The following is a 62,288-nucleotide window of genomic DNA, read 5'->3' as shown; positions in this document are numbered from 1 at the left end:
TGCGCATCCCGCTTTGAGAGACAGAGTTGCTCCTTTTCTCCTGGAATAGGCTTCACATTGATCATTTAGTCAACATCAAGTTGCAGAAGTTGCGTGCACGCAAGAACAAGCAACTTCTGCCAAAAAGCGCAAACTGCGCTGCGTGTCCGCATCCTGCAGCCGCGCAGTCATGATTATAAAAACTATTTGCACAGATGCAAACAAATCAAGCACATTGTCTCAAATCAGGTCTGATTTTTGTTTTGATTTAAACCAATAAACGGACTCCCTTAAAGAGATTACGCTTCTTGTTTTTCAAAATAAAATGTCTTCTTGTCTCAGAAAATGGAGATGATTTTTTGGAGATGTTATTTTTTTTAACATAAAGAATATCCACTTTAAAATAATAATAATAATAATAAATAATTGTACTTTAAGAAATGTAAAATTGAAGTTGTGTTTTTACAGAAAATGAGACAGTTATCCACAAAAGTAGAGAATAAAATTGGTTTAATGAATAATTTGGTATGAAAAGCTTTGGAAATAGAACAAAAACTGTAATAACCTCTGGTAAAAATAGAAAATAAAATGTTTATTTTAATACAAAACACGTTTTTCGGAGGTTCAAAACCCACAAAAACAGAAAAGTATCCCAAAAGAGGAATTGGAAACAAAAAATATATATATATCCCTTCTTTTTCTACTTGTATTTATTTATTTGTTTAAATGTGGATTCATGCTTTTTTTCCTCACATTAAACTGTAAAATCCAAAACACAAACGTTCAGTCTAAATATGACACAGACAGAAACTCAAGTCCTGGAGGTCGCAGCTTCTTTGTGATGCTTTGTTATTGAAATGCGCTGCATGAAAAAGAAGTGCAGAGCAAAGCAGGAAACGACCGAAGACTTTGTGACATCTCGAGGCAGAATCTTTTTGACTCAAAAAATTTTGAATGCACCATCCGGTTCCTGTCTGGTTAAAACAGAATTTATATTTCAAGTATAACGGGAAAAGAGAAAGTGAAGCTTTGTAGTAAAAATTAAAAAAAAAAGTCTTTGGGTTTGTTGCTTCCAGTCATGAAGGAGAAAGCGCAAAATCTTTCTGCTTTTTGTGAAGGAGCTCGTGACTCCTTTAAGGCTCGGATGAAGGCAGCGCAGAGGAAAATAATAATAATAATAATATAATAATAAAAAAGTCTTCTTGTTTTGACAACTGCAAAGATCTTCAGCTTAAAGGGTGGAAGCAGATCTATTGAAAGCCCTTCTTTGCGGGTTTTTGTCCTTTCCCCCGGATTTTTCGCAGGTTTGCGCAATTGCGGAGTTCGCTCCTCGCAGCAGACAGCGCGGGAAGGGCCTGAGTAGGGAGGTGGTAAACAGTTTATCACCCCCTCATGTGCGGAATGTGACAAAAAAAATAAAAGTTTGAAGCGCTCCGCTGGGCGCATGCGCCGCTTCACGTGCGCTCACCTGCAGGTCTGAACCGCCCGGGTTCGGGTTCCAACCCTCTCACTTAACCTCCTCTCTCGCTTGTGTCCAATTCGAGGCCCACTGAGGTCACGTGACCAATGAGCGCGTGCTCTCTGAGCCCTCCACTGTCCGCGCTCACGCGCACGGCGTCAGCCGGAGCGCATTTGATTTGAACGCAGGACCTCCACTCCCCCCCAACACACCAACATGCGGTAGTTTGGGAACTTAGATTATTGCATCGGGGTTTTCGTCGTGGGTTCGAGTCCTACTCGCTGTCAGACTTGCCGTCCTTGGCCGCGGCGTGGTTGTAGAGTCCCTGCGCCATCAGGTGGAGCGCCAGAGAGTTCTTCCCGCCCGAGGCCTTCTTGATCTTGGCCCGCTTGTTCTGGAACCAGATCTTGATCTGGGACTCCTTGAGGCCAAGGTCCCGGGCCAGACTCTGCCTCCGCTGCTCCGTGAGGTACCGGTTCCGCTGGAACTCCTCCTTCAGGCGCTGCAGCTGCTCTGAGCTGAAGGCGGTGCGGGGCCGCTTGTCCTCCTTGCGCGGAGCAGCTGCGGCGGTCTTTGGTTTGCGGGATCTGGGCCCTGAGTGCGGGAGAGAGGAGGCAAAGCTTCAAAAACAAACAAACAAACAAACAACTCCAATTTGTAGTAAACATTTCAGAATAAGATAACTAAATGCAGCCGCATGGGTTCAGGTTAGTGGTTCAGAAAATGAGCGTCTCAGGCCAACAGCGCGCGACCCTCCCATGGGGAGGGGGGGCTCTGACCTCCCATCATGACTGATCGTGTTTTCTTGTGCGCGTGGAAGGAGACGAGGGAGAACACGGAGCGTGTTCCCTTCAAAACACACAGAAAAACGCTTTTTTTTCTCCAAAAGGGAGGAACTTTAGCCATTTTTTTTAATTTTTGGGTTTGTTTTTCTTGAGTGAAATGTATTTGCGTTCAAATCAGTGAATACATTAACAAAATTTGACTCTTTATTTAATAAATAATTTGAGTCGTGTTATGAAAATGTTAGCTTCAATTACGAAGGCCTTTTATTTTGTAATATATGAATAAAATCACATCTTTTGACCTGTTAAGTCAAAGAGAAAAGTGTGGAAAGAGGTTTTTATTTCATTTTTATTTTAGAACGGGCTCTAATTTCACACAACAGAAACAAAACATTGAATAGTATTTTTATTAGTATTTTTGAGAATTAAAATAAAATTAGTGATTCAATAAAATATTTTTAAGAATTTAATTTTTACATCTTTACATAATTTAAAATATAGATTTTGAGGCCTACATGGGCCTGACTGACGGGGGCCTCTGCGGTACCCCCCTTATCTAGTGCGGCTCTTTACTGGGAGACACTGGGAACCGCAGCGGCGCTCCCCTCCGGGACCCATGGGCCCTCACTTTTCACCCCCACCCTTTGTACAAAATTATGCAAATAGAACAAAGAAGACGGAGGAACAAAGGCGAAAAACTGGGAATTTTTTCCTTTACTTTTCTCACTTTTTCGAAGCCTGTGCCTCGATTCTAAGGCCTTTTTAAAAAATATTTTCCATTCTGTTGCGAAGTTCACTTTATACTCTTTTTTTAAGCTTCAAACAAACTGAAATCTAAATAGAAAAGCATGTTGTCGTTGAACTATTGTCTTTATAGTGAATTAAAGTGAACGATTTCAAACATTTTGAGGCTTTTACGTTCATTTTTTAAACTATTTGTGAATTGTTTTTGTTACATTTACTGAGAAAACCCAACTTCAGACATGTCCTCTGACCATCAGCAACCCCCAAAACACCCCAAGCATTTCCATCCTCTCACAAAAGAATCATTTAAACATTTTTTTCATTAGATGAAACATCCAGAAAGTCATAAAAATGAGCCGTGGAAGTTTCATCAAACACTTCTTTGCTTTTGTTTAAACTTTGCTGAAGCCTCATAATAAAAGACATAGTTAAAAAAGAAATGATTCGTAAAAACGTGATAAATAAATACTTCTTTAAATTGGAAAATGGGTGATTATTTGCAGTATTGAGCTACTTTTTTGTTAACCAATAAAGTTTTTAGTTTTGTTTTTGAGTTAAATAAAAATGCATTTTATTCGTTAATCAATAACGTTTTTTTTAACTAAGTTAAATAAAAAAGAGTTGTATTTTTTTTGTTAATCAATAAAGTTCTTTAACTAAATTGATAAAAATGGTTGGCATTTTTTCGTTGATCAGTAAAGTTTTTTTTAACTAATTCAAATAGAAATGTTTTACCAACCTGCTGACGGACGGTCCGAATACCGGGTACAATAAACCCACGCGGGCCACAGCATCGGCTTGGCCGCGTTGGAGTCGCTGCCTTGCTCGTGGGCCCGGACCTTCCCCTCGCTGTCCCCGGGCTCCAGGTGCGAGCCTCGGTCCGGGCCCCCGCTCTGTTTTCCTCTGGCCGCCGCGGCCTTCGGGGCCCCCGGTTTGTGCGCCCTCCTCCCGGCGCGGTGCTCCGCGGCCTCTGGGGCCTCCTTTCCGCGCGTCCTCGGTAGACCGAAGTCCGGCCTGAGGATGTTGTCGATGTAGAAGTTGGTGGGCTGGTTCTGGTGGCCCGGCGGCTGCAGTAGGGGCCACACGCCGCGGCTGGACTCCTGGCGGAAGTTCTGCGGGCCCTCGGGGTTGTTTTCCTCCATCACTCCGCTCCTCCACCTGCTCCTTTAATGAGCTGCTGCGCGCTTTTTATCGCTCCCCTCGGACTCTGGATCCGTCCAGAACCCGAGCGACTAAAGAGAGGCAGCTTTCTATTGTGGGTGTGAGTCTGTGGGACACCTGAGGTGATTCTGACATCCTGCGGGTCTCGATCCCCGGACCGTCCCGCAGCAGAACCGCGTCCCCCCGCTCAGAGCAGCTGGAACTTCCTCTGCTCTGCAACCCAAGGCGGACAATAATCACCGAGCAGCCGGGACGCGGCTTCTAGCGGGAGAAAGATTTTACTCCAGTCGTCGTTCCTCCTCTCGGATTGGCTGGAACGCTCTGCCGTGACGTAAGCGCACAGACACCGACACGTGCCTCCCACCAACGACGGTGCAGAGTTGGTGTCACGTGAGGCTTCCGGAATCCCCCGAAGACCAGGTTCGTCCAATCGAGTCCGGATGCGTTCAGGTGACAGGGAAGGGCTGTTTTTGAAAACACCGGTTCTGGAGTTGACCCCAGGCCCAGTCACGTGCTCCCATCGGTTCGTGGGCTGTCAAACGCTTTCATTTATGTCTTTGTTTTCACTAGGATGAAAACAGTGTATCTTTTGTGTTTTTAACAGCATGTTCTTGAGGCATTTTTCCCATGATGGAGGGCATTTATTAAGAAAATGAATCTCAAACGTGCATTTCTGAGCATTTATTTATTCAAATTGTTGTAAATCCATAGCAGATGAAAAAATACCGCAAAAATGTGTAGAGGTGAGATAGGACCAACAAAAAGCAGCTACTGAGTTGTCTGACTTGGCATCTTAAAACTGTATGGTTTTCTTCTCTGTTTAGAAGAGGAAAAATGCTTAGTTACACCCAAAGAACACAAGCATGGGGGTGGAAACATCATGCTTTGGGGCTATTTTTCACCAAAGGGACCAGGACGACATCCGTGTAAGTAAAGAATGAATGGAGCCATGTATGGTCAGATCTTGAGTACAAACCTCCTTCCATCAGCACTGAAAATGATACGTGGCTGGATCTTTCAGCATGACAACCATCCCAAACACAGAAAGGAGTGCTCCATAAGAAGCATTTCAAGGTCCTGGAGTGGTCTAGCCAGTCTCCAGATATCAACCCCATAAAAATTTTTGGAAGGTTTCAAAATATGTTGCAACAGCCCCAAAACATCACTGCTCTAGAGGAGATCTGCATGGAGGAATGGACCCAAATACCAGCAAAGTTTGTGAAAACCTTGAGAGGACTTACAGAAAACCTTTAACTGCTGTCGTTGCCAATAAAGGGTGTATAACAAAGTATTGAGATGAGCTTTTGTTATTGACCAGATATTCATTTTCCACCACCACTTACAAATACATTCTTTAAAAATCAGACAATGTGATTTTCAGGATTTTTTTTCTCATTTTGTCTTAGTTGAAGCATACCTATGATGAAAATTACAGGCATCTTTAATCTATTTCAGTGGGAGAACTTGCACAATTGATGGCTGACTAAATACTCTTTTGCCCTACTGTGCCTGGAAACTTTTTTTTTCTCTTAAAGTAGCATTTTTTTCAACTTCAAGTCTAGAAGGTCCTTTCAAAATAACTTTTTCTGACATTTTGAATAAATTAGAGTTTTCACAAACATGTTCCTCATTCCCTTTTTCCACAGAGCCTATAGCTCCTTGTCCTGCTCTAGTCTAAAAGGTAACAATTTTTTATTTTTTTTTAAATTCTTTCTAAAGGTCTGAGGCCTCAATCTTCATTTGGTTGTTTCTGAAGATTGTGTATTTTAGTGATAAAGCCTGAGTTTACTTTATGTTGGTGATAAAAACAGTAAGTCATATTGTTGTGGGATTTTTTGATATTCATTGGAATGAAAGACATTCTAATGAGAACAGCTCAGGTAAAGGGAGAGGGGACAGTTGGAGGTTGGTGTAGTGAACAACCTCCTCCATGACTATGGCCTTTACCAGAACCCTAGGCTCCTCACTACATAGAGTAGGACTCTGCCAAGTCTAATGAAGTCTGCTTCCTTGCAAATAAAACTCTTTTAGTTTTGATTTGTTTGACAAAGACTGAGCAGTAAAAATGAATGTTTAAAAACAGGAAGCACGCTTATACTTTAGAAGAAGGCGGAGCCGGCAAAACATCTTCCCTGTTAGGATTATTCGACCCTCTGATGGATGTCCAAAAGTCATGATAATATTCTCAGCTATAAACCAAAGGTTCTAAGCTTTGTGGCCGTGGTGCAGCAGTAGGGCGGTTGACCTCTGATTGGAAGATTGGAGGTTCAATTCCCGCCTTGCCCGTCCATGTCTTGAAGTGTCCTTGGGCAAGACACTGTACTCCACATTGTCTCTGGTGGAAGGTTGGTACCAGTGTTCGGCAGCAGAGCTGCCATCAGTGTGTGAATGTGTCTGTAACTTTAAAGTGCCTTGGGCCTTTGAGGAAGCTAGAAAAGCGCTATGCAAGTATATGTCATTTACCATTCATCCTCTACTACTGTTGTCTATACAACAGGTGGCTTCAACCTTACGAGCTACTGAGCCACATGTCTTTTACCCCTCAACTGGGGCTGTCTGTTTTTTAAAAAAAATACATGAAGTTATAGTATTTTTCAAAGTAATTTTTTTTTTTAGCAAATTTTTGTTAGTCAGGTATAATACTTTATGACTGGTGTCTCAATAACAGTAAAATTAGTTCAAAGTTTTATACACCCCAGTTAGAATTACACTACATTAAAAAAGGTTTGTGAAAACAACCAGCAAACGCACACATTTCAAATTCTGACTAAAACTTTTGTAAAATGTTAGATTTTTTTGCAAGCTTTTTTTCTGAGTGAAAACGTTGAAAGCACATATTCAGGCTAACCAGCAGTAGAAAGTAAGAGGATGAAGACACACCAAGATAAACTTAAGGCATAACAAGAGGTTTAGTGTTGATGGTTGCTGATTCCTGGTTTAAGGAATGCTGAAAGGGATTTTATTGAACTTCCAAATAGCAATCAGGCCAAGTTCTGCACTTGTGAACTGAATAGGTAATGTGATATCAACAATGTTCAGTTACATGTGAAGCAGGATTGTTACACCTATTAACAAAATGCATCAGAGGTGCAGATATGAGCCAATAGTCCCAAGTTATTCCAGGATTTTACATCCTGCAGCATCCAACCAAACTGGAACTAATCAGTGATCCAACAATCAACTTATAATATGTGTGATATTTTTGCTTTTTGTGGGTCTTTGTCTCACTGACGATCCAGCACCAAATTGAAATAATTTCCAAACATAATTTTATCAAGTTAATACAAATGCTCACTGTCTGATGTTTACTTTTAGATATACATGTTTTCCTTAATTTTTTGCTGAAATTTAGCAGCATTTATATTTATAAAAGAAATATTGGCACAGGCATTTACAGTAGTGGTGAAATTTTAAAAAACAAACAGAAAAAACAGAGTATTGTCACAGATAATTTTGATTTAGAGAGAACAGAAAACTTTTTATTCAGTGAAATATATTTTTTAAAACTACAACGTTATGATTTGTACTTCAGCTTCATTGTGTAGAAAACCACGGCTCTTAAAGTTCCACTCTGATCTTTTTTTGATCCATTCCAAAAGTCCCCAGTAGTCTTTAGTTATTGGCTAGGATTCTGTATCATTTTCTAGGACATAGTTTCTGCTGAGTGGCAGGAGTTAATTAGAAATTCACCTCTGAGTTGTGGGCGGGACTGTTGGAATAGAGCAAGCACGCCCCATTTCCCCTCTCCTTTGCTAAAAGCTCAAAGTGAGTTTGTGGCCCGCCCAGTGTATTTTTTTATATCACAAATAAGCTTTTTTTCCAACAGCATTTTTTTGTCTGTTCCTGATTCATGACAATTTGAAAAAAGAAATACTCAGAAATTCAATGTAAAATTTTATTTTCTCAATGTATGTCCTTCATCATCAGAGAAATGAAAAGAACATATACAAATTCTACAATTTTCATCAGAGTGGGTCTTTAAGCTAAGATCTTGCTAAAGCAGATTGATTAAATGCACATGATGAATTTCTTCAAAAGCCTTATAACAAGCACAAAGTTGGTTTCTCATCACGGTGAAGCTCAAAGGAGGACAGCAGCAGCTCAGCTGCCACTCTCTGTCTCCAGACATTTAGTGCTTGGGAAGGTTTGGCCTTTTGGATTACACCCTCTGCCACATCTCGTTTCACCTGGTTATGGTTTGTTATGCAAAGCGTGTGCACATAAAAACGGTTTTCACGACCAGCATAGATACATTTAAATTTCTCTTTCAGGGCGCTGTAAAATGAGACCCCCCCTCATTAGTGGAGAGCTGTCATACCAGCGAAATGGAACATCAGTTGAGACTTCATCAGTGTTTTACATGCTGTTAAATGTCGACAGACAGGCATCTAATTCTAATAAGTGCATGGTCACCAGGTGATGAGGCCGTCTGTTGGCCCATCCAATCAGTAGTGACAGAGCCACCCCTTTGGCTGGCTGGTGGATTGCTGGGGGCAGGGAGGCAAAGGCTGATGGAGGGATGCGGCAGGACCAATTGTCTCATGACAGGCATGTCGAAAGTGATGTCTACGTTTTATCCCTGCAGGGGTCAGCAGGCAAGCAGCTCCATCATCATTAAGGCTGTCAGATAGCTCTTCAATTTAGTCAAGCTCTCGGTATTCACATCTACGTGATTTTTTATCAGCCACTGGATGCTAAAATATCACAGAAAAGACACTCAATGTCAAGTACGTTAAGGGTTTAATTCAAGCTTAGTGGTAGTTTGATAACACCAAGAATGTTGAGTTCTGTCTAAAAGGGCTGGCTGATTAAATAAGAATGGTGTCAGTGTACTACATCTCTTGTGGACACTAGCAGCTCGTAAATATAATAGAGTCATGGTCTCTAAGTGTTTTAAAATGAATGCATAAAGCTTATCACAAGTGTCTGCCACAAAATATATAAATAAGATTTAAGATAGACAAACTGCTTACAATTTAAAAGGATATGAAATTCTTTATTTTTGCCAAAATTTAGAACAAAAACAAAGGACAGATGTGTTTTAATTGAAGGAGTCAATTTATGGAACAATCTAAAACAATTAATTGAAGTCCAACTCCAATATTCAATAATCTTTTGATCTATTGTAATAGTGTTCCCAGCGGTTCATTTCATTGTAATTATGTTTTTTAGGCCAATAGTTAGAAAAAAAAAAAAAAAAAAAACAGTAGTTTTACAAGGACATAGTTTCTGCAGAGCGGCAGGAGTTCATTAGAAATTTGACTCTGAGTTGGCACGGAAATAAAGCCCCTCATCATCCCTTTGTTTACACACTCTCTCACTAACTTACAGCCCTTAACAACCCCAACCTAACGTTAGCGATGGAACAAAGATGGTGAGCAATTGCAGAGCTGTTCAGCCTCACAGTTTTGAACCAGATACTAGCTTAGACGAGGAAAACAAAGACGTTCATGGATCTATTTGTCTGCAAGTGGATGCATCAGTATGGAGCTGAGAAGAGAGACGTCGGCCCTCCCATTTCAGTTTCTACGTCACAACTGAGAGCTTTTTCAAACAACACATCAACATTACCTACTTTGGATTAATCACAATTTGAATAAAGGAATACTCAAAAACACAGATTTAATCCTTAATTCTTTTATATATAACCTTCGACATGAGAAAAATGCTACAAGAATATGTTAGAATGGCTAAAACACAATTTTTCTTGGAGTGGGTCTTTAAAGTTACCAAATCACCTCAATAAAACTTGCAAGAAAACAATTGCTACAAAAATACAACCAACAAACTTTGTTGCATAATTCTAGTTTAATTTTTAGAAACAAGATTCAAACTTGCCAGTGTTGGTGTTTTTCTAAACTGAATGTTTTAACTACAAGCATTGCCTGTATATGCTTTATAGCAGATATTTGGGGTGTAACTATCCATTTTAGCAACTATTTGATTCATATCATAATTTGTGGTTGCCCATCCGATTCGTAGTCAATATTGGTTCTCTTTGAACAATCTGATTCACTGACCTAAAATGGATTATGGACATCTTTAGCCATGAATGTAACCAGTGTTGCTCAGAGATAAATAACTTGTACTGAACAGTGCAGGTGAAGTTTTCCAGATTCCTTATATTTCTTGCAAGATAATCAAGTGTAAAAAAATATGTGTACAAACAAGTCAACAACAATTAATGGCAAACCCATTCACATTTTAGTTTCATAAAGTTTAGGGATTCAAATGACATCATAGTCTCTTCTGCAGGCATAACAGGGAGGAAGTGAGAGCCACAAGTTGCATTAGCAAAGCTAAAGCAAGATTGAAATGTAGTGTCTTCATAGGTTCTGTGGCTCTTGGACGTGCAGGTCTCGGTAGCCACATAAGGCCTCATTATGAAAGACTTCAGGAACAGGAAAGAAGCCAGATGGTGCAGAGAGATGTATGTGCAGAGATGGAAGAGGAGCATCAGAGCAGGACAGTAACCATGCGCCAACAGGGGGCGTGGACAAACTGGGATGGTTCAGTGGCCCGGAAGATCACTTGGACAGAGCTATGGAATTCTGAAGCAGCTTGACTAAATTTCTTGATCCAATTGGTGTATGATGTCCTCCCAAGCGCATCTACTGTCTCCACCTGGGGTCTGTCAGAAACACCAGCATGCCCTCTGTGTCCAGCACAGGGTTCCCTGGAGGATATCCTCAGATAATGCCCTAAAGCACTTTTATGTGGTGCCACAAACAGGTGATGAAAGGCAGTAACAGATGCTCTCTGCACAGGAAGTAATCACAGCAAACTTTGAAGCTCATCAAGGCGCCACATCACTTTCATTAAGGCAGGGAAGAAACCTCCATTACGTCAAACAGCCCCAACAGGATTGCTAGTCCTGGCCCGTGACTGGGAGTTGCATGTTAATCTCGGAAGGCAGCTGAAGTTCCCAGAGTACACTGTGAAAACATCACTGCAAACAGACATTGTGTTAACATCCAATTCAACAAAGCAGGTTGTGCAGCTGGAGCTGACAGTGCCTTGGGAAGATCGAATAGAGGTGGCTCACAAGTGGAGGAAGGCCAAATATCTCGAACTGGTGGAAAAATACAGAGGAGCTGGAGGGAGGGCCCACTAAGAGCCAATAGAAATAGGCTGCAAATGGTTCTTAGGACGGTCCATGCATTGAGCATTCAGGCTGGTTGACATCAGAAGTTTACTGGAAAAATAAGGGTCACTAGAAACATTAGTGAGGCCGCTGAAAAAGCCTCTAGATAGCTCTGGATTAAGAAAGGGGAGAAGTGGAGTACCTTGCTGCTTGGACATAAACTGAGGCCTGATCAACCCCGGGTGGGTCACCCAGGTGAGGATGTCTGAAAATGAAAGACCCTAAACACCCTATGACCCTGGGTTCTTCAATGACGATGTGTCCAAGCTGCACCAGTTAGGTGTATTCTAACCAAACTGTCCATTGTTGTTTTTCCACATCAAAAAAATACAAAGGGAACATTAATAGAACACTGTAACACACTGTATGGTCACGTTTTTATAAAATTTAGTGTTTCCACGCACTGGACTGTAATGATGGACTGATCATTTTTTGCTGCCATCACATGAGTGTTGTCTGTTGTGATAGCACTTGGTCATGTTAATGGATGTGATTTTTCTGTGATTTCTCAGATGTTCAAAGCACGTATAATGTGTATCCATTATTTATTCACTCCTCATTCATACTTGGCAATGGTAAGCTACTGATGAAGCCACAACTGCCCTGAGGCAGACTGATAGAGGTGTGGTGCCATTACCCCTCTGACCATCACTGGGACATTCATATGCATGCAGAGACCACTGGAGGCGGACTGGAAAGTGTCTATCTTGCCCAAGGACAGAGCAATGATTGACTGGGGGAGTGAGGATCGAACCACAATCTTCGATCATTGGCCAACCTGCTTGACCACCTGAGCTACCGTTGTCCCATATTTCATGCTATAGTAAAATAAATCTACCGAGCCTCAATCCAAATGGTATTTTCTATATCGGTTATCGATTTCTTTCATTTTGAAACAAATTTTTAAGGGTATAGGTCAATTTGGTTTGATTAAAAACTTGCCTCAGATGGTTGGATTGTAGGAATATAAATCTACTCATTGATGAATCATTACACCCCTAGTGAGAAACCTGATGTTTCTATTGGACTCTGAGTTGGATTTTATTTCACGTATTAAATATATAACAAAGCCAATATTTTACATTTCATGTTTGCCCATTTCTTTCTCTTGGACTTAGGACTCAGACTTGAGCAACACATTAGTCTCACAAGCAGAGATTTGATCCTTGAGAAGACTCAAGCTCTGCATCCTCAGAAAATTCTAGTCACCAAAAGCCATTTGAATTGGTTTAAATGAAGACAAAGCATAGCACTTCCAGATTTTACACCAGCAAGCTGATGTTTTTGGGGCATAATATTGTAGTTCTGCAAATCTAAAATAATAAAAAAAATCTCATAATGTTAAAAGTAAGATCCCAGCTGGATGATCTGAACAGGGACCTCAAAAAGAGATCTTACAACTGAAAAATCAGTGGGAAACATCAACAGAGCTGGCTGTCATATTATTCTACTCACACCAGGAGGAATTAGACTCAGAGAGCAAAATAAAAGCATGAAAAGGGAGATAAGAGATTGGTAAATTGTCTGCAACATGCAGAAACACAATTACGTTTGTGCATTTTTATTGAACTTAAATGTATGTTTTTGTATTTCATCAGGTCCCGGCATGACAGGATCTTGCAGTGAGGGAGGTTGTGATCATGGATAAGGAGCCACTGCCTGGTCTGGGGCAGTTTGTTACCAAAAATGTCATGGGTTGCTTGGCTCCTTCTAGCTCCTCAGCTGCATGCTGTTAGTTAAGGCACCTGTTCCCTTCCCTTAAATGAGCATGCAGTCTATGTCCCCAGTGTAGTTAATGTTCGACATCCATTCATCTCTGGTTAATCCCTTTGAATTTTGCCCCTGACATGTTTCTATTCATATACAGTATTTGGATTTGCGGATTGTGGATATTGGATTTGTTTGCCTTCTCTGGATGGATTCTTGTGTATGACCCCTGCCCTGGTTTAAGCATAAATTGAAGGACTCATTGTTATGTAAACATGATTTTTGATCATCTTTTGATCTAGTTTAAAAGAGTTCCCAGTGGTTTTTAAGTTATGATTATGCCATTGATATCCTAAATCAAAAAACGTGTCATTTTCTTAGGGAGTTTCTGAAGAGTGCAGAGAAAGACTTAGCATTAGGCAAAGGTGGGTGAGTGTCTGGGGTCCCCAAAACTTTTGGCCCTCTGAGCTGATTACTTAATATATATGCATAAAATTTTTGGTGAAAATATTTACCGGTTGATCTTTGTTCCAATACTCATGAGTCGTGGTCATGAGCTTTGGGTCATGACTGCAAGAACAAGGTCCCAAATACAAGTGACCAAAATGAGCTACTGCCACAGTGTGGCTGGGCACTCCCTTAGAGACAGGGGCTATGTCCAAATTCCCCCTCCAATCCCTAACTACTAAAAAACTATGTAGTGCGGCACTATATAGTGCCCTGGCTTCCGTGCATGTCCCACAGGGCGAACGCCCTGTCGGAAGCATGTTCCAATGGTGAGATTACGTCTTTCAGCTGACCTTGGGATCCCCCTGGAGGAGCAGGAGGAAGTGGCTGGGGAAAAGGAAGTCTGAGCATCTTTGTTTAGGCTGTCAAATGACCTGGTCCCAGAGGAGCAAAAGATGGATAGAATATCAATGCCCATTATTATTTAAAGTCCCACTGTGATAATATTTTGACTTATTGTAAAATTGTTTGTGGTCTTTAAAGAATAGGCACCATTTTAGCCAAAATTTAAAAACCTGTGTCAATTTCTAGGACATAGTTTTTGCAGATTATTAGCCCTTCTGCATCCTAGACATGTTCACATTAAAAGTGGGGTCATCTGGACCCCACAAAACAGCACGCTGAACTTATGCTTTCAAGGATTTTTTTTCTCTTCACGGGTGTCCGTGGCAGACATAAAATCCTATCCAACTTTGTCATGGGAGGGATCACACATCAATGTAAGAGTGAGGTCATCTGTATCTCATAAGATACAGTAGCACAAGGGGTAAAAATTTGGCTCGAAGTTATGCCCTCATTTCCCATCATCTGTTTGTTTACACTCTCTTTTGCTTTCTTACAGTCCCTCACACTCCCAAACTAACATTAACAGCAGGGGTGAAAGTAGATTTTTTGTTTTTTGTACCTCCATTTATCAAACACATAAATGCTCAGGTGACAGTGAACGAATTGAATGTTCCCGAACAAAAAATCAAACACACCCTATTACACCCGCATCCGCATTGGACTTGTTTACAGAAAGCGCAGTCTCGTTCCCGGGTCATCACATACCAACGCCTGGTTTGGGATCCCTCTGCGTCACCCCCCGAACTCCTGGGTATCCCCGGCTGTCGTCCTCTGGTGGGCCAGCTGTTCTAAAGGTTGCAGCCCTTGACGCCAGATGTGGCACCAGACGCAAGCCGGACCCGGATGCAAGCTGGTACCAGACGCAGTCCTGGATGCGAACCGGAGACGGGTTAGGGTGCCAGTGCACTCCACGTCCTGGTGCCGGGCCAGTTCTAGCTCGCGGCCCTGAGGTTGGGGACCTGTTATTTAATGGGAGCGTGGTGTGGGGTAATGACTTGGGGACACCCAAAACGTCAAAAAGTGATGCAGGCCATCCTGAACATGAGTCGGCCTGGGAACGAGGATGTGTTGTTATGGAAGCAAGAGAGCACAGACCGGGAGAGAGAGAGGGAGAGATGCAGAGGATTTAATCAACTGGTTGGTGCGCCACTAAAAACAATGCAAACATTCAAAATAAAGCGCTGCCTGCTCTCAGCTCCAGTGTCAATGTTCTTTTTTTCTTCCATAAGAGCAACTGTGGCTTCTGTCATGTGTTATACAGTGAAAACCAGCTGCACAGCCGATCTCTCCAGCCGGAGCGGCGTTCTGACTCCAATTATTTTACCAGAACGCCGCTCCGGATCGTCCCCGGCTTACTTTCATCCCTGATTAGCGGTGAACCAAAGATGGCGAGCAATATTCAGCCTTGTTTTGAGTCAGATGTCCGCTTGGACGAGGAGAAATAAAAAGTACACGGGTCAGGTTCTCTGCAAGTGGATGCATCAGAATGGAGTGGAGGAGGGATCTTGTGGCCCCAAAACTATACATTTTATTTTTTCCTAAAATATTTTTTTCATCTGCTCCTGATTCACAACGATTTTAATACAGAAATACTCAGACAGACCATTTTTTAGCTTAATTTTATTTAAATAAATCCCCCACTATAAGAAAATTGGCACAATAACATGTTAAAACCCCCATTCACCTCGGTGTGGATCTTTAATTGTTTTGACCTCGGCGGAAGCGGAACTACAGTGTCATTTGTTGACGGACGTGTTTGAGCGTGCGCACTACGATGCGGTTGAAAGAGCGCGCAAGAGCGAGCTGACGCTGGAGGAGCGTCCGCGGTGACAAGCTGACAGCGTTAGCTAAAGCAGCAGCAAGAAGGATCCCGCGGAGCCTGGATGTTTAAAGCCGGGAGCGGCTTCAGGACAACCTGTCTTCCACTGTTAAAGGACAGTCATGTCTGAAGAGGAGTGGACTGTCCCGGACGAACTTTTCAAAGACGTCAAGTTCTACGTGGTCGGGGACGTTGACCCAAAGGTAAGGTTCTGGACATTAGCCTTCATTAACTGTGTTGCTATCATGCTAACTAGCCACACACTATCATTCTTAACGGGGAGATGCTGAAGAAGCTAACTAGCAGTGTAGCTAGGCAGCATGCTACAGGGTAAAAAGAGACCCCCTGGGGTGTTTAAATCGTTTGGTCCGTGATGGTAAATGTGTGGAATGAAGTCCTGATACCTGTAAATCGGTTTTGTTTTGGATCGGTGCATCTCCTGGTGCTGTTAGCAGTTAGCTAGTGGCTTCAAGCCCATGACGTGACGTCAGAGGGTAGCTGTCCGCGCGCAGAAACTTGCTTTCAGCAGGTGTCTGCCTTCGTCTCTGGTTGTTGTCTCCTTTATAATATTGTTATAGTTATCACCGAGGTGACCGTACGTCGGAGAGGTGGGCCACACGCGGCTGCCAGGTGCGCTAACTTGTCACCGCTAACATTCTCAGTGAGCGCGCGGAGCCGCGATTTGTGCTGAGAGTTCTGGGTAAACTTCAGATTTAGCGCGTTATTTCCCCCCTGGACTCCACAGTAAAACTGCAGCTAAAGCCTTTTAATTTCACTAAACCAGGTATTCACGAAATATCTTATTCCCCTAAAATAAGGCATTTTTAAGAGTTTAAATCTTTCTGAAATGCGGGTAAATTGATATTATTGTTATTTTGCACATGTAAATACCATAATATTTTCAGTAATCAAAGAAAAAAATAGAATCTGTGACGTTTTAATGCAGCTAATCTCCCTGCCCTCATGTTAGGTAATCTGAATAACACCTGTGGGATTAAGCAGCCCTGCTCTCAGGACCAGATAAACACTTTTCTGCACCCTGGAGGAGCATCTTTCAGGGCCCCACTACAAACCCAAGGACATTATTCAAAAGGGCATTTCTACTCCTATGTTTCTTAAAGCTTTGTGTTAAGAAACAAATAGATACAGATCTTTTAACTAAAAGGGTAATAATCATCAAATAGAAGCACAGAATGAGTTAAGTATTTATATAATTTACATTTACTTTACATCTCGAGAATCATGTTTACTTTTCAGTACTAAAACCCTCCTTTGAACATATTGTTTGACTCTGAACAGCTACTTTAGTTGAGTATATTTGATGAATTTCGGAAGGACCAAATATTCTACAAATGATAAAGGACTGTGTTGTTCAGAAGTATTAATGTTAGGTCTGTAATCTGTTTTTTTATTTTTTTTTTAGACCGAAAGAACAGATTCTCCAATGTGCCCAGATTTGTCCGTGGACGATTTGAAATTGATTTAAAGTCCTACTACAATCATATTTTCATTCATTTTTAAATATTCCTAGTGGTCTTTTTTATGATTGGGCCATTTTTAAGGGAAATCTAAAATCATCTGTTGTTTTCTAGGACATTGATTCTGCAGAGCAGCAAGAGTTAGTCAGAAATTTGTGTGATACTTAGCCTCTGCTAATTTCCCCTCATCGCTTTGTTTACATTCTCTCCTGCTAGCTTACAGCCCCTCATAACCTCAAGCTAACATTAGAGCTATCGTTGCTATCCAGCCTTCAGTTTTGAGCCAGATTCCAGCTCAGATGAGGAAAATAAAGATATTAATGGATCTATTTGTCTACAAGTAGATGCATCAAAAAGAAGTGAAGCCAGGAGCTTGTGGCCCATCCATTGTCTTTGTGACATCACGACTACAATCTTGCAATTTTCAGCTTAATTTTCTTTATACGTGTTCTCTGTCATATAAAAAAGCCACAATAACATGTTAAAACACCGAAAACACAATTATCATTGCAGTATGTCTTTAACATGGAAGACAAAACCACAATTTAATTTGCAGCAACTTTTATAGATCAGCAGATTTTAGCAGCAGGAGCAGAAGCTGCCTGACGTCTTCCCACCGAGCTTCCTCATGGGGATGTTTGTGGCTTTACGGTGAGATCTTGTGCTTGTCTTCCAGGTTGTCCATTTGCTAAAATCAGGAAAAGGGAAGGAGGTGTCCTACAATGCTCTGGCCACTCACATTATTGCAGAAGATGGTGACAACCCGGAGGTGGGCGAGTCCAGGGAGGTGTTTGACCTGCCGGTTGTCAAGGTAAGAGAAGACTGAGCTTCCATCATCTCATCTAGTCAAGTGAATCTTGGTCAACATATCCACAGCTGTTTATCCTGTTACATCTCATCTATCAGAAGCTAAGGGGAGCATTAAAGGTGCAGATCTCTGGCTTTGGTCTAGTATATTTCTGCCAGAGTTTAGTCTATCAAGCAATGATCTAGAGATACCTTTAATATTTGACACTAACTTGTTTGTCTGTGTTTTGCAGCCATCCTGGGTGATCCTGTCGGTGCGATGTGGAGACTTATTACCGTATCCTTCCATCACTTCATACACTGGTTTAACAATCTTCTAAACCAGGGGTCTACAGTGTTCTTTTTCCTCTCTATTCTGGCTCACCGGTTTAAAAAAATGTTTTAGTTTTAAAAAGGAGAGGGGTGCATTTTTTTGGATTATGAAGCACAAACTAAGCAAAACTGTCAGTGAAGTCAAATTTAATTCAGTTCATTAGCAAACAATGAAAGCACAGTACAGATCACTACACCAGGAGTTACACTCACTGTAATGCTCTGACAATCCATTCACTAATGCAGTTTCTTAGTTTACCAACGTCCAACTAAAACAATCTGATGGATTTTTGAGCTCCTTGGAGGACAGAAAAATAATTTAGATTTAAGGTGTGCCAGATTATAAAGGGGACTGTCAATATTTGAAAGTAACTAAAAGATTTTAAGTGCACTTTTAAGTTTAAAAATCCCTGTAGGGTAACTTGGTTACCTCAGATTTAATTTTGGTTGATCTGGTTTACGAATCCATGCATCAACGACAATAAAATAAACTAAAGTTTTTGGTTTTGTTAAGTGCTTCTGACACGTTGACTTTTATTTTGAAAGAAAATTATGCAAACTTTAGTCAAAAGTTAAAAATGATTTCATATTTAGACAAAATGCTATTTTTTAAATTAAATTGGTAACAATAACTTAAAACAGTGCTGCGCTTTTCTAAAAAGTGAAGTAAGAATTTTGTGGCTCCTAGTGGGTTGTGGTCAGTGAGAGTTTGACCTAAATGACACTTTACAGTGTTGAAGGTTGCAGATCTCTGTTCTAAACAAGGCACCAAACCAATCCTAGCAACACTGGTGACATGTAAAACTTAAAACAAACATGGGGTTTGTATTCTGTCTTCATGCTGCGATCGTTTGAGTTGAGTTTCTTTGACTGTGAACTGCAGAGTTACTGGATTCTCCCCAGAATCCGGACAGATTTTCTTTGGTGTGACAGTTTGTCTTCCCAGTGTAAGTGTGTTGTGTTTTGTTCTTTCCTTTTTTTTGGCACAAACTGATAAAGCTTGTAATTTAAATGTAATTTTAGATACCATAAATTAAAAAAGTATGTTTGTTCTTTCTAAGCTTCCAGATGATCTGAGCTCTCTCTGGGCTTATGTCACCTTTTATGGAGGAGAATGTCAACTGAACCTCAACAAGAAGGTCACCCACTTGGTGGTAAAGGAACCTAAAGGGGTAAGAACACAGCACAACAGTAGAACCAAATGCTTTTATATGTTAAGTTTTAGGTTTTTTTTTTTTTTGCATCTACTGAGCCAAAGTTTTGCTACCAAATCTGACCTAATTTTGTTTTGAATAAAAGGAAACAATGCATCACAGCTGCAAAAATACTGTCAATTTACTGTATATGAACGGTTGTTTAGCAATAATTATTTAATGAATGGGTGTGGACAAAAGTGAGGGTTTTCACAACTTAAAAAAAAATTTTGGCATTATATTTGGGCCAATCACTGCAGCAAATGATTTCTGTAACTGTTAAGACTTTTGCACCTGCCAACAGGTATGTTAGCCCACCTGTGAGCCAAAACACCTGTTGACTCCCCAAACTTCATTGAGTATCTCAGATTTAAAAACACTTTCACACATTTTTCCAGGTGAAAGTCAGACTTCATTGATTTAATGCAACATAGATGCTTTAAGACGACTGTACATAGTCACTGAGTCTTCCTTTCTATTGGCGTCAACCGTGAGCTGTTTAATGACGGTGGTTCTGTAACCACAGCGAGTCTATAGTGTCACAGTATTGTTCCTTCTGTTTGGTCCTGTGTTCAGGCGAAGTTTGAATGTGCCCTGAAACATCCCGGCATCAAGATTGTGACTCCAGACTGGATCACAGAATCTGTCAAAGGTACCGTCTCACTCGCTCTGTTCACCCCCCCCCCACTCCCCCAGTGTTTTGTTTTGACTATTAACTGATCAACTTTATAGACTTACTTTGAGCAGGACAATTCTTTTCTTGCAGTTTTGAATATTTTACATTTGGAATAATTTGATCAAAGCTTTGCAGTCCAGCCTTGTTCTCTCTCTCGCTGTTCTCAATTTTGTTTTGTTGTAAATTCAGACAGCACTTGAAAGTGGTGAATGCACTTTATAGTGAGTAGTGAAGGAATTCAGACACACCCTAAGTAGTGCAACACTATCTAGTGCCCTGTACTTTAATGCAAATCAGTCATCCACAACGACACCTAGTAGAAATATCTAATAAATATGAGCATTTTATGAAGAGTTTTTCTGAATCCACTGATGAAAACTTGGATGATTTATTAAAGAAAAAAAGATGATGTTTAAAACCAATGCATTGCGGGTGATCAATAGTTGCCAATATAGTGAGCACTGGTTCACACTGGTTTTTCGCAGAGACTTCTGGGAAATTTCCAAGGCAACTGGATTTTGGGATTGTAGATTCTGTCACCCTGGAAGAAAATGTCAAACATTCTATATAGTGCAGTATGTAGTGAGGGGATTGGGACACAAACTTAAAGACTAGACTAAAACTCTATAACAGTATTTAGTTGACTAAAACCAGATTAAGACGAAAAGAATTCAGATGACTTGCGTAAGACTAAACACTAATTGGTGTTGTTTAAAGACTAAACCCTAGTCATGAAATCCAAACTGTTGTCATCGACCGCATAGTCTTGGATATAACCATTAGATCTTCTTTCTTGAGCCGTTTCTCTTTCTGTAAAGGTGAAGGTCAACTGCGCCTCCTTTTATGCAGAGAAAGGACTTTCTTGCTTGATATGAATTTTGTTTGCTCATGTTCTTCACTGTTTAGAGATATTTTTATTAGAAGATGGATCTATTAATTTATGGACAGTTAAAAAGGCCACTTAGAAATGTTCATTTACCTCAATTTTCAGGCCCCTCCGTACATATTATTTTAGCCTTCTTTACGGTTTGTTTTCTACAGTAGTGTGTATATTAAATCATGAACTCTGCAGATCAGTTCTGGATGTGTCAGTGATGGGTTTTCTGTGTTCACCTTCTATAGATAAAAACAGGAAGGATGAGACTCTTTACCATCCCAGACTCACATATGTGGAACAAGAGGAAGAGGAGGAGAGCGAAGCAGAGTCTTCCGATATGCGCTCTCCTTCTGATGGAAGCTACAGCCCCCGCCGATCGCGACCATCCAGTGGAGGTTCCTCCGGAGAGGAGTCCAGTCCTCGCCGTCGACCGGGACCCAAAAGACTGAACTCTGTGTCACCAACATCTCCTCGCAAACCAGAGCGCCGTAGCGAGCGGATGTTCGACGATTCCGACGATGACTCGCCAGCCGAGAAGGAAGGCACCAACTTAAACTGGACTCCGGCGGAAGTCGTCACTCCAACGGCTCCAGTGTCAACTGGCACAGCCAGGCGGCGAGCCGGGCCCCCTGGTACCAGAGATCTGGCTTCGTCCGCGGGGAGCGGCCTCATCAACCTGTGTTCCACTGTGCCTTCTGTAGCGGGGAGCGAAGGAGCAACAACTGCAAAGACCGGCTCTGCCGCCGCTGCCATCAACCAGCCTACGCAGCAAGGTCAGTATGACTGTCTCCATCCTGTTTATGAATGAAGGGTTGGTGCCAGTGTTTGACAAGGAGCCACCACCAGTGTGTGAATGTGTGTGTGAATGGGTATGTCAATGTAAAGTGCTCTGGGCCTTCAAGGAAGGTAGAAAAGCGCTTTACAAATGTACAGTATTTGCTAAAAGCAAAATGTGTAAACGGCGTAAACTCAAAATTGAATTGAATTGAATTGAAAGGATCAAAATAATTGAAAACATTTCAATCGTATTGATCAAGGCTCTGGTGAATCGAATCAAATTGATTCCGGAAATTATTGGTGATATCCAGCCCTAGTTACAACTCTTTACTATAAGGAATGTTGAATGTGTTTCAGTAGTCGTGATTGTGATGCTCCTCTTCTATAGTAATGAATGAACATGTTGTCATAGTTGGATGACACTGCAGAATGTTCAACATGAACGCCTTTGTGTTTGTGAATTTCTTCTCCACCTTTTGATTGGATCTCTCGTGTTTTCTGTAGGTGTGCCGGTTCCAGACGGCATTCCTGGATGGAGTACAGCCATGATAACCCTTCGCAACATCACCAACACCTCCGATGTGCAGACAGCCAACCGACCAACCAACGTCGCTCATGTAAAGCTTCTTCACACTGCTGCCCATCTCCTGCCTAACATTGTCTATGCGGTTAGGAGGAGTCCGAATTTAGTTTTTGGTTTTTAGTTTTTTTTATTGGTTAATTGGTGATTCTTAATTGTCCCAAAGTATGAGTGTGTGCGATTATGTGGACCTGACACAGAACAGGGACCTGACCCCCACTTTTACCCAACAGTAGCAAGGATAGGCTCCAGCAACCCCATGACCCTGAAAAGGATACAGTGGGTTCTGAAGATGGATGAATTGGCTTTTAAAACTAGTAAAAGCTACTCCTAATCTTGCCATATGCATGTTTGAAAAGGCAATTAGTAACAACCAGATGCCAATCCTAAAGAGTTGAAATCAATATATGTATATTTTAGTAATCACAGCAATTTAATGCTAAAAAATGTTAGACATAAAGGATATTGAAATAAACTGCATATTATGATATACATGAATTACAATAACATATTTTGCACATGCATGGTAAAAATGAGTGTAGCGTATACAAGACAATTCCACTGTTAAAAACAATATTTTAACACACAAGCATAACCAGTATTAGGGATGGGCCATATATCGCTGCCAGGTTCGGTATCGGCCAATATTTACATAATGTGAGTTTATCGGTATCGAACCGACGCTAAAAGAATCCATAGAAATGTTCTGTTTTCAGATACACTTTATTTTGACATCATGGATACTTATTCCCAGTAGATCCTTGGTACTGGGAAGCTTATTTTTACAGTCCTAGTCAGTAATTATTCTGCCTGTTTTTTATGTAGATTTTATATTTAATAGGATACATGTTGTTCCTTATAGATCTCTGGCAATGAGAAGCTGATGATTTACAGTTACGTCTAATAGTCAGTGAATGGTCTGAATGTTTTCAGATATATTTTTAAAGTGATATTTGTTCCCATGAGATCTCTTGCTGTATGTTAAAAAGAAAAGAAAAGTTGTGTTGTAAAGAAAACAATTAGGAAATCTAAACTTTGTTATTGTAGAAATATTAGTTAGCTATTGGCCAAAGTTACAGACTGAAAATAGGTTGTTTCAGTGTCAGCCAAAAAAAAAATAAATGATATCGGCCCATTTCTAACCAGTATAGCCTATTAGTTACACTGAGGTCATTTAGATTAAGTTAGATTTTCATGTGAAGATGTTCCATGTATGCATCAAAAAATACAGTTAATTATGTTGTCATTTGTAAAAGATTTTTTTTAGATTGTCCAAACTGTTGAATCTGAATGGAGTATTTTGATAAAGTGTCTTTTTTTTGTAAGCTAGGTGGCGCCAAACTAGAGTAAACTTGATGCATATTTTTGGCTACAGGCTTCTTACAAAAGTCAACATTTAATCTCATTAGAAACCAGGAATTAGAAGGATGGTATTGACTTCCTCTGTAAGGTATTCGTTGTCACACTTTCCTGACTGCAGATTTTTCACTTGCTCTTTCAATGTTCGTTGGTAGATGCTTAAGCACAGGGTGCTTTCTAAAAGTGTTTTCTCTGTTTGTCTTTGGGCAGATCATCCAAAATCTGGCAGGCAATCAAACAAAGCCTCTGGAGCCGCAGACCAATCAGAACCGACTTCAGACGCCGGGTAATTGCAACCCTGTGGCTTTTAACCAGTCCAAGCTGACAGGCCAGCCTGTCACAGCAGAGCAACAGCAGCAGCTGCTTCAGCAGTCACACCAGACTGCCCAGCAACACCACCAGTTACCGCAGCAGCTCCAGCATCCCATAATGCACCTTCAACAGCATCAGATGATGCAGCTGCAACAGTCCCAGGTTGCCCAGCAACAGGGTTTCTCTCAGCAGCAGCAGCAGCAGCAGTTTCTGCACCAACAACAGCAGCAGCAGCAGCAACAACAGCAACAGCAACAAATGCACCAACAGCAAATGTTTTCCCAGCAGCAGCAGCCCCACGCTTTCCCCCAGCAGCAGCTGCGACCTCAGCAGCTCCTGCGACCAGGTCTGCAGCAGCTGCAGCAGCAACAGGCGCTGCAGCAACATCTTCAGCAGTTCCAGCAGCAGCGCATGCAGATGTTGCAGCAGCAACAACAACAACAGAACCCACAGCAGTTGCACCAACAGCATCTACAGCAACAGCATTTGCTGCAGCAGCAGCAACACATGCAGCACCTGCAGAAACAACACCTGCAGAACCAGAACCAGCAGATCCTCCAGCATCCACAGCAGCAGACCACCACACTGCAGCCTCAGCTCCAACAGCTCCCCCATGTTTCCCAGCTGTTTGGACACGAACCGGGACTGGACAGTGAGTAGCTACAGCATCATTTGTTGGGGAAAAAACGTATTTTTTTACCAGAATTTAACCAGAGCTGCTTCTCTCAGTTCCACAGGATGGCTTTCTGCTTGGCTGTGTGTTTGTCATTGCTGATTATCCGGAGCAGATGGCTGACAAACAGCTGCTCGCTACATGGAAAAGGGTAGGAGCTCACTCCCATCACTTAGACAAAGACTGGTGGTTAATGTGCTGAAAGATGTTGGTTAATGTGACTTATCCAAACTCCTCTGTCAGGTCATCCAGGCTTGTGGAGGTACGGTGGATTCCACCCTCACCAGCCGCTGCACTCACCTTCTGTGTGAGAGTCAGGTCAGCAACGTGTATGTTCAGGTAAGAATCCACCATGATGCTCGTTTATTCAAAATCAAATCTTTTGGTTCCTTCGCTATGACACATAAAGACTTGAGCTTTCCTATTTAACTGCATTTCACTGGCTCTTTTTGATGTGGAGGAGTTGACGGTCTACCTCTCCTGGATGGTCAAACTATGCATCTAATCTTTAAGGAAAAGCCCTAAAGTCCAGCAAATTCATTTAAGGAGTAAAAAGAAAGAATGCAGCAGTTGTGTGTTAGCCTTTAGTCATGTGTTTCTTCTCCATCAGGCTCTCCGAGAAGGGAAGCGATGCGTCACGGCCCACTGGCTCAACACAGTCCTGAAGAAGAAGAGAATGGTTCCTCCTCATCGGACTCTGCATTTGCCCTTTGCTTTCCCTCCGGGGGCCAAACCCTGTTCTCAGCATGTAAGTCCACTCTGTGCAAAGTACAGCGGTACAGCTGAGCTCACTTTTTGTTCTTAAACTGCTGATGGGCAGGGAACATTTTTGCAGCATGAAATGCGTTTTATAGATGCATTGAGTTTCATTTCAGTGATCTCACTCTGAATATATTAGAATCGGTTACAAATGCACATTTGGCAGCCATTGTCTTCCCACAGCCCCACCACTGATGGTTTTAGACATAGATGTGGTGGCAGTGCCTTCTCGAACCACATGGAAAGCAGCAGTTCTGGTTTCACTATATTAGCTGGGTGTTCTGGTCCGATCTAAATGGGTTGCACTCTTAATGTGCTGATTTGAGTATAGATTAGCCAAACTCCAAGCTGATGAAATAAAGGCCAAACTTGGAATTTAGTTCCGCACCAACGTGCAGATCTTTTATCACTGTCAGGCACTTTGAAATGAGCTGGAGTTGCGTTAATTGCGTCAGCTGTTGAAGAGTTACCATAACCAAAATAATGTAAACACTGGAGCCAAAGCTCTGATGTTAAAGCTGATTCATTTTTTTCAGAAGTTATGTCTGTGTGCGGAACTTCAGTCTCAGTTTTTGAACGGAAAAAAGCTTTCGCTCGTTTTACTTTGAAAACTGGAAGCTTCACCGTCACAAAGATGTGTTTGTGGTGGCAGTATCGCGGCTCTTTCTGCTTTGTTTTAGTTTATAAACTTAAAATCCTACATTGATCTGCATTTTAGAGCAAACATACATTGTCCCAAGATAATATTTTGGTTATATTTTACTACACTCTACTATATTTATAAAGATGGGGAATCGATGATCTTGGACGTCACGAATATTTGTACTCGAATTTTCAAGAGCAGATCACGAGTATCCGAGCACCCGGATACTCGTTACAGCCCTACTCTTTTCCACCAAAGACAAATGTTTCTTTTTTTTTTTCCAATATTCGGTTGAATGCAATCAGTAGCCAAATATTCAGTGCATCCCTACTGTGAAGTGTTACGCATCAGCACAAAGCTGCTTTTTTCTACTTCAGATTGTAGTGGGATTACGTTAATTTCGTCAACTTGATGAGTTACAGTCTTTGAAAGAATGTAAACAGTGGAGCAAAAGCTCTGGTGTTAAAAAGGTGAGTGAGGAAGAAAAAGTAGTGATGAAGTAGTGCAGTATTGGGTCCCTGATTGCTTTGATACGGTTGGCAGAATCAACTAGTCGTCTCTAAAAGCTGTCATCTACTTTTGTATTGTCCAGACTGACAGATTTCTACCCTCTGGGTATTGATATCAAGAGAGAATCAGCTGAATAGAAACCTAATTCATTCATTTCATTTCTAAGAACTGATCTTTCTAACCTTTGACTGTACTGTGGCGTCGATGTTGATGATGCCCCTTTAAGCCTTTTCATTTGTATTGACGTCTTCTAATGTCTAACCTTTCTTCTGCTTTTCCAGATCATTTCAGTGACGGGCTTCGTGGATGCCGACAGAGACGACCTGAAGCTGATGGCCTACCTGGCTGGTGCCCGGTTCACAGGATACTTGTGTCGCAGCAACACTGTCCTCATCTGCAAAGAGTAAGGAATGAGTGATATCAGTTACGTGCAGTGAGATTCACGGCTGGTGATTCGCTGACAAAATTAGTCAGATTTACAAACATATGAACCTTACAGAGTAGCTTATTCACCATTTGATTAATAACAGTTAAATTGTGTTGTTTAAAATTTAATTTCTACATTTTTATTATGTTTACAAACTGCAGAATAGAAAAAAATGACCAAAATGGTAATTATTGATGAACTTTTACTTATAAATGAAGTCCACTCCTTCAGAGTCACGTGTCTTCAAATTCCTGAGTTTAGACCATTGACAGTATAATCCTCCATTTAGAAAAATGATGCTAAACAATATTAAAGAATAACTGGACTACTGCATTTGACTTGCTACTGCTAATTCTATTATTCATTTGCAGCGGTATCTCGTTCTCCGGGATCACCAGCGCCCTCTGTCTGAAGGCAGGCGTACTGCGGGCTTCACCAAGTTTATTTCTAAAGCGCATTTTTAGTGGATAAAAAAAAAGAATCACAAACTGGCATCAGTGTAATCAGACATTTGGCAAGAAAAAAACAACGTTTTTTATGATGACAGACCGAATTGGTGAAGTACATGCGGTTTCTGTTGGGGTGTGCGGTGAAACGGGCTGCTACCTTACCTCACTTCTCTGATCAGCAGTGCTCATGCTCTTAGGTCTTTCGTCAGACAGCATAAAAAAATCCCAAACATGGTGGGTTTGTTGAATCTGAGCTAAAGCTCATTTCAGATTGGTTGCTGTTTTTGTTACAATACCACTGATTTCTTTGCAGACCGAGTGGGCTCAAGTATGAAAAGGCCAAAGAGTGGAAGATCGCCTGTGTGAACGCCCAGTGGCTGTGTGACATACTTTTGGGCAACTTTGAGGCGTTGCGGCAGATCCAGCACAGCCGATATTCCTTCTACGGCCATCCAGAACCTCTGGCTCCTAATCCACAGTTAGTCCAGAACCTGCTAGGTATGAGCAGCTGAAACATTTGTTTTCACCTCAGATAAGATAGAAACGGAATTGTTGAGATAGCCAAGTGTGTTCAATGTGGTCTGGTTATTTTCTCTTTGCAGCTGCTTGGAGAACGGCGGTCAAAGTTTCACCAGAGGCACTGGCGGTGAGTTTGGATTAGCCCACCTTCCTCATGGAGTAGTGGTCATATTAACAAGGATGTTGGATAGTTGTAAATATGCAGATATTTTCATGCATGTTGTCTAGTCTTTTGGTTTCTATTTGCTTTTATGTATTGATGATTTGACACTAAGTCAATGCAAGTCATAATTTTATTCAGGAAATGACCACAAGCTGAATCTAACTAAATCGTGACCAAATGTTGGCCCTTTTTCTTAGTGTACCTGATCTGTTTCCTGTTGGACTTTAATTCCTGGTTTTTAGATGTTTCTACTACAGTACTTTTGTTTCTTTGTGGTGAATCAAACCAAACAAAACCAGACTACAGTCTGTTTAAATGACTGCCTAAAGAGAGAACTGCAACCTCTGATTTTTTTGAGGCAATTGTGGCTCCTCTCTATCAGTATAAGATTATCAAACTCCAGATGCTTCCCAAAGATGACTGCAGGACTTCATGTTTGACTAAGGCCCCATCAGTTTGGTGTTTAATTCATCATCGAGTCAGTAAAGATGGCTGATGTCTCCATCTATTTTTTTTTTTGCAGAATCTGCATCTACTGTTGAAGCAGAAGGCTTCAGACTCCACCAGCACTCCAGCGAGCAAAAAGGCCAGGTCAGTGGACCTCTTCATTAAGCTATAAGCTACGGTTCATGCACGGTTTCTCTGCATCTCCATCTATCGTTAAGCTAACGGTCACCTCAGTTCATTAAAGTTCTACTCCAACCATATTTTTTAAAATTTTGTAAAATAATTCCCAGTGACCTTGTAATTATGATTGTGCAGTTTTTAGCTCATTTCATTAGTCAGAGCTTTTTCTAGCATCTGCTTTTCTGATCCAATGTGTTTTGAATTGAGAAATACTCAAAGTTAGTTTTAATTGTACATTTTTAAATGAGTCCTTTACTATGAGAAAAATGCTCACACAAAAGAACATTTTTCTTGAAGCATGTCTTTATAAAACAAAGTTGAGGGTAGTAATCCAAGAAGAACATTTTTGTATCCAAGTTTTTTAATGTTTGTCAATCTAATCAATTGATCAATCAGCTGTTTCCACTCAGACTTCCAATAATCCACTTTTATTTCCAACCATAGTTACCTTTCTCACATTTTTACTTTAAAATGCTGTTTTTTTATTTGACTAAAACTTGAAACGTCTTAAAAGTTCACCTGTATAGAAGCGGATGAGGTCAATTATTCAAAGAAGAGGTGGCGTTGGACTCGTCCAGAGGTTTTCCTGCATCAGAATATTTATGGAACCCTAAAGACCTTTCTGAGTTTAGTTTTGAACTATGACCTACCCTAATCCTGTTTTTGTAAAAGTTAGCATTGCAGGTTAGCTTCCATTGACATATAAAAATAGCAGGAGAGGAGGATGAACTGGGTTGTTACAGTAAATATCTGACATATTAAAGACTGAGTCTGATAGATTCTTGAGAACTAGGCAGGCCTAGTTTTTGTCCTATCTTGATAATTGAAGGTAGGTAGTCAAAATCAATAACCACCTCAGACAGAACGGCATCCCCCAGAGTTCTATCCTAGGAACTCTTGTTTAGTCTGTTCTCTCTTGTCCAATTATCAGACAGTAATAATGGACCCGACCAAAATTATGCAGATGACACTCTGATTTACATTTAACCCCCAATAGATGACTGTTGTCCAGTGGACTCTGTTACTTCATCCCACAGATCAGTCAATGGATGAACAACAGCTTTCTTTAGCTAAACACAGATGAGATTTGAATGATCCTTTTTTTCTCATTGGTATACAAAGTGTTTTTCATTAAACATCCAGTTAGATATGTGATATGGACTCTAACTTTAACAGTTACATAAATGTTATAACCTCATCTGTATTTTATGCTCAGCTAGAACTTCTACAGGTCAGACTGCTGTAGACTTGCTAAACATATTGCTTTATTTCCTTTGAAACACTTTGAGTCTGTATCACTTAACCCTTCCTTTCCCTGATTCTGTGCAGATTGGAGGAGATACATTCCCCCAGTAAGAAACTCCCTCCAGAATCTACTCCACGAGTTATTTTCACCGGCTTTGAGCCCCCGCAGGTGCAGCAGCTCACAAAGGTCAGACCTGCTTCCTCCCACTCAGACCTTTTCTGTACAGAGTTTTTATTTCCTTGTGTGTGATGGTGTGTTTGTTCAACACCGCTCAGAGGCTGCACGCTCTCGGCGGGGAACTGGCAGAGAATAACCTGAAAGCCACCCACCTGGTGGCGGTGAAGGTGACGCGCACCGTCAAGTTCCTCACCGCCATGTCGGTGGTCAAACACATAGTGAGCCCCGATTGGCTGGAGGAGAGCTGGAGGAGCCAGAAGTTTGTAGGTACGTGCATCGCATCTCGTTTTTCTAAAAAAATAAACCCCAAACACTCTGGAGCAAACATCTTGGGTTTCAAGCTGTTAGTTTTTTTTTTTTTTCATGTGGTCAAATTTTTATTGTTTTTCAGAAAAGCCAGAATACAAAACAGGTAAAATCGGTTGCAGAGTAAATGGGATTTGCTTGCATTGTTTACCCTTTACAATCAGAAACACATAACAAGGTCCAGAGAAATGAAAAATATGAAGAGAAAATAAAGGAATGAATACGTAACAAAACTGAGATCAAGCCACCTAATTTTTGATATTAATTAAAATATTTCCCACCTCAAGAATGAAAAAAAAAAAAAATCTGTGTGGCATTTTTTAAGCAAAAAGTTGAGCAATACCTGGAGAACTGCTGCCTATGAGGGTAAAGATTTCCTAGTGATATGATTATTTATTTTGGGAACATGCTTTATGAGAAACATATAAAATATATATTTTTTAAAAACGAGAGATTTTTCAAAGGAAGTGAGAAGAAGTGAAATCCTTAAATCATCACTAACTAATTTTAGCTAATTTCCCTATAAATTCTTATTTGATTTAAAGAATACATGAATTTCTGCAGCTCTGCTTCACAAACACATGATCATCATGACCAAACTGGAGCAGATATAATGAAAAAAAATAATTAAAAAGCTAAAGAAACTCCAAAAAATGCAACAAATCATCTCAAATGACGCAAGTAGCAATAAAAAAAATGTAAAAAAATGTGTTTATCCAAATCTTTATGCTTCACCATTGATATGTTTTTCTTTTTAAATAAATTTATTAAAATTATGAATTAGAATCTATAGTCTTTAGCTCTTAAGCACCCCCATAAGTGTTTTATCAGACAAAAATGAGCTTCTATGTTTTATTTTATTTTGTTTGAATAAATTACACATTTCATTCTTGATCTTCTTTTAAAGATTAAATCATTACCTGATGTTTACTAGTTTGTCATACAATTTTTTTAAAAAGGCATTTAGCTAATTAAATTAAATTATGATCATTGTCAATCATTTAACATTTGTTTTGATACTATATTTATAACGTTGCACCTCCAGATGACCTCCGTCGTGCCATAGAAGGAGGAGTTAATCGTGTTCAACAGAAAACTGATTTATGTGTTTCAGGTGAACAGGCTTTTATTCTGAAAGATGCAGAGGCGGAAGTGTTGTTCAACTTCAGTCTGGAGGAGTCTCTGAGGAAAGCTCACAGCGCTCCACTCTTCAAGGTGATGCTTAAATTGACCTTATTTTGAATACTGTTTATTTATTTTAATTATTGAGTCTATTGTTTTATTAGTGGATGACCTTTAAGCCTTTAATACCGGAGCTCTAACGTTCTTTAATTTATTGTAACTTTTCAATCATTTACACAATCAACGTCATTCCAGTAGATTCTGAAGGAGAAAAGCGGCGTGAGCCGCTTTTCTCCTTCAGAATCTACTGGAATGATGTTGATCGTGTTCACGGTACCGTATGTCAAGGATTTTGTGTTTAAGCATCACCGCTGACACCTCAGGTGTTAATTTGACTGTTTAGACTGATCCTCAGAATCCTGAAGCGACTGTGTTTTTGTCTGTGGATGCAGGGGAAGTACTTCTACCTGACTCCGGGAGTCTGCCCCAGCCTCAGCACCATGAAGGCCATCCTGGAGAGCGCTGGAGGGAAGCTGCTCACCAAGCAGCCGTCATACCGGAAGATCATGGAGCACAAACAGAACAAGGTGCCGCACCTGCAGACCGCCGTTCATGTTCATCCTGAGTTAAACCAGAGTCGCTGATTTATGGTCTTCTGCTGCAGAACCTCCCAGAGATCGTCCTGATATCCTGTGACAACGATCTCCACCTGTGCAGAGAATACTTTATGAAAAATATAGGTAAAGTGTTCTGTATTTATTTTAATGAATCAGATGTTTACTATTTCAAAGTCTAAAGTGAGTTTTTCTGCAGCTGTGTAGTGTTGTCTTTTTTGTTTCGTCAGTGCTAAACAACACTCCTGTTTGTAATGTCGTATTTTGTCTGATCTGTGCAGATGTCCACAATGCAGAGTTCATTCTGACCGGAGTTCTCACCCAGAAGCTGGACTATCAATCATATCCTTTCAGCCAATGACGGCTCAGAGCTCGGAGCAGCTGATCATTTCACTCAGCGCTCTCTGAAAATAATCCCATCTATGAACCAGATTAGAGGCGGATGGGAATGCTTATAATACACATAATTACCCACAATTCTGCTTGACTTATTGATTTAGTTCCATGCAGATCCAACAAACATTTTTTTCCACATTATTATCACAAAAGGAGTTCCACAAAGTATTGACTCAGGGGTTGAATATTTCCTCACTTTGTACTTCTCATCTATTTGTAAATAAAAAAAAAAAAACATGCATACATTTCTTTCTACATTACATTTCAGGGTTCCTGTGAAGTTTATAAAAAGTCAAAAAGCATTGAATTTATGAATTCTTAAATATGTTAAAAAGCCTTCGAAAGTCCTGAGTTTTGATATCTGATCCTTAAAAAATTGTGCTCAGTGAAACCTCTGTTACTCGTTTTTTTTTTAATCAAATATTATTTTTTAGCCACGATTATTTTGATGAAATAATGTTAAAAAAAAACCACAAGAGAACCGATCAAACCAGCTCAAAGACTCTAACTAGAAAGTCCAAACGAAAAGAAGAAAATCACAACAGAAACTTTAGAGTTTAACAATGACAGAAAACTGGAAAAGAAAACGTGTGAATTCGGTTTTAATTCTAGAACAAATATGAGTTTGTTCTCTAAATGTGGTCATGCATGAGATTATTGCAACTCTTTCCATCGATGCGCCGTTTCCTGTGATTCCTTAACGTTTCTCACATATAAATTCACCTGACCAAACGAAGACGCTGCAGACTGAAGACTTTGGCCCGCTGCTGCTTCTTTCGTTGCAGAACCCCCCCTCCCTGTTTTGTAGCTTCTTGTTAGCCGTTTGAGAAGAAGAAAGGTTATTTTTGTGCAATGTTTCTTAAAATAATAGAGGATTAAATGTTTTCCTTTTTCAAGATAAAAAAAAGTGTTAAAAAGAAAAAAAAAGTCAGTTTTTGAAATAAATTTTGAGCAGTTTTATTAAATGTCTCTGAGTTTGTGATCATTTATAAAAACATGAATTGTTTTCAGACGATGACGGCAGATTGCTGCAGTTTTGTGTCCTTCAGTCTGCTGATCAAGTGAGCTCCTGATGAAGGTTTGGGTTCATGCAGTCAGGAGGGTGAATGGGGAGGATTACTAGTAATCATGCCCTCAACAACCAGAGCAGGCTGGGTAAAAAGAGATGTAAGCTGACGTCATGCAGGAGAAGGTGCAGCTTTATGAGAACAACTAGAGTAGCTGATGTAAAATCCTTCTTGAGTTTCTCCTCCAACATTTCTGCACCAGATGCTCACTAACTCCACAGACAGGTGCTGGATACACATGCAAATAAATGAGCTAATTACCGTCTGGCGCGACTAATGAGGGATAATCGGACCAATTAGAGTCGAGCTGTCCTCTGACACCACTCACTGTGAAACGATGAGTTTAGCCTCCTTACATTTCAGTTTATTTATACAACATGAGTGAACAACAGACATCATCTCAGGAACGTCTCACAATAAAGGAACTTTTTAGCATAATTCTGGAGAAATCACAGCATCACTCTGAAACAAACACAATGAACACACTGAAGACCTAACAGTACAACAACATTTGACTGCTGTGCAAACAATGCTAGTCAATTTACAGGCTGTTTTTGCTTTAAGAAAAGAGTTATTTCGTATGCAAATGATATTTTGAAAGGTAAGACAGATTTGCACCTTTGATTTTTTTTACACCTACAGTAATCTTTATTTTCTTCTCTCTGTTTAAACAGACATCTTTCTGGTAGCTGTGAGTCAAAAGGATCTACAGGTTTTATTTTTGAACAGCTTCCATGACATTTTGGGACAAAAAGGGATCAAACTTCAAACCATGTTGTCAAATAGAGTTAAGTCTTGCAGCAAAAGTAATGTTACTTATTTCACAGAAGTTGTTTTCTTAAGAAGGAATGTTAATGAGATGAAAAATATGAGTAATGTATTTAATACATTTCAATGTTTTCATTAAAAATGAACAAAAATTGTAGTTTTTCTTGAACACAATATTCAAAAAATTGCTTCAAAGAAAACTAATTAATGGATTTAATCAATAGTGAATCTCATAATTGATGATTTTTTAAAACCCAGTCTCATTGTTTGGATGTGTTAGACTATAATAACCTTAGTTCTTTTTAGAGCTGTGCATTTACATAAACTACTTGAAGTTTTTAATGTTGTATTTTGTATTTTTGTTTAAGAAAAGTAATGAAATCTGTTGAATTAATTATCAATTTCTACATTTAAATCAACTCAGTGGCCTTGTGGTAGAGTGTCTGCCCTGAGACTGGCTGGTTGACACTTCAAATCCAGGCTGGATCATAACAAAGATGGAACCCAGTTTCTCCCTGCTTGACCCTCAGCATCAATTGGTTGGATTGGGAGGGTGTTAAACCATCAAATGGTCACTGAGTGCAGCTGTGTCTGCAGCTCACCTCTCCCCCACGGCTTGGGTACAACACGAAGAACAAATCCGCACACCTAGATGTGTGGCAACAAATGGGAGTTTATTTCTTTATGTCATAAACTGAACTCTGAATCAAATTCATAAATCCTTTTTCCACTTTATGTTCTTTAATATCTGGATATAAATGTCTAAATGTATCCAGTTGGACCATTTGAAACATCTAAGCCATGTTTGAACGTATATCTATACTTCTGTCTTTCTGTCTTGTTGTTGTGATGGTGTAGAAGTGCCATCTGGTTAAGGAAATACAAAAATAACATTTATAAAACCCAACATTTTGTTAGCCTGATTGTTCACACATAAATCTTTGGAATGAGCTGCTGGGTGATACGAACCTTCTGAATCACAATAACAGGATCATGTTTGGCAGTTTTACATATTCCTGTGATAAGTTAACAGTCCACAAAGTCAAAAATAATGACCCTACAAAAGACAAATATTCATTTGGAGAGTGAACAGATCATCTGCTGCGTTCTGCAACAGCTGGATTGACCGAGCAGTCGTCCCACCACCATCCCGGACGGTTCCTGGTGAAGCTCCTCAGCCGCTCGCTGCTCGCTCTTTCTGCATTCATCCATTCCGTTTCAGGTTGTCACACAGCTCGTCCTGCAGGGTTCCTGATGCTGCCTGGAAAAGAATTTCAGAAATAAAAAAAGGGTGATTGGAGAAATTATAGATACAGTAGAAAAAGTCTCTAGAGGCCCAGATTTAGCCAGCACCGCTGGGTGTGCAGAGAGTGTTTGGGGAGTCGTATCCCTCCAAGGCCCTAACATGAAAACCATGCTGCCACCAAATCAGTTCATCTGTCCACATTTCTATGATTGTTAGTTTTATGTTGAATGAATGTGTTTGCTGTTCTTGGGACAGGCACCACCAAGGCACTGATTTATACCCTGTTGAGGAAGTATTTTTTTTTTATTTGTCTGTCTGTTCATGCTAATGGGGTTTTTTTGTCTTTCACTTTTACTTTTTGTTGTTTTTCCGGGGTGCAACATCCTCTAACTGCTGTCCCTGGTGCTCTTTCTTGCTATTTTTTAATTTATTTACTTGTTTTTTTGGAGCAAACAGACACCAGAGAAAACCAGTCGAAAACTGGCTGAAATTTAGGCGTGTGCCTAAATACAAAAGTCTAATCAGTGATTGTGTTGAAATGCAGGAGGTTGGCGTACCTGTGTCACGGCGGACGAGTCGGGCCTCAAACTGGGTGCAAACGCAGTGTTGTGGTCATGACGGATGGGCCAAACCTCTGAGGCCTCTGAGCTCATTCTGCGGGCTGTGATGGGAGAGGCTGACCCCATCAGATTCACAGAGAAGGGCGGGACTTTAGCTGAGCATCGCGGCTGCAGAGTCGGTGAACTGTGGGGGCTGTTGGTCCTCAGGGGTCCCTGCTTCAGGGGGTCCGCTCTGGATCTGGATGACCCTGAAACTAGTCTGTTGTAAGGCAGACGAAAGGAAGTTTCAATCATTTTATAGAAAGTGTTTGGCCCTCGAGTGGATTTTCTTAGGTACCTGCGCAGAGAGCTGAGGGTTTCGGTCAGCGCTCGGACCCGCTTTAACATGGAGTCCATTTTCTGAGGCTCCTCCTTCAGGAACCTCACAGCCTCCACCTCCAGCGTTAGTGCAGACTGCAGCTTCCTCTGCAGCTCTGGAAACTCGTCTGACAACAGATACAATCTAAATATCTCAGCATTCACACTTCATTTAACAGAATGAGATAAAGTTACATTATTAAAAAGAGTTCCATTGACTAAACGTGTGCTCACGTAAACACACAAAAACACTTGAACATTAGTTGGGGTGCACGACAATACCTTGTGTGAAGTTTACGATTTGACCTGTTAAACAGGCAAAATAACACAAAGAATCTACTTTTTTCTTTGAGTTTTAGGGTGTTTTTGGCAGATAATTAAATAACTGAGATGAGTATGCAAATGGATTGCACAAATTGTAATGAATTAAACTGAAGCGTGATTTTATCTATCTTTAGGATGACGTTTAAAAGGGAAGGCTCCATTAAACCAAAGGTGAGAAAGACGGCAGCAAAGATCATTAAGACAAATGGTTTCATGTTTGTGACTTTGGATGAACTGATTAAACACGGTTTGCCTTTCTATTTTCCCTCTTTGGAAATGCCACATTTAAACTGTGGCATGTGGGCGGAGTCTACTTTTCATTTACATTTAATTTGGTTCTGTAATTTAAGTCTATGAAGGCGTTCATTATTCTGTTGGTGCAGCATGACTTCTATATTTAAATTGTATTTACTGCTTAAAAAGAAACACACAAAAAATGTAAAATTTCTAATTCTAAGTTCAATGTTGCTTGTTTGATTTAGATCAAACGTAAGTGCTGTGTGCAGAAATGGTGTGATCACCCACTTTTGAGGCCTGCCAGAGCCTCTCCGAGCTCTCGCAGGCTCACCGCCGCCTTCTCCACATCACTCAGCGTGACTGCCGGCTGGCCCATAGTGGAGCTGGAGCTGTGCAAGCGCTGAACGTACTTCTCTAGGTCACTGTTGGGGAGAGACATCGCTGTTAAGAACCAGCAGAGCTTCATCTTTTAGTATTCAGTTCTGACAGAAGAGGGCAGCAGTGAGCAGATGAAAGCAGCTAGAGAGTTTTTGCACAACTTTGGGCAGAAAGGCTCAGTAGATCTTTCTAAACAGAGCCCATAAGTGTTTTTGCATCATCCATGCATATGTGACATGCAAACTGGAGTTGGTCCATTATAGTTTTCACCAGGTCAAAGGTCATCTCATTTTAGAGGATTGTCCATGTTTATCCTGCAGGACGGCTGTAGTCCGAGCTGCAGCCGTAGGTGTGGCGGCGTGCACCGGTCGGCTGATGATTTATGATGGCAGACACGAGCTTGGAGAACAGCAGCTGCATCCATGTCTCTTTTGGTTCATGCTGGGGGGGTTTAGGAGGAGAACAGCCACCCAGGCACAAGACTGTCCACAGATTAAGAACGGAGGCTCCTGATGGCCCTTACTTTGAATTATATATAATTCTACTTAGAATTACAGAATTTTTGGACAATTGAATTGCAATATATATTTTTAAATGGGATAAGTTAAAAAAATAAACAAAGAAAACAGTTTTTGGAGGATTTTCTGTGTAAAAAAAAGAAAAAAAAAGATGTAATCTGGAGAGTTGGTCCAGCGACAGGAGGACGTCTAATCATGTAAATAAGCACTGCTACACTCAGCACTGAAGTAGTGTGTCAGATGTCATTGCAACAAATACAGCAATGCAGAACCACTGACCCGTTCGCTGACAAAAGTTCTACAGACTTCCTTCTTTCTATGTTCCCTGCAGGAAAGAGCATGCGCTCAGGCGGCTCTTGCTTGATGTATTGACATTTGGCTAATCTGCTGTGGTTGGATTTGGTGCTCAGAGCTGACTATCTCCAACTCATCCGGTAGCACGGATAAATGCCAGCCCTCTGTCGGCTACTAAGTTAGGGAGTTATCTTTGGCAGGGAATAAATGTGCCGTATGCTAACAGGAAAATGCGCTGTGACAACCACGTCATGAGGGATCAGGTCACCTCCCCTCCCCCTCCACCTCTATTTTTAACAATACGCATCTCCACATCTGCACGACCTCCGCTACTGATGTGACGGCGAACAACCATCTCCCCGCGGATGCAGCTGCATCAGTGAGTCTGATGCTGGGATGTGGCTACACGCCGTTGAGGAGAAACCATCTCCTCTCAAATCATGACTACTCATGGGTAGTGGGATTTAAATGGAAAATTACTGAATTAATTCTTTAAGGATAAATTAAAATGTACCAGAGGACAACCAGGATGTACACTTTTCTCCATCATGTTGGTACTTTATGCATCATTTGTCTTTGTATAATAGATTAAATACCCAGCAGAGCTTGTATTTCTTGTAGTAGTTTAGGATGTATTGGGCTCTATGTATGGAACTGTGTGTTAAAATTGAGACAGTTGAATTATTTTTCTTGATAATCTTTTATGTCAATTTCCTGAAAACAAAGAATGAGTCCATGTATTCATTGATTTTACTTGTTTTTTGCTTTGAACGTTTGCTTGTCGTTGTAAGTTTATGCAGTGACATCAAAGATGGCGTAAATTACGAATAATTATAGCACGCTGACGGCGGCTTCGCAAATACTAGTACCAACCATAGACAGTATATATAGAGAGAACTGGACCCCTTGTGTTCCAAATAGAAAGAACCAGCTGGTCCCGGAAAGATTAAAATTACTTAGACTTACACTGAAAAATAAACAGCTGTTACTCAGTCATTCTACCATTCTTGTTCTGGTGTCTCTATCGCACGTTTTTACTAACCCTATTTTTTTTTTTCATTAAATATTTTCTTTCTCGCAAGTTATTCAAGTTGTGAACTGGCCAATCAGATGCCTCAAAAAGAGCGTGTGCTGCTCGCTGACCCCACCTTGACAGATTCTCATAAGCCTGCATTTACTTGAAAGGGTGTAGCTTTCCAACAAGCTCACTCCTGATTAGTGAGAGTTGTTACCATAGAAATAATGATGCGGTCCAATCACTGCTTACTAACGTCATCTAGTTCCAAAACGGCGAAATCCGTATGACACAAAAATGGTGACTGAATTGACTTCATTTCGTTGGAACCTGAGGTAAAACATTTTCTTTTGATGTCACTGCCTTGCTTTGTCCATCTCTATACATGTCATTGTTGTCAACCTATAACCCCCAGGATCAATGTGGGGGTTCAATATCTGGCCCAAGGAAACTTTGACACATGGGAACGCAGAATGGAAATCAAAGCTGTAATTTTCCAGTTGAGGGTTGACCGCTCTAAAATTAATAATTACGGTTTGTACCCGGCCGGAATTATATGTTACCAAGTCTTTCATATTTCAGAAAAGAGCTAAGAAAAAAACACTCGGAACAAAATATATGAGATTTGCACCGCTTTGACATTACACACCAAGCCTCTTCCAACTCTATGCACATGTGCTATTAACAGGAAGTCACAATCCAGTGGTAACACCATATGTATGTTCAAGATCCAGCGTTCAGAACATTGCTGAATACATGTCGTAGCATAACGTGTATATACCGTAGCCCATGGACTGGTAAAACTGAGGCGGGATTATTGAGGCCTCCCTGCTCTCTATCTAAAACTTGTACAGATTTAGTCAACTACAAGACATCTCTACAGATGTCTCCATCTGGACACGATCTCCTCCTGCCATTACCATCTGAAATAATTTCTAGGTACTTTCAATTTGTCAGGAGTCAGAGCTCTGTCTCCCTCTCTGGTCACATCTCCAGAGTACTGACTGCACTACATCTCCCAACAGCCCCAGTGCACAGTTCCTGATGCTACTAGGTTGTCTCTCATTTGCCAATCCCCCACAGGACACTTAAACACTGCACAAACCTCACTCAGTGCGAAGTATTGTTTGTGTCGTCCTGCCAGCATTACTGAGCGTTTCTACCTGGACCTGATCTTCTGTTTCTGATGCTGCTTATTCTCTGCCTGCCCAGACCCTAGTCTGGACTCTGACATCTCTTGTCTCTTCCTTGATGCTTCCATGCTCATGATTGACCTCTGCCTGTCTGACCCTGATTTAGCTTTGTGGACTTTTAGCTGTGCTTAGTTCCTGTCTGAACTAACAAACCTGCTGCACGTGGAACCAGCTGTCTGCCCGTTTGTGACACAATGCATTTTAAGGTGTTATTCTTCTAATATTATTTATATTATCAACTTAAAAAGTAGATCCCAATGTGTTCTCACCACAGCTGTATGAGGAGTTTCTCCTCGTTGGTGAGGTAGTGGAGACGGTCGTCCTCCACCAAGGCTCTCCTATGATGCTTCGCCTTCTCCAACCGAGTCAGTCGATCAAACACCAGCACCACCAGCTCCTGACGGGCCATCATCAGCATCGACTTGATGGTCTCCATGTTAGAAAGCTTGAAGGTGTGTTGAAGAAAAAGACAAGAATGTGTGAAGCTGTTAGCCAGAAGTGCTAGTAGAACGTAGACTACCAGAAAAACCATCAGTGAGACGGTTCAGCAGACCTCTGAGGTGTCTTTCGAAAACAATGGAGAACCATAAGGCTTGAAATTACTCTCTAATTAAAAAATAAATTTTAATAAAAAATGAAAAATTCTTGTCTTTCTGTGTTATCATAATTAGTAATGAATAATAAAACAAAAACATCCACCCTCCCAAATAATCTTAGCTTCCTTCCAGAAATATCAAGGCACTTCCTGGATGAATAATTCCTTTATTACATAAGAGTAGCTCCTCTAGAAAAGACTCATCTCTGCTGTTTGTTATAAGCATCTTTATATTTAAGATTTAGGTAAAAATCCGAACATTGGTTTTGACTGCGGGAGGTTTTGTTTTACTGAAGCAAAATCTGCCATCAGGGAAGACCAGTACTGACCAGATCCACAACCAATACCTTTCGGCAGTGTCTACACAAAGAATAAAACTGAACTTCAACTTTTTGGAACTGAATCTGCCATTAAAAAATGAAAACTTCTTGTATGTGTTGATTTTACCTCAAACCTCCCAGGTTCTGTGGTCAAAACTACTTCATGTCAAAAGCGTTCACATAAACTCCAGCTGACCCAAAAGTCAGCGGCAGCAGCTCCCAAATCGCCTTAAGAACTTATTTTGAAATCATGTTTTCATGGTTTTCAAACATGTCCCCTCATGCTTGTCAAGTCTCTCTCCCATATCCACCTCCTCCTGCTCTTTCAGATCATTTTGTTCCTCTATGTGAAGCTTTTAGTTATGCTGCTCCAAACTCAGGAACTGGAACCCTCAACACTCTCCTTCCTTAAGAACAAACTCAGATTTCATCCTTTCAGAATCACTTTTTTAATCCTCAAGTCATGAGCGTTTCACATGTCTGACACATTTGCTCTAATCGGTTGTTACTGTTGGTAAAGAATAATGCTAGAGCTTACAGATGAGTGCGTACCTGTGTAGACCTGAGTTTTCCAAGCTGCAGTCGCAGTTCAGAGATTTGTTTCTTTGCTGACATCAAGCCTTGTCGCAGCCCGTTCCCATGGAGATGAGCGGGAAGGCCCAGAGGATTCAGGTCGGGGTTTTTAACCAAAGCAGCTGGATGTTGAGTCTCTGATAACAGCACTGAACGTAGACCAGGATCAGTTAAAGTTATCAGCAGATTAATGCATAATATGTGTCAGATGATGTGGATCTCACCGAGTCTGTTGTTGTTGAGGTTTTGCTCAGAAAAGTCACTGAAACCAAAACAACAAAAACCCATAAGCTTACCCATATGTGTTTTACTCTTAAATCTTTCAATGTATCTCTTTCATGAATCACTACCTGTCTACTGCGAAGCCAGCCTCTGATTTCACATTTGTAATAGATTTCTGCCTTTCATCCAACCTGCATCAGAAGACAATAAAACAACTTCATTTTACTCTTATTGTGTATATTTTTCAAAAAGTGCAGCTGTTCAGTGTTACAAACCCTGGAGCCTCAGTGAGTCGTGGATCTTCTGATCCCATAGACAGAGCGTGGTGAACCAGTCCTGCCAGGTTGGCTATTTGCTTCTCCATGGCACTGATTTTTTCACTGATTAAAAAGGAGCACATTTGCAGAAATCTTTTCAACATCAATTGATAGACTTCCACATTTTTAGCCCAAAACATCCCAAAAGGTAAGAGCTGTGTCATCTGGAACAGCCTCCCACTTTCAGCCAGTCATCAGCAGTCAGACAACTGAAACTTTGATGTGACAGAAACCAAATACTGAATCAAGAACCTGTTAAAATGTCAGAAAAGTGCAACAACTTAACAAGACCTTATTAACCAACATCCATGGACGTCACATTTTGGGTTTTATTACTATAGTAGTTAATTCTAATGAACTGGAACCCTGTTGATAATGAGCTTAGTGGGTCAGTTCAAATATTAGTTTGGGTATAAGAGGTCAAAGGACATGTGGGGGAAGAAAATAGATATAATATAATTTGGAAAGCGCGACCTCAACAGTTGTGTTGTGTGAACATATCAAAAGAAGCTGTCTGTGTGCTTTGTTGCTTCTTGAAGGCTCACCTGTATGCACTGGTTGTCCCAAAGCCTCTTGGTAGCGTCTGAGGACTCTCCACAAACACAGACGACGAAGAAGAAGAAGAGCCCCCCCTGCTTCTGCTCATGATATCCGCTGTCACAAAATCACTTTCCCGCCGTAGAAAGCTCGGAAGGGACGACAGTTCTGGAGACATCGGGCCCCAGCTTCCACACACCTGCTCCTCAGTCATCCTCACCTCGTTGGTTCTGTGGGGGGACATCGGAGGAGTTCTGCCTCCCAATGGGGGAAGGGGGGGGCAAAAATAGAATACACAAAATCAACTAGAGATCATAAAAAACAAAGTTGCACATAATTTTTTTTAATTGTTTTTGAAAATGTTATCAAACAAGCTCAAAATGAAAATTTAACAACCTAGTAAAATTACGAGGCTTTGTGTCATGCCTAATTCAATTCTAAAATCTTGATGTAAAGTAGAGCTGAAAGCAACCAGATGACCAAGGCGAAGCAGTTTGTGAGCTGTATGTTAGCTCCAGCTAACAGATTTATATTCTATTTACTGAGTCAAAGACAATTTGTGTGTTTAATTAAGTTCACTTATGAAGGTATGAACAGGCCAGTCTTTAAAAATAAAAAGCTTCTTGGATTGAGAGAAAAAGTCCACACAGGAAGTAACAAGTTCCAACAAGTTCTTTTGGTCACCGTGTCCTAAAATGATTATATTGCATTAAATGTGCCAAAAATGAGTTATACCAAAGATATCTTTTATTATCTAAAAGCCAAATAAAATTAAACACAGATGAATATTTGAAAAAAAAAACTAATTTAGCTGAAAAGGGGTTGGAATGTGTTGGTGCAGAGGACTTGTACCTGTGGAGGTGATCTATCCCCGCCGCCCCATGGTCCATCAGAGGTTTGATGGAGGCACGGTACTGCGGCAGCCCCACCGGGATCCCTCGGACGGACACCCCCACCAGGTCAGCGGGTGGAGCGCCGCACTGGGAGGAGGTCATGCTTCCTCTTCCTGTTGTGTTGTATTGTATGGAGGGGCAGGACTCTGGGTAAGGAAGGCCTCCATCTCCATAAAGCAACATGGCTCTATTTTTATTAGTGAGCTCCTGATCTAATACACAAATACACAAAATGTGTTAAAATGGGCTTGAATTTGTGATTATATACAAAAATCTCCAAGAGAAAATGGGATAAAAGTGTGTTTTTTTTAAAGAAGTGATAAAAGGAACGGGGTCCATTTGGGCCCATAAAAAAAGGAAAATGAAGGTGTAAAGAAGTGCAGGTCTTACCGGGCATCACATCTCTCCTTTCTAAAATGACGCTGCTGCAGGAGGCACTGGCCTGCCCTCCCCTTGAAAAGCCTTCCCGTGGTAACGTGGAACTTCCTGACTGCAACGTTCCTCTTCTGCCGCCTGTACTCCTGCCACCAATCGTCCTTCTGGATGGAGAAGAGGGCATGGAGCGCACCACAGGGGGGGACATCGAGCCCTGCAGGGCCTGGCTGTGGAGCGGACTGTGGTTGCCATATAAAACCTCTTTGGAAATCTGAAAAAAAAGCACAATTTACCTTGAAAACCACTTTTTTTCCCATTTACAATATAAAAAAAGATGGGTTAAAACACAAAAAGTTGAAAATCAAACCCTTATTCTGCCTAAATTTTGATTTTTTGTTTTACAGAAGAATATACAAAATTTTTTAAAACATTTAAAAAAAAAAAAAAAATCAGGAGAACAGCCAATGGAGGCTCCTGGCAAAGTCTCAGTTTCTGCTGTGAACTCTCAGTGACCCGTTAACAGCCAATCAGCACATCGTTGCCATGGAGACGGCGGTCCATTAACACCTGCCGACCAAACCGACGCTGTGGGTCAGTCCGACCTGATTTCATTGTTTGCCTCCAATTTTTGTTATCTATAAATTCATGTTTCCACCATCAAGTCAACTCACCAGCAGTCTTCATCTATTTTTTTTTAAATAATCCATATTGATTGAGAGTGAAAAAAAAAGTTTTCAATCATCACAGAATAATGAACAGCTGTGTGAATAGAATGAAGTAGAAATATAAGAACAAGTGCAGCTGTTGTGTGTTTTGTGTCCACGCTGAACGTGCACACAAAAGTGGGATTTTCACGTCCCTGGTGGGGGTCACCAGAGACAATCCCAGGACGAGCCGCATTATCTCCTTCATTCATGACGGTGGGCAACAGTGAACGAGTTCTGCTTTCAGCTTGAGGTTCACAAAGTCTGGGAGTCGCCCATTGAGAGCCGTGCTCTCAGATCTACGGGTTTAGAGTAGTAGAAGTAGGTGAGTAAAAACAGAAAAGCGTCAGTATCTGTGGTGTAGAAACAGCCTGTCTTTTGCCCACTGGCTTCTTTGTCTGTGTTGACTTTTTCCAGTGAAAACTGTGTGACTGTGAGAGTGCTGCTGTAGTAACACTAATGCACCTTGGGTTACAAAAACAGGAATATCAAAACCTTTTAAAAAAACAAAAAACTGAACTAAAAATGCATTGATCCTTATGGTAACGATCTGTAAATGGAGTCTGGCTGATGTTCGTGTGCTGCATCACATGAGAATGATATGTTCCAACTTAAAAAAAATAAAATAAAATTGTGCTCCTAAAAATATTAGGGCTGTGAATGTTGACGCATTAACTCGCATGATTAATAAAACACAATTAATGAGTTAATATTTATTAATCTTGCTAGTCGTCCTGCTGTGCAGCTGTGAGGTCAACGTAATAAAACTCTGTCTAAAACTTCTACATTCTGTGATTGAAATTTAATTTAAATAAAGGGATAATATGGGATTTATTAGTAATTTTAGGACAGAACTGATCTTCTATCTTAATAAATATGGTGAAGAATAAACATCTCACTGAAGTCTGCAGCGGAGAGCAGCAGAGCACCTCACCTGCTATGGAGGGGGGACGAGGGGCGGCCGGAACGAAAATGAGCTGTCTGCTTTGAGAAATCCGAAGAGGAAACCGACTATTATTTATTTTTTGGATGGGAACCGACATATGTTTTTCACAAAATTCTCTAAAAATTGAAGAAACTCCGCTGTTCTCCATGAAAGTTCCGTGTGAGACAAACAGTTCAGAGAACACAGACACGCCTCCACCTGTGAGCAGCCGAACTGAAATCCAGCTGGATCAAACTTCTCCCAAATAAAGTTATTTTTCACATGCATAATAAAGAAAATGTATTAGGAAAAAAGGACAAAACTTGGAAAAAAAAGAAAAACAGAATATCTGGAAAAAAGTCAACTAAACAGCAGTGCTCTTAGGAGAGAAATCCCATTTTTCCAAAGAAATGTCTTTTTTTGCACAATTAGTGTGTAGTGTGTGAATACAACATGGAAAAATGACTGAATAAGGTAGTGTCACATAGGAGAAGTTCTGCTGATTATAATGATACCAAATAAGCAATCAGGTAGTCTTTCAAATTGAAAATACTGAAGTGAATTCAAAAATAGAAAAAAACTGAGTTTTAGACCCAAGGTTCCAAAGGAATAAAAACAAATGTTCTAAATGTACAAATATGTGTGTGTTTTCATATTATGATAATTTTCAGATAAGTGGCTTGCAAATACGGTAAAAAAAACCAAAACAATAATAATACTAATGTTGTTGATTAATTGCGGTAAATCTTTTTAAGATTTGTGATTAATTAGTTAATTTTTTTAATCGATTCCCAGCCCTAAAATATATACAATGCTAAGTCTATAAAGTGTTCATGTAAAAAAAAAAAAAGATAAATTTTCCATAAATGTGTTTTCTGGTACAAAATACTCAGTTTGATTACTGTTTTGTATATAAAACGTGTCCATCCATCCATGTTTAGAACCAACCTGACTACTGTTGGATGAAGACAGAGTACACTCTGAACACATCTGTTGTAGAGACACACCCTCCCACATACACACGTCCACGCCAAAGGACAATTTAGAGACACCAATCAACCTTTAAAGTATGTCTTAAAGTACGTATACATGAGGAAAACATGTAAACTCCACATCAAAAGGTCTAATTCGGGATTTTAACCAGAGCCTTCTTACTGGGAGGGAATAGTGCTAACCACTCCACCACTGTTCATCATGTTTCCTGTTTACTATACTCAATTATCTAAAAACCAAACAGCAGAACAGGATGTACTGAAAGCTGAATATATGCAAATATGGTGAGTCACTCATCTTTGTTACTTTGACGGTGCTGCAAGGTTCCACCTCTGTTTTTAATGCTACTGTTGATTCTACTTGACAGAACCACAACAACAATTGGTGGCTGTTAAAAATAATATGGTTTTAGTTGTTAGTCACTGGAGTTTCTGCAGTGCTTTGGTGTCAGCAGTGTGCCGCAGAAGAAAGTAAATGTTTTTCTCACACTCACTTTGCCGTCGTCAAACCTGCTGACAGGGTGGTAGATTTGTCTGGGATCCTTATGGTAGGCCTTCAGACAGGAATAGGGTTTGATGTTTCTGAAAGCAGATGACATTTATGTGAGCATGTAACTGAAACGGCAAATTGACCAAATGTTGAGAGAACTCCGCTCAGTTTTTCAGGGTTTGTGGTCGTAATATATCAAACTTTCAATCCTCTGTACCTCATGGAAATGCTAAAACTATCTTATGAAACTCATCAGTGTCATCTTCTTCTGTAGAGGTCAAATTTATCATAGTAAAAATGGATGTTTGCATCATTAATCATGTTTGTTATTGGCTTACAGACTCTTGACACTCTATAAGTGCTGCTAATCCTTTGTCTGGACGGTAAATCAAGTACAACTTTGTTATTTTTTGGTTTGAAAATCTCAAGTAATGCTTTAGTTGACCTGTTAGGGTGTTGCAGGTTTTTGGGTTGTCCTGACCCGTGGAGGGTCTCTTAAAGAGAGCACAGGTGTGCCTTAAAGTTCCCTTAAAGCTCCTGTGTCTACCTTTAGGGACATCATGAAATGGAACGTACCATTGTGGTGGGGGTGGTAATTGTATCCTGAAGTATTTCAAGGGAACATGGAAGTTACACACATTGTGATATAAGGATGATGCTGTTGTACAGTGCTCTTATGGGGCACTTTAGACATTAATTGGCTCCGTACCCAGAGAACATTTCAATGTGGACCTCATATGATTTACCTTTGGGCTGAATTGGTGGCCCCAGGTGGGTTTGTGCGCGGGTTCTATGGTGGCCCCATTTGTGTTTGCTTACACTGTCTTAGATGAAGACTCAGTGGTCTGGGCCCCTACACTAACCAGTGAGTTAGCAAATTTGTTTTGTGTTTAATTACTCCGTATAGATAGAAAAATGTGAATATTTAATTTGGGCAGAATTAGAAAGAAGGGGGTTGGACTTGATAAGGTTGATAAGTTTTTAGCTTAAACCAAAGCCATTTTTTGTAACATCTGTGATTGTTTGTGGGATAATTTGCATGGTTTCTTTAATTTGATTGTTGTCCTTGTTAAAAAATCCAGCCATCCATCTTCTTGTCCGCTTCTTCCCTTTCGGGGTCGCGGGGGTGCCGGAGCCTATCCTGGCTACTGATGGGCGAAGGCGGGGTTCACCCTGGACAGGTCGCCAGTCTGTCACAGGGCCTCAATCACACACCCATTCACTCTCACATTCACACCTAGGGGCAATTTAGAGTCACCAATTAACCTATGAAGCATGTTTTTGGACGGTGGGAGGAAGCCGGAGTCCCCGCTGAAAACCCACGCATGCACGGGGAGAACATGCAAACTCAACACAGAAAGGTCCCAGCCGGGATTTGAACCGGGGCCTTCTCGCTGTGAGGCTAGAGCGCTAACCACTGCGCCACCGTGCAGCCCTTGTTAAAAAATGAAAATTGAAATTAATTAATTAATTATGGCAGTTGTGAAAAAGGAATTTATGACAAAAAATCTTTAAAATTAACTGACTGAAGTCCTAATGCAATCATACAAAGAGGTGGAAAAGAAGTTCTACTATAGGTTTTGTTGCATTCCAGTGAGATAAAAGTGAGCCTTTATTAAGAACGGTGGTCAATTAATATAAATCAGAGTAGTTGATGTTGTAGATGAGCCAAACATGCTAATCACACCCTATTCCTTTTCACAGCTCAAAACAACAAACTCCTCTGAAACCAATAGAAATTGTTGAATATTCTGACTTAGAACATTGAAAAGTTATATTTCAATATTCCAATTTCCCTTTAAAAGGATTTTTTAACAGTTTCCATTTACCAGTTCCAAAGGTTTTGTGGATCTTTGGGGTCACTCTCCACTTTGAAAAACAGATCGTCTTCACACAGTTCATCGTAAAACTCCACGAGTTCAACATCACAAGCTGGTCTTGACTCTCATCTCATAAAGATTAACATAAATTTGACCAAAGTGGATTTTTGTCAAAAGCTTTTTCTTAGAATAACAAATCAATAAATCATTTTTTTTGTCAGTTTGTTTTTGTGTTTCTATGGAAAGACTGTCAGAATGACGTGGTCCTCACCTTACGTCGTCCATGTCGTAGTATACATTGTGGTTAATGTCTTTGATGTAGATGCCCATGTTAGGAGACTGCAGCATCTTCATGGTCAGGTGAGGGAAGGCAGTGGCAAACAGAGCATACACAAAGTCCAGACTGTTGATTTCTGCAGGCATCTTCACCTGCATGGTCTCCTGACCATACTGCAAGTACAGCACACCTGACACACACACACAAAGTCTTCAACCACTACATATAGCAGCAACTTTACATGTGTCAGATTTCTTTTTTGTGCAATAATCCAAACAGTAGATCAAGTTTCAACAAGTTTTTAGAAGACAACAGTGTGTCGCATGACATTTGAAAGATTAACAAAATCCATGTATTTCACCAGATTGAACCAATAGTTGTCTGTTGGCTCATTTTGTAACTACAACACGACAGTAAGGTTCTCATACTGTGTTCAACAAACCATCATAGCAACAAAATAATTTATTCAGTTGGACAAAATAATAAGCCCCTCGGTTGTGGTTAAATAACGATGTAAGTGAAATGATTCCTCCGTTTATGCTCCTTGAAGGAGTTGTGTATATAACTCCTCATGCTTCTACACACCCAGCGGCCTCTCAGCTTGGTGGCTGCTCCAGTGGCTCGCAGGCAGGCTAGCTCGGGTTTGACAGCCCCTTCTGAACGGGCCTGGTACCTCTCCATCCCACATTCTCTCTGAAGCTGGAGGTTCCTGGTCCACATGGACACCTTCAGAGGACTGCAGAGGTTTTTCCTGCATAAGATGAGAAAGAAAACGAAACAAAGATCTTAAGAGACAGAGAGGAAGAAAACATTTGATCCAAGGCGTTGTATTCTGCCTAACTAGTAAACCTTATCTGCAGGCATAGTAAACCATAATTGCATAGTTAAAGGAGACTGAAATTTTAATTTGTATCACATCACCAAGCTTAAGTTAAAACATTGTTCTTCCTCGGGGTTGTTTCAGTCTAAATGCCACAACCCAGATATTTCTGAGTGACATTTTCTTTTCTCTCATACTGTGGGGGAAGTTTAGCAAGTTTTCCATCTTTCGAGAACCTATTTAAAAACTATTGGACAGTGCTCCCAGAATGCATAGCTTTAGGATGCACTGTGCACATTTTCTGTACATAAACTCAGATTTCTGAAGGAAGATTGTGTACTTCTCAGACTTTCCTCAGGACATTTCTTTAAGTAGATCAAAACAGAGTTCTGCAAACTAGTTTCACAGAACCTTGGTGTGGTAAAGTAGTTTGGATTAAATTCTTACAGGTTTTGTTCTTGGTGGTGATATTGCTGAGTTAGTGGAGTACTTGTTTGTTCATTAAAATGTTGAGAGGTTCGTATTCTGACTCTGAAATTAAACACACCTTTGAGCAAGACTTAAGTCATGTGTACAACCTGAACCTTCACAAGTTTGATCTGTAGCCACTGTGTGAGCCAACAATGAAAATCTGTTTGGACTATGACGGGGAAGAGTGACTGCATTTAACCAGATTTGAAAATGAATTTGAGTTAATTTAGAATTTTACTTTTCATTATTGTGCTTTTTTCCCCTACTATTTTATCATTTTAGTTCTAATATCTTTTAAATGTCAACCTTCAAAATAGGTCTTTAACCCTTTAGAACCCTTGAGAAATTTTCTTCTGTGTGTTAAAAGTTAATTTGAGACTTTTTTTCATTTTGGGTAGCAGCAAAAAGATGAAAAAGAAAGCTGGAAGAAAAATAGAAAAAAAAGAATAAACTATTAAAAAAATAAATAGAATTAGAAAAAAAAAACAGCAGCCAAGTTTAACCTTGTGTGTTCTCCAGGGTTATAAATGTACACGTACTGCTTGTGTAAAGAACATTTTTGTTTTCTTTTATTTGATGCACCTTGCTTTACTTTTGTTGACTTATTAGTGGCAGATAACTTAAGTTTTCTTCTTTCTGCTTCTTTTCATTTATTAACTGTTATAGTCATATTTTGTATTTTGATGTTATTAAATGAAATAAATGTTTTACTAAATGTGTTTACATTATGTTTTTTTACTTCTTAAAGAGCTTAAAAGGCGAACATGCACGTATCATGGTCAAACAGGTGTGTACAAATCTTTCAGTTCCTGTAAAAAAATTAGCAATGGTTTTTTGATCATTAACAGGCTATTGGGGCTGCTGGCGTGTAGTTGTAACGTTTATTTTTCTGTTTGTTTGTTTGTTTCATGAATAATACCACATATTTAATACACAACATAAGACCACAGATGTTCATTACTGGAAAGTAGCAGTGAAACGAATACAACTCTTTTTTTTTTTTTTTTTCAATGGCTCATAACTGTACAGCTGGATAGCTCTGATATTGCTCGCTGTTTTGTTTTTTTTCCTACGCTAATGTTAGCTTGGGCTTGTGAGATGCTATAAGCTAGCGAGACAGAGCGTAAACAAAGGGCTGATGGGAATTTAGTGGAGCTAACTTCTGCTCTAATACCCCGGCTCACATCCCAAAGGTGAATTTCTAATAATCTCCTGTCAGGGGGCAGAAAACATCTGATAAAATGACACAGGGTTTTTGATTTTGGCCAAAAATTCCATAATCATAATAAAAAGACCACTGAGAATGATTTTACAACATCATGTAGTTGGAGTGGAACTTTATAGAAAGAAAGAGACAATCCCAGATGACTTTTTCTGCCACTAAAGTGATCAATCTTTGGAAAGTTGCAGATTCAGTTCAAACTCTTCCTGCTCATGTGCCAAAGTGTCCTTAAACAACAGTAAAGGTTCACACTGCTCCTGGTGATTACAGGTTAGTACCATGCATAGCAGTTTTGGCCCCCACATTTGTGTGTGTGGACTGTAAGATACATTGGACCTCAACAAATCAAAGCTAATGAGTGGTATTAAAGTGTATTTATAATATTTGCAATGATTTCTGTTTGCTGCTGAAACATACAGAAAAACAATTCTATGCTATATTTAGTCATTGATTTCATAGCGTTCAGTCATCTTAAACATTTCCTTGTTCTTATCAATCTAAAAGATCTAGTTTTTCTCAGAACTACGTTTTGAGTCAAAAAGTCAGTTTTGAAAGTTTCTTCATTCCTCTCATTTAAGTCCAGTAATATGTCTGGGTACAAAAATACTACGATGAATAATGTATGAATAATTAGTAAATGAATGAACGATTATAACTATTATCTCTACATTTAGGGTGAAACTACAAACTCTTTTAGCCTGTACTGCTTGATATTGAGAATTTACCGTATCAGACAGATTGTTTTGTTTGTTTTTTAAATCTGATTTCATCATAGGTTTTCAGCCCAACATACTTGTTAGCAGACAGTCTGTGGAATGCTGTCTGCTGTATTGTTAATTTCCATCAAGGGACTGAATGGATAACGAAAAACCTGAAAGGACAAAACACTCTGCACTATTGAAATTATAGAAAGTGTCCTCGACGTAAGGAAGTTTAGAATCAAACTCTGTGGCATCTTCAGACAGACCTCACAATCCCCCTAAACATCACAGCCATCATCAAACAGGCAGAGTTCTCTGCATAATTACTGGTACTGCTAAAAAAAAAAATAAATTAAGACAAAGCTTCTGGTGACCCTTTACCAGGGGTGTCAAACTCAAATCGCACAAGGGGCCAAAATCCAAAACACACCTTAGCTAGTGGGCAAACAGGATAAACATTTATTGAACACTCTAAAACTGAATTTTTAAAACTTTAAAACCGTAACTTTTTGACAGAATTATTAACTATATGTATACCATTACCTGCAATAATGCTAGTGTGTACTGTCAGCTGAATTTGGCCACATAAGATGATAGTGTTGATAGCTGAAGATGCTAAAATTGATAGCTGAAAACGCTGAAGCTAACAGTCAGCTAAAATATTAGCTAAATGTCAATTTAGCCTAAAAAAAAAAGTTTAGTCAAAACAGCTAGCATGCAACAAAAAATAGCTAAACTTAAAAATAGCCTAAAATCTGAAAAAAGCCTAAATTAGCAAAAACAGCTACCATGTAGCTGAAATATAAGCTAAACTCTAAAATAGCCTAAAAAATCTTAGTAAATTCCAAAATAGCCAAAAAACGCTAGCACAATGCCATTTTTTTATTCTAAACTTTTAACTTTTTAATATAATCATGATTAAAATATTTGCCACTATATTTTCTATGTCTATGTTATATTTAGCCGTTGATGTCATAGCGTCAAGTCATCTTAAACCTTTCCTTGTTCTTATCAATCTAAAAAATCTAGTTTCTCTCAAAACTACTTTTTGAGTCAAAAAGGCAGTTTTGAAAGTTTCCTCATTCATCTCATTTGAGTCCAGTAATATGTCTGGGTACAAAAATACTACGATGAATAATGTAATGTATGAATAATTAGTTCATTAATGAACGATTATAAATATTATTCCTACATTTAGGATGAAACTACAGACTGTTTTAGCCTGCACTGTTTGATATTGAGAATTTACAGTATCAGACAGATTGTTTTGTTTGTTTGTTTTTTAAATCTGATTTTATCATAGGTTTTCCTAAACTTGTTTGATTTCCAGCCCAACATACTTGTTGGCAGACAGTCTGTGGAATGCTGTCTAATAACAACACTTCCGCACTTTAAAGTAATCATTTCACCATCAAGCATTAAAACACGATTTCTCTTTGAAGTATTTACAGGCATTAATGTAGTTCTGCTAACTCCTTATACTGCTGTTTTCTTCACAAATCTATCAGTGAAAGAATAAACCTGATAGATTCCTGGAGATGTTAGTTGAGGTGGACACCTGAAGACAAGTTGGACAGTTCTACAGATTCCTCCACCACTGGTGATCTACAGCTGCAGCTCATGCTGGTTACCCATGTGACTTCTTTTTAAGACCTGTACTGTCAAACACAATCACAGAGCTGGGCTCGCTGCAAGCTGAAGATGTTGGAGTGTATTCATGCTGAAGGTTCTTACCTGAAGGACTGAGTTCCTCTGCTGTTTTCTGATTCAGCTGTGAGGGTAAAGTCATGCCTGTGCGGAGCTGCCTCGCTGAGTACCTGCAGCTTGTTTACCTGTGGCGGACGGAATAGAAAGCCAGCCACCCCAACTGACTGTTACGACACGGATCCATCGGCAGCACTGCTGGCTCTACCAGTTCGACCAGAACACAGATCATCTCGCTGACACGACTCCAGCAAGCTGCTGCACCTCCTACCAACCCCACCCATAACACCGCTCCGTAAGAGCCAGCATGAATTATTCATGAAGATTTATGCCAACAGGGACAAGGAGAACCCCAATTCACCTCAAAGGGGACAGGTTGGCAACTTTTTCTGTGAGTGAACCATTAGTATAAACAGAACAAGGATTTCAATGTTCAAGATCTTCCTCATAGTACAAATGGCTTCATTTTTTTTTTACCTCCACCTTGAATTGTCAATAAATCTCTCTTTTTTGTGACACATCATTTTTTTCTGTGATAACACTTGAAAAAACCCTTGAAACCAGTTCTCTAGATCCTTTAGCAGACGCTGCATACTTCTGGTTTCAAATTTAAAAAAAAAATCAATTGTTGACCACTTTGGGCCTTCTAAGAAGGTAGAAAAGTGCTACATAAGTATGAACATGGGGATGGGTCATAAATGAACTAGTCAACAGCATCCAGAAGAATGTGGAACACATGACAATTCTCAACAACATTAGGCTGTCTGCATGGAAGCTGAGGGGAACAGCATCACTCAGTAGACACAGCAGAGTGGTGGAGAGATTATTAACTGCCAGAAGCGAGAACATTTTCCGGGTGTAAAGGCAAAATTCTTGAGTTCCATTGAAAATCTGTAGAGGGAGCTAAAGATCAAAGTGACAGGAAGGAGATCCTCCAACCTGAAACAGATTAAAGTCTGATCATCTTTTGGTCCACTGTAAAAGTGTTCCTAGTGGTCTTGAAATTTTGCTTATCCTGTTTTTAGGCAAAAAAAAAGTTGTTTTCTTGAACATAGTTTCTGCAGAGCGGCAGTAGTTCATTAGAAAGTTAAGTTGTGGGTGGGATCATTGGTGTGGAGTAATCCCACCCCCACTTTCTATCATCCATTTTGCTTATATGCTCTTCTACTAGCTTGCAGCTCCTCACAACTCCAGCCTAACATTAACAGTGCAACAAAAATGGTGAACAAAATAGGAGCTCTTCAGCCGAACAGTTTAAAACCAGATTCCAGCTCGGATGAGAAAAATGAAGACGTACTATTTGTCTGCAAGTGGATGCATTAGATTGGAGCCGAGCAGGGACACTGTGGGCTTCCCTGCATATTTCTACCAAACAAATGAGCTCTTTTGGTAACAGCATTTTTTCATCTGCTCCTGATTCACAACAACTTGAATACAAAAAGTACCTAAAAATGCAATTTTTAGATTAGTTTTCTTGATATATGTCCCCCATAATTGGAAAATGCCACAAAAAACATGTTAAAAACACCAAAAACACAATTTATTGGTGCGGGTCTTTAGTATCAGGCAAAAAGCTGGTTAACAGTTTTAATGCTCTTATAGTTATGATAGTTTTTTCTCTGTCAAACATAGAAAAGTGCATGAATCACTTTGGATTTGTCACTTCTTTTAGATGAACTAAAGCTCTTTCTTTCTACACGACCTCACAGCATTCCTCACCTGTTCTTCTGTGCAGTCTTTGATAACAGCAGCTTGATGATGACCCTCCTGAATCGACTGCTCCAGGAGTCCTTCCTTCTTCCCTCCCATGTGAGGCTGCGGCACCACAGCACAACACCTTTGAGGTAAGGTGCTGGAAGACTGAGCGTCTGGCCCATCACTGGAAGGATCTATGTTTGACTGCAGACTGCCGTTCTGGCCGTCTTCAGTAGAGTTGGACGGGGAACACGCTTCACATTGATGATTGTTAAGATCTAAAAGAGATAGAAGAGATGAGGGGATTTCAAAGACCATGTCCTGTTCTTCAAACAAAGGACTTTTTAAAAACAAAATCTTTCTTTTACACACACAAACACACACACATATATATATATATATATATATATATATATATATATATAATTATTATCATTTAGCTTTGTGTGCATTAGGGAGATCAGTTTACTTTCTATAGTCAAGTAAAAACTAAAGTTAAAATAAAGTTTCTATGGAAAATGTCGGCTTTTAGCTAATATCTTAATTGTCTACATTGTCTCTGTAACATTGCATCATTTTGTTCATGAGATCATTGTATTTGTTAAGAGATACTAACATTTTTTTTTTGGTTTGCTAATTCTACAGTTTCCCACCACCAAATGAAAGCTCTGAATGGATGAAGATCTTTCTTGGAGGACCGTTTTCTCCTGAGATGTTGTAGTGGATTAGAAAACATTTCACTGCTGCATTGCAGTGCAATTCGTCTTGACTATGGACTTAATCATCACTCGTCCCTCAGCTCTATCTGAATGAACTCTTAGATTCGTAGTTGTAGAAGCTAATTTTTCTTTAACTGTTCTGGTATCGCCTGTCCGTCCTGGGATAGGATCTCTCCCTCATGTGGGAATCCGTAAGGTTTCTTCTTTTTTCCTGACTCAGGTTTTTTTAGGAGTTTTTCCTTACCGGGAGGGAGGGTCTAAGGGCAGGGATAACCAGTTTTATTTAGTCTGTTTAGTTTTTAACAATTGTTCATATTTTGAAGCCCAATGAGGCAAATTCCTTTGTGATTTTGGGCTATATAAATAAAAATGGAATTAAATTGAATTGAATTGAATTCAAGTACGTGATAAAAAAAAAAAAAAGATTGATTGATTGATTAAGATCCCGCCAAACACAAACAATTGACCGTGAAGTAAAAAGAACTATGTTTTTTTAGCCATGAAATTAACCAAAAAATTATTAATTATTAATTAATTAATATCCATCAAGGGACTGAGCAACAAAAAACCTGAAAGGACAAAACACTCTGCACTATTGAAACAATAGAAAGTCTCCTCGACTTAAGGACGCTTACAATCTACAGTACCTTCAAACTCTGTGGCATCATCAAACAGACCTCACAATCCACTTAAACATCACAGCCATCTTCAAACAGGCAGATTTGCCTGCATATTTACTAGTGCTGCTAAAAAAACATTTTAAGACAAAGCTTCTGGTGACCTTCTACCAGGGGTGTCAAACTCAATCGCACAAGGGGCCAAAATCCAAAACACACCTTAGGTCGCGGGCTGAACAGGATAAACATTTATTGAACACTCTAAATTAAATTTTTAAAACTTTAAAACCGTAACTTTTTTACATAATTATGAACTAGATACTATATAGCATTACCTGCGATAATGCTAGTGTGAATGCTGTAAACTGAATTTGGCCACTGAAGATGCTAGTGCTGATAAATGAAGATACTGAAATATAGCTGAAAACGCTGAAGCGTAAAAGCCAAATTAGCCTAAAAACCTAAAAAATTTTTTAAAAAAGTTTAGCCAAAACAGTTAGCATGTAGCTGAAAAATAGCTAAACTTCAAAATAGCTTGAATAAAGTATTATTATTATTCAGAAATATTGTAAAATAATCTGAAAAAGCCTCAACTTGCCAAAACAGTTACCGTGTAAATATTTGTCTAACTTCAAAACAGCCTGAAAAACTTTTCAAAAAGCCTAAATTTGCCAAAACAGCTAGCATTAATTCCCTAAAAAATCATAGTAAATGCCAAAATAACAAGAAAAGCTAGCATAATGCCAATTTTTCAAATTTAAAATGGTACCTTTTTAAGAAAATTGTGAATAATAAAAAGGCAGGAATATAATTTCAGAATAAAACAACTTAAACCTTAGATAACTTTTAATATTTTACTTTCTATAAAGATATTTCTTCAAAATTATACAAGTTAGAAATAAGTTCAAGATAACATCAGGCCATTAATAACAATAAACTAAAATGATCTGGAGGGCCAGATATAACTACCCGGAGGGCCTTGACCTTCACACACGTGTTCTACCATTTTTCTGTGCATCAGTTTGATAACTGCACAAGACAGACTGGAATAGAATACAGATGAAAATGTTCACTCTACGGAAGATCATCAAGAGCTCAGGATGTGGCCAAACACTGCTTTCATCCTGGTTCCCACCTGGTCAACAGTCTGCCCTCTGGCAAGGTCTACATGTTCATCTGAACCCAGAAAAACAGCCTTAAAACTGTGTTTTCCCCAGAGTCACAAATGCAATGAATGGACGCGGGAACTAAAACCCTCATATTGTACCATTGAAGAACAATCCAGTGCTTTTGTGTGCAGGTCCCAAGTGTGGGTTAACTATGTGAAAGTTGCTTGGTTAGAGACTGAGGCGAAATCCTGCATTTTACTTTATAAAAAGCACTGGCCCTGGGCTCTAAAGTCTGCTGCACTGATGTACAAATCCTACCCGTACTCCCCGTGTCTTGTAGGACTGAATTAGCATGTCACTGAGTCATGCAGACTCATTATGAAGCATTATACAAATGTCCTTCAACACACTGCATTAATGTGGCATGGGCAACCCCCCTCTCACACACACACACATGGCTGTGGGCTGTGGGTCATCACAAATTGATGAAGACATCAAGGGCAGCAGCAGCATTTCTGTGAATAACGAGGAAAAGACTCAGCGTGATGCAGATCACAACACATTAGGCCCTGATTCACTGAGGACCCTAAAATTGTGAACAGCAAGAAATTACATATGGTTTTATTTTGTGGGGGAAAAACCGACCAGGATTATGCAATGGGAGTGAGATCACAGCTGGAGAAAGCAGTTGAGGAATTATTGAACTCCATTGCTATGAAGAGTTTAGAAGAAGACCAGGACGTTTGGAAAAACAAAATAAAAGTCAACCCACGATAACAAAAAAACAGATACATAAATTTGAAGAAAGTATTTGAAAATGAAACAACGAACAGTGAGCAGCAGAGCTTCCTCTATCTCATAATGCCTTTGGCAACGCACGTCTAAGTGAACACCTCCAATGAAAAGTCCATGTAAACACCTGTACATGTGCATTTTAGGCTTCTGCATTCAAAACTCTTTGCTCAAGCATTGGTACGAAGACTTTAGGATTGTTTTGAGGCTATACATACAAAACACCATTGAACACGCGTTGAAAGTTAAGCCATTTAAACTTTGACCAATCAGGGACTCTGATTTGAGGATGACGTGTGTGTGTGTGTGTAGCATCCTTTTTAATTCATAGAAACTGTTAGAAAATGAAGGAGAAATTATAAACACGGTTTGAGTCTGGCTGGTTTTATGACACAAAGTCTTTCATGTATTGAAATAAAGCTGTGAAGGAAAAAGCCTTAGCGAGGTTCACAAGGTTTGCACCACGCTGACACTTCACAGCAAGCCTCCTCCAACAGTAGGTAAATCGATACAAGTATTGTCAAATAAAATATTGCGATATATCACCAAATTGATTTTTCCTTAAACCCCTTTTCCTGTTGTCAGTAAGTATAGTTCAAGAGGAAGAATAGTTTTAGTATTAGCAGAGAAGATTTGACAAGTTTTTCAATGGCAAAGTCAATACATATTCATCTCTCCTGTACTTATTTCTTAAATTAACGTTCCTCACAAATGTGGAGACATTGACAGGCTTACAAACAGGCTTTTCAATGGTCTAAGTTTAACTTAAATTACAAAAAAAAAAAGTTGGCTAAACAAAAATGTTTATAGTTATCCCGCAATGTCTTTAATTTCTAAATTTGACACACACCCTGTTGAGTTTAGGAGCTTACAATAGATTAGAATAAAATAGATAAAATCATATTTTTTAGCCTTGTGGGACCAAAAAAGTCAGTTTACTCAGCATAAAAGCACCTAATGACTCCAAACAGTCCTCTACTTGAAATTGACTGTGATGAGATGATATGACTTCCACACTTCCAAGCATCTGTCTTATAATAAGAAACAGTTGGTAAATAAACACAAATCATACATGTTTTATTTAAGTGCATAAAATGCAGCTTCATAACACTTTGACTGTGAATTCAAATGATCTGAAAGCAGGATCTTACCTTTGCACTCGTCATTTCCTGATTCCTCTGCAGGTTTGTGTTGTGGAGCGGCACACTCCATGGGATAATTTGCCCTTTGCACTAATCCAGCTAAAGACGGCCGTCTTTCCTGGCTGACACTCTGATGCCAGAGCAGGTTTCCCTCACTGCCTGCCCTCATGAGCCTCTCTCCAGTCCTCAGCATGCATGAACGGCTGCAGTGCAGCTCCTTTACCAAAAGCGGGCTCAGACCTATACTTCTTCCAGATTTAAACAGACGGGAGGACGACTTGGACATTTCCCCCGTAAGGCTGTGAGCAGAAGGCTTGTACGAAAGTTCAGAGGTTTCTTTTTTCTTAAGTCTTTTCCCTTCTGGATTTCTTTTTTATTGCTTCTTCTAAAGCAGAAATGGACAAATCATCTTTTGCTCACCAGATTCACTCATTTGGTTCTCTGCTCCTGATAGCTGTCCTCTTGGTTTGGATCCTCTTCTACCCGAGTCTGGGAGTCCTTGTCAGGAATGAAAAGTAACTCAGTTTGTCAGGTTTCCTTTGGGATTTTTTTGCTGAGGCAAAACCACCATCCTCCTCCTGAATCGTTAGTCTTTCTTATGTTTGTGATCCAGCTGTAAGAAGTATTCAAGAACTTATTCACCTTGTATTCTTCTTTGTCTGGGCTCGCGTTGAGCTCCTCTGGGAGGGCTCGCTGTCATTCTACCCTTATTTTAGGTCTCTGCCTCTCTTCCTTTTCCCTCCTTTCTCTCCAAGTTATCTCCTGCAATCGTGTTCGGTCTTTCCTCCCACTTTTTTTCTGCTCGGCTGCTGCATTTGCTCAAGGCTCTGCTTTGGTCCGATTAAATTAGCATATTAGAACAGTAACTGTCCTGCTCCCATTCTCTTATTCATGCATCTCCTACATGAAACTGCAAAGATTACCAGAAAATGTATTTTAACTTTCATCTTCCAAGTGTAAACGTTCTCCAAGAGACATAGAAACCATCCATTAGAAATGCCTTGGTTTACATATGATTGCCTGAAATGTGTTCACGCTCTTACAAAGAGAAAATAATAAAGAACATTTACATAGATTTACTCATGAGATCTCCATACATTTGTGTTTTTGTCTGTAGTCTCCAGAAGTTGAAGTGCCTTCTTTCTTAAATTAGGATGTTTCTTAGAGATTTTACTCTGAAAGTATTAAAGTTTAGTCAGGAGCTGTCTTGTGAGATTCTTACACCACGTTCACACCAAGCTCGTAAACGCACGTTCAAGCAGTAGCTTCCTACAAAAAGAGTACGTAAACACGCATATATGTGTGTTTTGGGCTTCTAAACTCTTGAGTTCACACATCGCTTCACGAGTTTTTAGGACCGTTTTTTAGCCTCAACGTATAAAATGCATTGAATGCCTGTCAAAAGTTAAACCATCTGAACTTTGACTATTTAGAGACTCAGATTTGGTTGTAACGTATGGATGGCCTCCTTTTCAAAACACAGAAGTACAAACCTTTTTAAAGTTATTATGAAGGATTGTTTTGAACCCAGTTAGAAGTATATGATACCAAGTCTTTCATATACTGGAATAGAGCTGTGAAAGAAAAATCCTGGAGCAAGATTTGAGTGATTTGCACCACTTTGACATTTTCTAACAACACTCTTCC

General features: G+C 40.0%; 3 protein-coding genes across 5 annotated transcripts; 1 reads left to right on the top strand and 2 right to left on the bottom strand.

Annotated features, from left to right (window-relative positions):
• Positions 1 to 471: 471 nt before the first annotated feature.
• Positions 472 to 4,797, bottom strand: LOC112144380 (homeobox protein engrailed-2b). The gene is made up of 2 exons (XM_024268902.2): positions 3,707 to 4,797; positions 472 to 2,032 (listed from the first exon to the last, which is right to left on the bottom strand). Exons 1-2 carry the CDS (start codon positions 4,107 to 4,109, stop codon positions 1,713 to 1,715), a joined length of 723 nt encoding a protein of 240 aa, XP_024124670.1. The 5' UTR covers positions 4,110 to 4,797; the 3' UTR covers positions 472 to 1,712.
• Positions 4,798 to 15,570: 10,773 nt separating this feature from the next.
• paxip1 (PAX interacting (with transcription-activation domain) protein 1) lies at positions 15,571 to 33,617 on the top strand. The gene is made up of 23 exons (XM_024268659.2): positions 15,571 to 15,853; positions 17,805 to 17,939; positions 18,169 to 18,212; positions 19,131 to 19,194; positions 19,309 to 19,419; positions 20,017 to 20,092; positions 21,239 to 21,766; positions 22,275 to 22,387; positions 23,920 to 24,673; positions 24,751 to 24,845; positions 24,938 to 25,033; positions 25,305 to 25,442; positions 26,888 to 27,009; positions 27,796 to 27,980; positions 28,085 to 28,128; positions 28,688 to 28,755; positions 30,121 to 30,223; positions 30,313 to 30,481; positions 31,635 to 31,735; positions 32,095 to 32,229; positions 32,307 to 32,382; positions 32,538 to 32,598; positions 33,364 to 33,617. Exons 1-23 carry the CDS (start codon positions 15,773 to 15,775, stop codon positions 33,377 to 33,379), a joined length of 3,315 nt encoding a protein of 1,104 aa, XP_024124427.1. The 5' UTR covers positions 15,571 to 15,772; the 3' UTR covers positions 33,380 to 33,617.
• Positions 33,618 to 34,343: 726 nt separating this feature from the next.
• Positions 34,344 to 54,811, bottom strand: LOC112144264 (sickle tail protein homolog). Of its 3 annotated transcripts, none has more exons than XM_024268715.2 (16): positions 54,598 to 54,811; positions 50,235 to 50,400; positions 49,644 to 49,839; positions 47,551 to 47,644; positions 44,457 to 44,712; positions 44,026 to 44,278; positions 43,182 to 43,403; positions 42,595 to 42,699; positions 42,448 to 42,510; positions 42,322 to 42,359; positions 42,077 to 42,246; positions 40,879 to 41,054; positions 37,500 to 37,633; positions 36,631 to 36,778; positions 36,291 to 36,552; positions 34,344 to 35,748 (listed from the first exon to the last, which is right to left on the bottom strand). In XM_024268715.2, the coding sequence occupies exons 2-16, from the start codon at positions 50,335 to 50,337 to the stop codon at positions 35,692 to 35,694; spliced, it is 2,277 nt and encodes a 758-aa protein (XP_024124483.1). In that variant the 5' UTR covers positions 50,338 to 50,400; positions 54,598 to 54,811; the 3' UTR covers positions 34,344 to 35,691. The 3 variants fall into 3 exon arrangements, with proteins under 3 accessions (XP_024124483.1, XP_024124481.1, XP_024124482.1); XM_024268713.2 differs by having other exon boundaries at positions 43,182 to 43,427; positions 54,598 to 54,810; XM_024268714.2 differs by having other exon boundaries at positions 43,182 to 43,427; positions 47,557 to 47,644; positions 54,598 to 54,809.
• Between the last annotated feature and the right edge of the window lie 7,477 nt (positions 54,812 to 62,288).

This window comes from Oryzias melastigma, linkage group LG17, assembly GCF_002922805.2.
Source record: "Oryzias melastigma strain HK-1 linkage group LG17, ASM292280v2, whole genome shotgun sequence".
Classification (NCBI taxonomy): Eukaryota; Metazoa; Chordata; class Actinopteri; order Beloniformes; family Adrianichthyidae; genus Oryzias; species Oryzias melastigma.
This window is presented reverse-complemented; position numbering and strand designations above follow the sequence as displayed.

What these genes read in the sequence shown, in the direction of transcription:
- paxip1 (XM_024268659.2), top strand. Translation starts at nt 15,773, where the DNA reads ATGTCTGAAGAGGAGTGGACTGTCCCGGACGAACTTTTCAAAGACGTC. An exon ending in CGATGTGGAGACTTATTACC is followed by an intron (nt 18,213 to 19,130) that starts GTATCCTTCCAT and finishes TGTGAACTGCAG; the next exon opens with AGTTACTGGATTCTCCCCAG. An exon ending in AGGTGCAGCAGCTCACAAAG is followed by an intron (nt 30,224 to 30,312) that starts GTCAGACCTGCT and finishes AACACCGCTCAG; the next exon opens with AGGCTGCACGCTCTCGGCGG.
- LOC112144264 (XM_024268713.2), bottom strand. Translation starts at nt 50,337, where the DNA reads ATGTGGGATGGAGAGGTACCAGGCCCGTTCAGAAGGGGCTGTCAAACC. An exon ending in TTGACGACGGCAAAGTGAGT is followed by an intron (nt 44,713 to 47,550) that starts GTGAGAAAAACA and finishes CTTTTTTTTCAG; the next exon opens with ATTTCCAAAGAGGTTTTATA. An exon ending in GAAAACTCAGGTCTACACAG is followed by an intron (nt 41,055 to 42,076) that starts GTACGCACTCAT and finishes CACACCTTCAAG; the next exon opens with CTTTCTAACATGGAGACCAT.
- LOC112144380 (XM_024268902.2), bottom strand. Translation starts at nt 4,109, where the DNA reads ATGGAGGAAAACAACCCCGAGGGCCCGCAGAACTTCCGCCAGGAGTCC. An exon ending in TTCGGACCGTCCGTCAGCAG is followed by an intron (nt 2,033 to 3,706) that starts GTTGGTAAAACA and finishes TCCCGCACTCAG; the next exon opens with GGCCCAGATCCCGCAAACCA.